General features: G+C 43.9%; 5 non-coding genes across 5 annotated transcripts; 1 reads left to right on the plus strand and 4 right to left on the minus strand.

Moving 5' to 3' along the window:
• Positions 1 to 15,748: 15,748 nt before the first annotated feature.
• Trnat-ugu (transfer RNA threonine (anticodon UGU)) lies at positions 15,749 to 15,823 on the minus strand. The gene has a single exon. It is a non-coding gene; the product is annotated as a tRNA-Thr (tRNA).
• Positions 15,824 to 16,189: 366 nt separating this feature from the next.
• On the minus strand, positions 16,190 to 16,264 carry Trnat-ugu (transfer RNA threonine (anticodon UGU)). The gene has a single exon. It is a non-coding gene; the product is annotated as a tRNA-Thr (tRNA).
• A 366-nt stretch (positions 16,265 to 16,630) lies between these two features.
• On the minus strand, positions 16,631 to 16,705 carry Trnat-ugu (transfer RNA threonine (anticodon UGU)). Its single transcript has one exon. It is a non-coding gene; the product is annotated as a tRNA-Thr (tRNA).
• A 366-nt stretch (positions 16,706 to 17,071) lies between these two features.
• Positions 17,072 to 17,146, minus strand: Trnat-ugu (transfer RNA threonine (anticodon UGU)). Its single transcript has one exon. It is a non-coding gene; the product is annotated as a tRNA-Thr (tRNA).
• Positions 17,147 to 17,478: 332 nt separating this feature from the next.
• Trnat-ugu (transfer RNA threonine (anticodon UGU)) lies at positions 17,479 to 17,553 on the plus strand. The gene has a single exon. It is a non-coding gene; the product is annotated as a tRNA-Thr (tRNA).
• Positions 17,554 to 72,089: the final 54,536 nt, after the last annotated feature.

Here is a 72,089-nt window from a genome sequence, read left to right on the forward strand (position 1 = left end):
GTTGGTGTGTAGAATATATGAGTCTGGCGACATACCATCTGACTTTCGGAAAAGCATCATCCACACAATTCCGAAGACGGCAAGAGCTGACAAGTGCGAGAATTATCGCACAATCAGCTTAGCAGCTCATGCATCGAAGCTGCTTACAAGAATAATATACAGAAGAATGGAAAAGAAAATTGAGAATGCGCTAGGTGACGATCAGTTTGGCTTTAGGAAAAGTAAAGGGACGAGAGAGGCATTTCTGACATTACGGCTAATAATGGAAGCAAGGCTAAAGAAAAATCAAGACACTTTCATAGGATTTGTCGACCTGGAAAAAGCATTCGACAATATAAAATGGTGCAAGCTGTTCGAGATTCTGAAAAAAGTAGGGGTAAGCTATAGGGAGAGACGGGTCATATACAATATTTGCAACAACCAAGAGGGAATAATAAGAGTGGACGATCAAGAACGAAGTGCTCATATTAAGAAGGGTGTAAGACAAGGCTGTAGCCTTTCACCCCTACTCTTCAGTCTGTATATCGAGGAAGCAATGATGGAAATAAAAGAAAGGTTCAGGAGTGGAATTAAAATACAAGGTGAAAGGATATCAATGATACGATTCGCTGATGACATTACTATCCCGAGTGAAAGTGAAGAGGAATTAAATGATCTGCTGAACGGAATGAACAGTGTAATGAGTACACAGTATGGTTTGAGAGTAAATCGGAGAAAGACGAAGGTAATGAGAAGTAGTAGAAATGAGAACAGCGAGAAACTTAACATCAGGATTGATGGTCACGAAGTCAATGAAGTTAAGGAATTCTGCTACCTAGTCAGTAAAATAACCAATGATGGATGGAGCAAGGAGGACATCAAAAGCAGACTCGCTATGGCAAAAAAGGCATTTCTGGCCAAGAGAAGTATACTAATATCAAATATCGGCCTTAATTTGAGGAATAAATTTCTGAGGATGTACGTCTCGAGTACAGCATTGTATGGTAGTGAAACATGGACAGTGGGAAAACCAGAACAGAAGAGAATCGAAGCATTTGAGATGTGGTGCTATAGACGAATGTTGAAAATTAGGTGGACTGATAAGGTAAGGAATGAGGAGGTTCTACGCAGAATCGGAGAGGAAAGGAATATGTGGAAAACACTGATAAGGAGAAGGGACAGGATGATAGGACATCTGCTAAGACATGAGGGAATGACTTCCATGGTTCTAGAGGGAGCTGTAGAGGGCAAAAACTGTAGAGGAAGACAGAGATTGGAATATGTCAAGCAACTAATTGAGGACGTAGGTTGCAAGTGCTACTCTGAGATGAAGAGGTTAGCACAGGAAAGGAATTCGTGGCGGGCTGCATCAAACCAGTCAGTAGACTGATGACCAAAAAAAAACCAGTTTCAGGTTTCACCCGGTTTTCTGTACTTAGTATATGTGAGCTTCACTGAGTTTCAGGAGTGCTTCAAACTGTGGCAATTTGTGGCAAATTCTTTGGCAGTTAACTATCAGCATTTTTATACTCTTACCTGTTGGGGGCATTGCTTTGGACCTTCTCTTTGTACTTCTGGGTCTCTTACAGTTGTTGTAATCTGGATTGGATGGGGAGTTGCCTAATGTAAAAAACGCTTTGTGTGCACCCCACACATAGTCAGCTTCCTGGGTAGCAGCCTCTGATTTGTAGTGCACGCCCTACAGTTCCCAATCCTCTGGCACAAGTCCAGGAAGTTGCAGCCCAGCTTGTCACAGACCCCTGGAAGCCTCTGTTTCAGTCCTTCCACTTGACTCAGAACTTTGGGTCCAGGACCAGTTCTGGGGAAAATGCTGCAAATTGAGAGCTTCATTGAAACTCCACATGAAAGGCTTCTTAACCGTCTCTGCGAGTTGCTGGAACAATCCAAGTATTACCTTGGAGCCCAGACAACAGGCATCATTTGTTCCAATGTGCACCACGATGTGCAACTGGTTGCATGCTGTTCCCTCAATGGCTGCCAGAATAGCCTTTTACAGTTGTTGAATAAGGCCTCCAAGCATACAAAGTGAATGCACCTGGTGTTCCTTTGAGTCCCCTGCTGCCATTTCTCTAAGGGGTCCACTCTCTAGATGCAGCAGCAGCTAGAACGACAACAACAACAACAACAACAATCCAAGGGGTACCATTATCTGTCATATGGTTGAATTGCTGATGATTAATAGACCCCTGTCCGCAGCTTGTGGCCTCACGGTAGCATTCTCGCTTCCCGAGCACGGGGTCCCGGATTCGATTCCCGATGGGGTCAGGGATTTTCACCTGCCCCAAGATGACTGGGTGTTTTTGTGTTATCTTCATCATCATCATCATCATCATCATCAACATCATCATCATCATCATCATCATCATCATCATCATCATCATCATCATCATCATTCATCCCCATTATGGTCGGAGGAAGGCAATGACAAACCACCTCCATTAGGACCTTGCCTGGTACAGCGGTGTGGGTCTCTCGCATTGTTCCCCTATGCTCTGTCAAGAAGCATGGGACTTCCTTTCCATTCTGATAGACCCCTACCATTTTGCATTGACTCCAGTTGACACAGAGCAAAGTAGGTTTCCCCAAAATAGTTGAAATGAGTCTCACTGGCTCAATTTCAGTTTCAGTGAAAGACAGCATCTCGAACTTGTCGGTCAAGGGGATCAGTATAGCTCCATGAGTCCTCCATGGGCCCTTTCTACCCCTTACATGACACCTAGATCTACCACTGACCCACCACTTGCAGTCAAGTGGACAAGTGATGGCAGCTCCTGTACTTCCTACAGAAGCGATAGGATCCACAGGAGAGGTTAGTACTTGATGTATCGTTGGTACCACAGATACATGACTCTTAGCAGCTCTTCCAACACGTTTCTTCGCAACAGCTGCCAATAGTAGTTCAGTAGTCAGGACGATTTTCAGCTGCTTATGATCATCGACTAATTCCCTGTGTCTGGGGACATTATTCAGGGTGGAGTTGCATTGTGGCTGGTGCAGTGTTTCAGAGGGCAGTGAAGAAGCATCGACTAATTCCCTGTGTCTGGGGACATTATTCAGAGTGGAGTTGTATTGTGGCTGGTGCAGTGTTGCAGAGGGCAGTGAAGAAGTAACTTTAAGCAAAGCCTGCTGTTTATCATTTAATCTGTTGAGCTGAAAAAATTACTGATTACCTGTAAGAACTGAAGGACATGAAAAATGAGATTTATATGTAGGCAACAGAAAAACCCATTGTGAGAATTACTAGTTTCCTAAAACTTTCTGAGGTTACAAACAGCCCAGCTGCAAGAACATCTGCAACTGAGTGTTGCAGCAGATGTTGAAAATTCTGCTTCAGTTGTAAGGTTCTTTTTATTTTCTAATGCTTAACAACAACCAGTTTTGGGCTCTTATATGCTTATAGTCAGGTGTGTGAACTGTGACTCTGAGCACCAGGATGGCACTTGGGATCACAGCACAGAGTTATCACACCTGACGTTGGGCGTATAAGAGCCCAAAACCGGTCATAGTTAAGCACTGGAAAATGAAAAGAACCTCACAACTGAAGTGGTATTATCAACCTCTGCTGATTCTGAGGTTAATTGTAGCCACTAAGCATCTCAAAAATGAAGTTTATTTATGATAAATGTAGATTCTCCTCTTGGAAGAGGGACAGTTAAATTTAACACAATATGTTCGTTACAATATCTGCTGAGCTAACTAAATCACAAATGCTGATTTAATACTGTGAATTAGGTTAAGCACAACACAATGGTAATGTCTGAAAATTCTCAAAAATGTATGTTTATTTGTGTTGATATTGACTGATGTTCAGGGTGATCTATTCTTTGGCTGTCTATTCTTTGTTTGTCACAAATTTTGATTTGCTATGAAATAAGTTATCCACAACACTCATAACTTACGAATATTTTCAAAAATATAGTTTTGTACACATTAAAAATTCTCAGAAATAACCTATCACTCACATACTGGTAATTATGCAATGCAGTAGAGAGTAAGGATAGGTTTACTGTTCTCAAAAATTTTAAATGATCACAAATAACTTTAAGCCTTCAACTGACAATAACACTACCAGTTTATCACATTACTCGCAAATTTTTGAAACTTCACAATGTATCACAATACAAATCTCACACAAAGAAAAATTCCCAAGTTGGCTTTTACATATAAATAAATGTGCAAATTGCACAGATCTTTTACTTAGTGAATCCTGTGTCTGCTGAAAGTGAGCACTGCAGCATCAGGTTCTTTCAGTTAAAGCTGGGAAAATGTGCAACGCCGACAAAGCACATCTTCTGCCTGGAGCATCTAACAATGCCAATGTGCACTAATTTTTTGATGTACTAAATACAAATATTCCTTTACAAAGGAAAATTCAGGAGTTTAACCCCAATTTAATTCTCTCACCAGTGTAAAGATGAGTAAAGTAGACATTAGCATCAGTGGCTTTGAAAAACAGCTCAAATCATTAAAATTGATCAAAGCTCCAGAGCCCAATAGAATCCCTATCACATTCTGCGATCTTTTCATCATAATGTACTGTAAATCCCTTGAACAAAAAACAGTGCCTAGTTGTGGGAAGAAAGCACAGGTCACACCTGCCAACAAGAAGGGTAGCAGAAGCAATCCTCAAGACTACTGTCTAATATTCTTAACATCAGTTTGTTGCAGAACCTTAGAACATATTCTGAGTCCAAATGTTATGAGGTATCTTAAATACAATGACTTCCTCCATCCCAGCCCCACAGATTCCAGAAACATCGATCGCAGATGGTGCAGTTGTTTATAATGAAGTACTGTTTGAAGAAAGCTTCACAAACATTCAGTCTGATCTTGGTAAGATTTTAAAGAAATGCAAATATTGGGAACTTGCTTTAAATGTTCAGAAATACAAAGCTGTGCACTTCACAAAATGAGGAAGTGTAGTATACTATGACTTTCAGTTGGAATTGAGCAAGTCATACAAATACCTGAGTATAACAGTTTGTAGGGATATTAAATGGAGCAATCAGATAGGGTCAGTTGTATTTGAAGCAGGTGGCACACTTCAGTATGTTGGTAGACTACTAGGAAAATCCAAATAGTCTACAAAGGAGATTGCTTACATACAAATCATGGGACCCATCTTAAAATATTATTAAAGTGTATGAGACCTGTACCAAAAAGGAGTAACAAAGGATGTTGAACAAATACGAAAAGGACAGCATGATTGATCATATATTTGTATAACCCAAGCGAAAAGCACTGAAGTGCCAAACACTTGAAGATGGTTATGAACTATTCCAAGAAAGTGTACGAGAAAGTTTCAAGTACAAACTTTAAGTGATAAATTTAGGAGTATACCTGATGGCTTCCTATATGCATGGGAAACTATCCAGACTCTATAAGTTAATTTCAACATTCCATACTCTGTTATTCCATATAAGATTTCTCAGACTCAGTAGCAGTTTCCGGAAATCCATAGAAATACAGTTTATTTAATAGTATTTTATGGAACACTGTATTAAAAGTTTCAGATAATTAAAAGAGTTTACTTTGAATCATTGATCTGTTATTTGGTAGTTTGATGACTTCAATATGAAGTAAGAAGCAGTGGCAGTTTGAACACCCTTTCTGAACATCACTGACTTCAAGATCTTCATTGACACCTCCTGTGGCATTTTTGTCACAGAAAAAAGTGTTCCTTTTTATCTCATCTAAGGATTATAAAATTCTGTAAATGTTGCCTTTTTACACCCTTTATGTCTGGTAAATCAATATCAAAATAAGAATTGTTTGAGTTTCCAAAATAAAATTTCTCACTTTGCTTGTGTATTCATTCATTCACACATCATGAAGGATGCATTCAGGAATGTGGAATGAATCAACTTATGCAGAGTCAACTACTACAAACTGGTAATTATGGTACTTACTCCCAGATTAAATTATGTATCTATGTAAGGAGACAAGAAACTACTTTGAATATTTCACCTCTTCTTCTCCTGTACTACTGAGAGGGAGAAGTCAACATTTAGAAAGTCCCTATACAGGGATGTAAGTTAGGGTTTCAGGTACCACCCCCTGCAGGAATTCACCCTAGTGGACCATCATATATAAATACAAAAAAAGATTTTCAGAATATCTCATGATCCAGCAGAGCCTGAAAAACAAAATGGCACTGATAGAATAATGGTTAAGCTATTTGGTTGGTATGCTTAAGGCTGTGGGTTTGAATCCTGTCAGGCAGATATTTTTTTTTTTTTTTGTATTTTATTATTATTATTATTTTTATGTCTTCATCAAAATAACTGTAATCACTAATTTCAGTTTAATGCAATTAATTGGTTTAAACAAAAAAATTCTAAATATTTGCCACATTATTTCAATAACCACATTAACTTTTTTATTTGCTTCAATTTTTTACTTCCTTTTATTCTTTTTTCATTTGGAATCTTTGTTCATGTGATTTTTATTTATGTGACATAATATTTAAAATTACCAATTAGTAGGTTAAAGAACAAAATAGGAATAATCTTTTTACATGGGCTGTGCAATAGTGTCAAAATATTAATTTTCATTACAAGATACACATTTTTGAGTGCCAGTCATTACATAAACATTTAAAACATAAATTCTTCTTGCACTGTGGACAATATAACATGGATGAAGACTTAAAATGAAACAAAGTTTTATTTATAAAATGACATTTACCCAAAATGAGTAATAGAAATAACAATTTCAACAACAAGCATGAAAATATAACCATAAAAAGGAAGAAAGTAGATCAGAGTAAATGCATAAAAATGATTACATTAATAGAGTAGAAGAAAGACAAAATGAAAGCAAATAATAACTAAAATTATGCAGGCTTAGAAATGAAGAAACATATATTTAAACCAATTAATTCAATGAAATTAAAGCTGTAGTCATTTCAATAAAGATGTAAAAAAATTTCACCTTACCCTTTTTCTTTACCCACAACATTCATCATACCAACCAAATAACTTAAATACTATCGCTGGCTTGAAATTAATACTGTTAAGACTGTAGTGAATCATAAGAAATTATAAAATTCTTTTTTTGTCGATTACTAGCATTTGATGGCCCACAAAGTTGAATAGCTGCAAGATGTGATGCCTGGTATCTAACTTACAAAAAGTTTTTTTCAAAAAAACAATTACACCTCAGGAACATTCCTCATCGCCTGCAGTTTTTATTTAATGCTTCAGACAAAGCATTTATATAACTTTGCGCAGACTACTATCAACTGTTTGTGTAAGTCTAAGAGTCCCTACATCCCTAAAGAAGCTTTTGCAAGATTGAATTGTGAAACTGTATGTTGTAGGAAACAACACTATCAGCAATAATATGAGTGGTATAAGGTTACATACAATATGAGTAAATTATATTGCATTTCAGTTTTAAGATTGCAGATGCTGTGATAAGACAAAGTTCTGCCATTTAAAATCATTTTACAATGTAAAGGTTGTCTTCTATTTGCTCATCAATAATTATTTAATTTACTAGTAGCTTACTTATAAATTGTGCCCCACCGAGTGCTTACAGTGTTTAGGAGCCTGTTGACTTACTGAGAGCAAGTGTTTCCCAGATAGAATCGCAAACTCCCCAGGCAGCAGCAATGACAAAGAACAGGGCTGAGTCATCACTGGAGGGCTGCCACAGAACCAATACTAGCAGCAGGCAGGAGTGGAAAGCAGCCCCCACACCTGAAAAAAATAGTTATCCAGTTGTGGTAGGCTTACAGAGCAAATGCAGATAACTTACATCACACTTTCTTCACTTTAAATTATGAGAGCCCCAAACTTAGAAAGTAATAACACACAAAAGTTAATTTTTAAAATGAATAAATTTTATGATCTCACACCTCTTTCCAAACATAGTATAGAAATAATTATTGTCACAATCAGTGTTGTTTATTGTTCAAATGGCTCTGAGCACTATGGGACTTAACATCTGAGGTCATCAGTCCCCTAGAACTTAGAACTACTTAAACCTAACTAAACTAAGGACATCACTCACACCCAAGCCTGAGGCAGGATTCAAACCTGCAACTGTAGCAGTCGTGTGGTTCCAAACTGAAGCACCTAGAACTACTCAGTGGGCGGCTGTTTAAAGTTAGTTTTTAACAATTCTTTAGCTTCCACGTTTATGTTTTCTAACAATATCCCCCCCCCCCTTTTTTTTAAATTTTATGCATGCATTATGCTGAGTGGCTTTCCAAAGCCCATTTAATCTATTATTAAGCTTTTAAGTTAACTGAAAAGTGAAATTTAAGATTAAGGAAAATTTTGCTGGTTATGTCACACAGTGTAGCAGTGAAGAAATTAATTTATGCTGCTGAGATAAAATGAAATAAAATTCCAATAGAGGCACTTAAGAATGCCACCATCATCATTAAGTTTTCTGCCTATTGGCAAATTCCTGCCACCATTGTTGTCTCCACCTGATTTTATTCCAGACCAACTGCTTCATATATTCATATCTTCCTCTTTTCACTTCATCCAGTATTTTCATTCTTCTCCCTCCAATTTTTTTCCTTCTGCTATACCTTTTCTTTGTAGTATATGACCCAAACTGCATTCATTTTCTTAACCAGGTTTAGGACAGTTGTTTTTTTTCTTTGCCCTTTCCAGTACTTCACTGTCCTTAATTTTATCCACCCACTTCCTTCTCTCAGTTCTCCCCAAAACCCATGGCTTGAATCCTTCAGTTTCATCTCTTTCTGTCTTCTTCAATGTCCAGCTTTCACAACCACAAAGATAAACATTTCACATGAAGCATTTAACCAATTTTTTTGTAACTTCAACTGCAGTTTGCTGCGTAATAAATGTTTCTTTTTCTGTAAAGCTTACATTACTATTGTAGTTTGTTATCTTATTTAATTTTCATTCATCCCATTATCAATTAGCTTACTCCCCAAATATCTGAACTGTGAAACATGTTCAGTTTAACCTTCTATTCCTTCCACTTTCAAATCCTGTGTCATGTACAGGTTAGCTCTCTTTGCATTTATTTTCATTCTGGACTCTTGCAATGCTTTTTCAAGTCTGTCTACTGTTCTTTGAAGAGATATTGTTTTATATGTAAGCAGTACCATGTCATCAGCAAATCTGATGCAGCTGATCTTCCAACCTCCTTTGCTCACTCCTTCCTTCTCTACTTCTAGTGTCTTCATTATCAAGTCTTCAATGTACATAGTAAACAAAGTTGATGAAAGATATCAATTGTGCACTACTCCTCTACCTATTTCAAACCAGTCAGTCCCACCATTTCTCAGCTTCAAGGTTGCTTTCTGCCTTGTGTATAACTTCATATTTAGTCTGCCGTCTGTTAAGTCACCTTCTTCAATTTTAAAATTTCCCACACATTCTAAGGTGCCTTGTCACGGTTCACGTGATTCCCCCGATGGAGGTTCGAGTCCTCTCTCGAGCATGTGTGTGTGTGTGTGTGTGTGTGTGTGTTGTCCTTAGCGTAAGTTAGTTTATGTTAGATTAAGTAGTAGTGTGTAAGCCTAGGGACCGATGATCTTAGCAGTCTGGTCCCATAGGACCTTAACACAAATTTCCAAATTTTTTAAATTTTTTAAAAAATTTCTTGCCCCATTTCATTTGGTCAAAGGTCTTTTTTAGATCTATGAAGCACAAACTCATTCCTTTTCCTATTTCCACATCCCTTCCACTGATCACTCCAACTAGTCCAATAGCCCTTTTCTCATATGATATCCTGTGAACCATGGATGAAGGATGGCAGGTAGATTCCGTATTCCTAGATTCCCGAAAGTGTTTGACTCTGTGCCCCACTACAGACTGTTGAAGAATGTCTAAGAATATGGATTAGGTTCCAAGATATGTGAGTGGCTGAAAGAGTTCTTAATCAAGAGTTCCAGTATGTTGTCCTCATTGGCAAGTGTTTATCAGAAAGATGGTATCATCAGGAGTGCCCAGGGAAGTGTAATAGAACTGCTGCTGTTCTCTGCATACATAAATGATCAGATGGACAGGGTGAACAGCAATCTGCAGCTGTTTTGCTGATGATGCTGTGGTTATGGGAAGGTGTCATCACTGAATGACTGTAGGAGGATACAAGCTGACTTAGAAAGAATTTCTACTTGGTGTGATAAATAGCAGGTTGCTCTAAATGTGGAAAAGTGTAAGTTAATTCAGATGAGTAGGAAAAATATTCACATAATGTTCGAATATAGCATTACTAGTTTTATGCTTGACACAGTCATGGAAATTAAATATCTAGGCATAACATTGAAAAGCAATATGAAACTGAACAAGCACATTATGTGTACTAAGAAGGAAAGGCAAATGACCATCTTTTGTTTGTTGGGAGATTTTTAGGAAAGTGTAGCTTATCTGTAAAAGAGAATGTGTGTAGAAAACTGTTTTGGATTCCCACCAGGTCAGAATAAGGGGAGGCATTGAAGCAATTCAGAAGTGAACTGCTAGATTTGTTACTGGTAGTTTGATCAACATGCAAGAGTTACGGAGATGCTTCATTAAATCAAATGGGAATCTGTGGAAGAAAGATGACATTCTTTTTGTGAAACACTATTAAGAAAATTTAGAAAACTAGTGTTTGGAGCTGACTGCAGAATTATTCTGCTGCTGCCAATGTAATTTCACATAAGGACCATGAATATAAGGCAAGAGAAATTATGGCTCATATATGGGAAGTCATTTTTCCCTCACCTAATTTGTGAGTGCAATAGGAAAGAAAGTGGATATTAGTGGTACACAATACCTTCCCCACCATGCACCATATGGTGGCTTGTGGAATGTGTATGTAGATGTAGATGTCTTGTACCTCTCCCTTTTCTGAAGTCAAATTGCTCTTCCTCTACATTCTCTTACATTACACATACCACTCTGCGATCCAATATCCTCAGGATAATTTTGGCAGCATGAGAGATTATACTTACCATTCTGTATTATGTACATATCTTGGCCCTTGCTGTTTTCTGGATTGCAACATTGACAGTCATCTAGCAGTGTACTATTTTTGTATACTGCATTACATGTAGCTGTGATTTCTGCTATGCCTCTTTTATCCACACACTAAAATAATTCTATAGGAAGACCATCCAGTCCAACAGATTTCTCTCTCTTCATTTGAAAAGAGTCAGTTAATTCAGTAATGTCCATTTTTACTAGAAGTAGACACTTTGATTAATAACTGTAGTGCAGAGTAGCACATGTACAAGAATGACATATTACATTTTATTTATGTCCATTATGTAATTAGTTGTGGCACAATTGAAATATGTGCCTACAGAAATGCCCAAAAACTTATCTGTTAGGAAAGTGATTTTATAGAGCCAAGGATTGCCTCAAACAGTATATTCAATAGAATAGTGAAATATGCTGTACATACAAATAACATAGTAAAGCATATAATTTATCTATTTGCTTGTCTGTACCTGCATACATTTATGTGACGACAACATAAATACAGTTAATATTGTCTATGGATGGATAAATAAAGAGGCAAAAATAAACAAATTTGCTGAATGAAGCACAATGTGTAACAAAACAAAATGTGCCTTATCTTCCCTTTTCATCTACCACTTCTGACAGTAATTACAGTTTTTCTTATTTTTCTTTCTCATTTTATGGACACATATGCAACTGTTCCACTAATTAAATAATTTAGCATTTAAGCACAGAACCCTTAAGTTTTATTATTCACAATATAATTTCCTTATACTGATGACAATAGGCTGATTAATGTACTTGGAAATAATTTTGATGGGAAGATATCTGTAGTTTAAGATGTGCCATGAACATGCGGAGATAGAATTTGTAGTGGGCCAATAACTAGTTCTGAGGTAAGTATTATACCTCAGGTTGAAGACCTCATCCTCTTATTTTAACAAATGTCTTTCCTTATTCCAAAAATATCATACTTCAAAAGACATTCATAATTAAAATTTTCATTTTCCAGAATACTTCACTTTCAACTGGTGATTATTCCTGAAATTCAGACACCTAATTTTGTAGCCTTAATTTTTATGCGTAAAAAAGAGTCCACTAGCGTTAGGAAGACATGTTAGTTTTCTAATTATTCTCTCCAAAAAAAACCATAATTTAGCCATTTTTTGTGGAATTGTGAATCCCCTCAGGAATATGAACTGTAGTTGCAATATAGTCTGTATAATTTTGTCAATTTTCCACTTATCCAACTCACAGTTAAGCCAGATTACACCTTGGCTCATTATCCTCTAAGTTTGATACCTTTTCTATTATAAATAAAATTTGAATTATTATTCACACGTGAGTCTATAAATGTGGATAATAAAGAATGTGCTGGTATCAGTGGGGTTGTCAGGATGTGTGGGCATCAAGGGAAAACAACAAGTAAAATAGATGGTTTACAAGCTGAAGGTGGTCCATATTCACCCATTTAGAATGCAGTTGAGTGCACCCTACGGTTAGTGAACAACACGCCAGCCATTCAAAAGGTTATGGTAGTTGATCAGTGGCAGAAGAGTCCAGAAATCAGTGGTATAGACAGGGAACGTAGAATGTCGTTCTACACTGAAAGCTGGGACCAGAGAGACTGATTGCCTCTCAACAGATGCTCTGGATGTCCCTGCAGCCAGCACGATTTGCTCATTTGCCCATTGGTTGCTCAGATACCATGTGGGATAGCTTTGTCTGTCGGCATCCCTAACTGTCTGTCAGCATCCCTAACCAGAACAAACTGCTTTTAAGCTGAAATGATGGTTGCATCCAGTTTGTAGGCCACAAGAGATTGAATTAATTATAAAATAATCCAAGTACCCCTAGAATTGGGGTGGCTTGCACAACAACACTGCAGTCAGTCCCTGTTTAGTTATCACGGCACAAACATCTCGGTGTCAAAACATCGTGCGACAGCATTCACTGCGTCAAAATCTCTGTGATCAACTTTTCGGTGTAACTATTAGTCAGTCAGTCTTTGCTTGGCTACTGACATGCAAACATCTATATGTATTATTTTTGTGAACTTCTTTGAGAAAGTCAGTCCATGATTAGCATTTTTTTGTCAACATCTTTCTGAATGACTTTTATGTGCCATGAATATGCAAATTAATCTAATTGCATGTAGTATATACAGAAAGTGTAGTGGAAATATGACATCACTGACAAATACTTCATAATGGAATGTATGTGCTAACCTGTGATGAATATGCTATATGAAATATAATGTAATATATTATACACAATATAACATATAAGCTGAATATCATAATATTACATGGGTCAGTAAATGTGGAAAAGTGCAAAGCTAACTACAACAGCATTGCATTCATCATTTCAGACTAGTCTGTACACCACATTATAGTACGACTCCTGATACTAGAAGAGCAGTTACTGAGATGCAGAAAACACACGTTAGTCACATTACAAGTAAGTAAAAACCCTTGGGTCCTCCCTGCTGAGTTAAAATGGAGTCAACACATGGCTAAACTAACCAAGAAGCTCAGTTCAGTATGTTATGCCATTAGAAACATTTCTCACTGTGTTGACCTAAAGACAAGACAGTGGGCTTCTTTGGCATATTTCCACTTTTTGTTGTTTTGCGGAATTATCTTCTGGAGCATTCATCTAAAGCAAATAAAGCATTTGTTCAGCAGAAGTGAGCAATAATAATATTATGGAAAGCATACAACTGTACATTTCGCAGAATTTTTTATACTCGCTTTCCAGTATATTTACTGTTTAATAGTTTTTATTGACACTAAAAAAGATTAGTTTCAGGTGAATTGTGATCTATATAGTCAGTACACAAAAGACAAAAATAATATTCACGTAGACTTTGCCTCCTCGTCTAGCGGTCATGATGGAGTTACATACTCCGGTAGGAAGATAGTTGACAAGCTCCTGCCTAATAAAAGCAAGAAAATTAAAAACATACCTCATCAAATGCTCTTCCTACAAATTATCTGAATATATAGATTCAGGAGTAGTAAAGCTTGTACTTTGTGTTTAAATGTTTGGGGTTTTCAATTTCCTGTTATAGACTTTCGCACCAGTATATAAAACTCCAGCTACATCTGCAAATACAGGGTGATTTGTACTAATATTAAAAAAAAACTGTGAAGTGACATATATGATGATGAGACAAGTAATTTAATATAGGATACATGAGACCACAGATGATGGGAAATACATCAAAAGGGGATGACAAATGTTTAATATTTGAGATCACCAGATGATATACATCACCGCATGTGTAATGGTTGGGCCTGTCGATTTCAGCCTTGCCAGTAGGGGGCAGTGCCACACATCACTCTGCCAGGCTACTCCGTTTTCATTATGCATTATCCGATATGATATGACAGTGCTCGAGATATTAGTAATAGGAGGGCTATCCAGAAAGTAACAGACATTTTGGTCTATCTTGGTGGTGGCTTGGTTTCATAATGTTCCTACACTCAGTGCACATCCAGAGATGGTTGTGTGTTCATCTGTGCCTCTGCTATTTGGTTTCTCTGACATGTTAAAGTGTGCACTGCAATAGAAAATCCCATCAATTGTGAGGTGCATTCTCTGATTAGGTTTCTGTTGGCAAAAACTGCAAACCAATTCAAATTTATTGCAACCTTTTTAATTTACTGTGTACGGAAAGGAATAATGAATAAAAGCCAAGTGAGGCAGTGGTGCATTGATTTTAAAAATGGCTGTACCAATGTTCATGACAGGGGCCTAAGTGGTAGGCCTAGCCTTGTGACTGATGAACTTGTGATGAAAATCAGTGACAAAATCCATGTAAATCATCATTTCATGATTACGGAACTTTCACATTTTCCCCAAATTTCACAGAGTTAGGTGCATGAAATTGTGGCAAAGAAGATTGGTTACCACAAACTTTGTGGGTTCCCAAAATCATAACAGAAGACCACAAAAACCAGAGACTGACTGCAGCACTGTCCTCAAAGATTATGAGAAAAATGGTAACAAAGTTATCAATCATATTGCAACTGGGATGGTGAAGCATGTCAATTGTGACACAGAAAGGCGGTTGAAGGAATGGGGACACACAAATTCTCTCAAGGAAAAGAAGGAAGTGTGTGCAAATGCATCAGCAAGAAAGATCATGGCTATTGTGTTTTGGCACCCTAAGGGAGTGATTCTTGTTGATTTACTTGAACATGGCACAAAAATTAACTCAGAGAGGTATTGTCAAACACTAACAAAGTTAAGACAGGTGATACAAAACAAGTGTCGGGGAAAATGTAATGCAAAAGTTTTGTTTTTTCACAACGCATGTCCACACATGGTCAGTCATACCTGAGAGCTCATATACGGTTTTGAATGGGAGGCTTTTGATAATCTACCATACAGCCTGGATATGGTGCTGTGCAACTACTGCCTCTACCCAGCAATCAAGACATGGCTTGCTGCACAAAGCTTTGATACTGATGCTGAACTGCTTGCCGGTATCAACCAATGGTTGCACCTTCAGATGGCAGATTTATACAGAGGCAGCACTGACAAACTTTTGCCACATTTTTATAATGTAGAAAATACTTTAAGAATGTACCTTTAAAATGTATATAGTAAAACATGGTTTTTCCGTATTGTTAATTTTTTATTTTAAAACATCTTACTTTATTATATATGACGGTAGTATCTGTTCCTGAAAGAACAGTTACCGTGGATGACCATGCAGCTTTGCTAGAAATGAAATGATAATTAAATGGACACCCTAGCTGCAAACAGGCGTTGATGTACTTCATTGGGGACATGTTGAAAATGTGTGCCCCGACCGGGACTCGAACCCGGGATCTCCTGCTTACATGGCAGACGCTCTATCCATCTGAGCCACCGCGGGCACAGAGGATAGTGCGTCTACAGGGACTTATCCCTTGCACGCTCCCCGTGAGATCCACATTCCCAACATGTCCACACCACTACATTCGTAGTGCGCCTAATAGATGTTTGCCCATCATACTCATTACTCGTGGCAGATTAATCCACCAAGTCCCGTACGAGTTCGGGCATAGCGTGTGCGTTCGCACAAGAAGGTCAATGGCCGGGAAGCCATATTTTAAACTATATATGACGGTAGTATCTGTTCCTGAAAGAACAGTTACCGTGGATGACCATGCAGCTTTGCTAGAAATGAAATGATAGTTAAATGGACACCCTAGCTGCAAACAGGCATTGATGTACTTCATTGGGGACATGTTGAAAATGTGTGCCCCGACCGGGACTCGAACCCGGGATCTCCTGCTTACATGGCAGACGCTCTATCCATCTGAGCCACCGCGGGCACAGAGGATAGTGCGTCTACAGGGACTTATCCCTTGCACGCTCCCCGTGAGATCCACATTCCCAACATGTCCACACCACTACATTCGTAGTGCGCCTAATAGATGTTTGCCCATCATAGTCATTACTCGTGGCAGATTAATCCACCAAGTCCCGTACGAGTTCGGGCATAGCGTGTGCGTTCGCACAAGAAGGTCAATGGCCGGGAAGCCATATTTTAAACTATATATGACGGTAGTATCTGTTCCTGAAAGAACAGTTACCGTGGATGACCATGCAGCTTTGCTAGAAATGAAATGATAGTTAAATGGACACCCTAGCTGCAAACAGGCATTGATGTACTTCATTGGGGACATGTTGAAAATGTGTGCCCCGACCGGGACTCGAACCCGGGATCTCCTGCTTACATGGCAGACGCTCTATCCATCTGAGCCACCGCGGGCACAGAGGATAGTGCGTCTACAGGGACTTATCCCTTGCACGCTCCCCGTGAGATCCACATTCCCAACATGTCCACACCACTACATTCGTAGTGCGCCTAATAGATGTTTGCCCATCATAGTCATTACTCGTGGCAGATTAATCCACCAAGTCCCGTACGAGTTCGGGCATAGGGTGTGCGTTCGCACAAGAAAGTCAATGGCCGGGAAGCCATATTTTAAACTATATATGACGGTAGTATCTGTTCCTGAAAGAACAGTTACCGTGGATGACCATGCAGCTTTGCTAGAAATGAAATGATAATTAAATGGACACCCTAGCTGCAAACAGGCGTTGATGTATTTCATTGGGGACATGTTGAAAATGTGTGCCCCGACCGGGACTCGAACCCGGGATCTCCTGCTTACATGGCAGACGCTCTATCCATCTGAGCCACCGCGGGCACAGAGGATAGTGCGTCTACAGGGACTTATCCCTTGCACGCTCCCCGTGAGATCCACATTCCCAACATGTCCACACCACTACATTCGTAGTGCGCCTAATAGATGTTTGCCCATCATAATATGGCTTCCCGGCCATTGACCTTCTTGTGCGAACGCACACGCTATGCCCGAACTCGTACGGGACTTGGTGGATTAATCTGCCACGAGTAATGAGTATGATGGGCAAACATCTATTAGGCGCACTACGAATGTAGTGGTGTGGACATGTTGGGAATGTGGATCTCACGGGGAGCGTGCAAGGGATAAGTCCCTGTAGACGCACTATCCTCTGTGCCCGCGGTGGCTCAGATGGATAGAGCGTCTGCCATGTAAGCAGGAGATCCCGGGTTCGAGTCCCGGTCGGGGCACACATTTTCAACATGTCCCCAATGAAGTACATCAACGCCTGTTTGCAGCTAGGGTGTCCATTTAATTATCATTTCACATCTTACTTTCTAAATAGCGCTCATATAAGTCCAGTATGAATTGGCTTGCATTTAACGAGCTTGCAGATGTGCATCTTTGTAACTATGAGTGGTATCTTTTCTTTCAAACATGTCTGAAAGAACATAGACCATTTCTGTGTTTGATTCACAATCACCTGAACTTCTTTGGGGAGTGGCTTTGATTTGTAAGGGATAATAAAATGCCTAGGAAACTCTAATTTAGTGACACTGAATATACACTTCGAGGGTTTAATGATGATGCCAGTTTCACACAGATGCCTAAAGATGCCACCAAGATATGCAAAGCACCACATAAAAAAATCCAGGAGGCGCACCTCTGTACCTGATTTTCTAAATAAGTACTTCTGTACGTTGGTTCCTCTGATAATCCAAAGCAGCTGCCCTAAAGCTAGTTGTCTTCAATAATTGTGGTTTTACAGTGCTTATGAAACCGAAATATGAAAGTGCCCTGGCTATCTTTTATACTACTTGTTAAGTATGTTCTTGTTACACTTGATAGGCCATATGTTGTAATAAGAGCCCCTTCATATATGTAGTATCATATTCATAGGTGCTTCATACTAACAGCTCACAGTTATTTGTCCAAGAATATTTGAATGTCAGAGCTGTAATCCTAAGATAATCTGACCTGCAAGTATTTCCGAAGCCAGCTGTTGCTCACATTATATTTAGAATATCTACATGACAATGTTGCCAGTATAGTTTTGTGGATGATTCTGTAAGTGTAGTAACTAAGTTAGTATGTATTGTTACCTCAACAAGATAATTCATATGCATGCAGAAATAAGCTATAAATGCAGTAGTGTACAATATAATTGTATCGGCAATGAATGGTGTTCTTAGCTGGGGGGAGGGGGGGAAGGGGGAGGGAACGAGCCTCGACCCATAATTGAAACCTCGATCTCCTGCATATTAACCAAAATGCTATCCACTGCACCTACTGCACAGCACAGCTGCTATATTCTGACAGATCCAGTTATCGTACAAGTGATTACACTGTTGGCAGATTGCCAGTCTTTAACATCCACTTACTGCCCGAAATAAGTGCAGGACGAAATTTTGTGACAGGCATTTTTGTATTGCTAGTATGTGAGAAATTGGGCTTTGAAGCCCGAATGTGTGAATTTTTCTGCACAGCACATCTGCTATATTACGACAAGCCTAAAAGGTGTTCCAGATGCAACAAGGAAGGTCAACTACATTCCTAGCGCCTCCAGCATCAGATCACACAACTTCCACTATAGTCTATGATACCTCCACTAATGCCGAAGAGCCCCCCCCCCCCCCCACCCTCACCTCTCATGGCCCCTAGTGACTTACGTGGTGGCCATTACAGTGGATCATCTCCAAAACATTGCGGCTACATACTATAAATACAGAAATGGAATTACAATCGTTTCCATTGTACCCTCCCCGGTCCCATCAAAATTATTTGCAAAGCACGTTGACAGCCCCGCTGGTGATGTAAGATCCTAACGAAATGTAATGGACCTGAACATGGCAAGAATAATAGTTTGTTTTAATCGATTGGACCATTGGGGGAGGGTTAAAACAAAAAAGGTTTGGAATCTAGTAGATGCAGAGGTGCAAAACAATTCGCGTCCATGATGTGTAAAAGGTTTCTTTAAATACTGAGCAGTGAAACGATTGTATTTTCCTTTCTGTGTTCACAGTATGTAAATGCAATTGTTTTGCAGAAGACCTGCTGTAATCACTGTATGACGATTAAGACGCCAGATACCGTGCCATGCACACGACTTTTAGCAAAGCCTCGACACAGCATCGAACCCTCGACCTCCTGCATGCTAACCCAAAACGTATCAACTGCACAGCACATCTGCTATATACTGAAAGATGCAATTCCCGTACACTTCATTACAGTGTTGCCAGATTACCAATCTTTAATGTCCGCTTACTGCTCAAAATATGCACAGGACGAAATTTTGCGAGAGACATTTTGGTATTGCTAGTGTCTGCACTGTGAAGTTCGAGTCGGTATAATTATGGCTCAGCAGCCTCCTATCTGGAGGTGTGATGGTAAGTGTTGCTGGAGTTCAATATACACTCGACATACTCTGTTGAGGAACGGATAGGTCTTAAATTTGATCCACTTTTCTGCCACATGTTCTTGTACCTTGTTGTAGGGGCGGCGTGCTGCTACAACTGCTGCTGAGAGTTCTATGGGTAGTTCAAATATGCGTATAATCTGCAATCCCAATCCAGCGTGGTAAACCTTGACGTTGCCCACATTTCCGTCTGTGTGGCAGAGGCGGAGCCCTTCCTTCACACCTAGGAGGACCTTGTCAGTTATAATGTCGGTAATAAGTTTCATGTAGACTGTACAAATTGCGATCGAAAAGTAGACGCTGACGATGTCGGCAGCCGGGATCTTGGCCTCTTCCTTCACAAAACTCTCGACATCGAGTGTTTTTGGCCTGGGAAAGTCGCTTCTAAAAGAGAATTTCAGTGTTTATTTCCTTTATTGACTCGCTATGACGTTGTCCCGCTATCGCGTCATGTTAGTGTCGACCGGAACAAGTAAACAAGGCGAGCGTACTCGCACTGCTAGTGGACACATGCCGCACGTCTGCTCCGCTCGGTTGCTAAAGCCGGACTGCCGCTCGACCACCTGCCACGCTCTACTCCATGTACAGAATGACTGGTACCCTAGATACAGCATGTAAACACATAAACGTTAATAACTCAGACGTAGTTACATTTGACCCCATATTATATTAAAAAAATATTTTTAGACGATGTTTAGATGTATAGCATTGAAAATACGATTTTTCGTCATCAACTTTGATCTCTATTTTTTTCAAAAACTAGGGAGTGTACAGCAAAAAGCGGAAACACATACCTCTTTATTTTCAATATAGAATGTCTCTGAGAAACTTGATTAAAATCGGTTGCCCACCTTTCAGACCCTCCTCTTGAAAGCTGTCCACAGTGGTTCACTCGCATTCGTAATTTCTTGTTCACCTAATGCTGTATTACCCCTCTTTAATTTTTTTATTAACAGCTCTGCTCTCGCTTGACCACAAATCCAGCTTTTTCCACCTTATTTCACTAATTTTGAAAGCATGTAACACACTCATGTCTATAAAAACTGAATTTGTCATTATTAAGCAAGCATTTTGAAAACATTGTGTAAGAAAATGGTAAAAAAATCATATAATGATAACATAAATCATAGATATTTCAATTTCAATTCATGAGTTTTGTGCCAAAAATTAGATGACTGTTTTCCAAAGCCACCATATTCCTCAGACTTCTTTCTAGTAACATTTACTTGTTTCCAAAATTACAATCAGTGCTGAAACGACTCTCTTTCGATACCACTGACGTTATTTAGTTACATACTGACTTATTTATCTTGTCAAGCTTAGGACCCTCAAGCTATTTCTTTAACTAATCAGGCATTCTAGATATTTCACATAGAAGTTATTACGATACATGTAGCTGTAATGAGAAAGTTTTACATTCGTTTATGTAAAGAGAAAAACAATGAAAGATTACAGGCAAATGGACTCAAACTGAGGGAACTGGCAGGAATGAACGAGAGAGGAGGTTGGGGCAGGGAGTAAAAGAGAAATGTGACAGGGAACAGGTAATGAAGAGTGGGGCTGAGATTTTCAGATAAACCAAAAGAGAAACAAGTTTAACTGGGAGAACACACAGCCATTTGCTTTACTACCTCACGCAGAGCTTTTAATTTTTTGGGAAAAGTTATGATGCTGACGAAAGAAGGTGTTTCAGCGTTTTGTTAAATATAGCAGGGCATTGGATTATGCAGAATAAAGCGTAGCCCATTCCAGGGGCGGAAGGCAGAAACAGAAAAGGAATTTATTGTAGATGGACACAGGTAGGATGCTATATATGTGAGGCTTCGTGTTGTAATTGTTATGAGACGGCAGGTACTAAATCTCTGCTGAGAGGTACTATGTGGACTGAGGAGCGATGAAGTAGTAAGAATACTGTGGCCTCATAGTTGTTTACGACATACACACTGATCAGCCAGAACACTGTGATCACCTACCTAACAGCTGGTATGTCCACTTTTGACACACTTTGTTACATGGAAGCAGTAAGGCCTTGGAATGTCGCTGGAGAGAGTTGGCATCATATCTGCACACACAAGTAACCTAATTCCCGAGAATTCCGGGAGGGGAGCATTGAGCTTTGACAATACGTTCAATTACGTCCCAGATCTATTCCATCGAGTTCAGATCTGGCGAATTGGGGGCCAGTATATCAACTGGAACTCGCCACTGTGTTCATCGAACTACTCCACCACACTCCTGCCCCTGTGACATGGTGCATTATCTTGTTGAAAAATGCCACTGCCATCGGGTAACATTATCGCCATGAAGGGGTGCACGTGGTCTGCAGCCAATGTATGATTCTTCTTGGCCGTCATGGTGTCTTGCATGAGCTCTAATGGATCCATGGATGCTCACGTGAATGTTCCCCAGAGAATAAAGGAAGGGCTGCATACTTCTCTCTGTCACAGAGTACAGATATCAAGAGGCTGCTCCCCTGGAAGATCGCAGGTTTGTGCCCTCGCATCGACATGATGAAGAAGGTATCGGGATTCATCCGAACATGCAGTGCTCTGCCGCTGCGCCAACGTCCATTGCTGATGGTCACGTGCCCATTTCCGTAGTAGATGCCAATGTTGTGGTGTTTACGTTGACTCATGCATGGGTCGTCGGCTGGAGAGGCCCATCATTAGGGGTTTTCAGTGTGCTGTGTGTTCCGACACACTTGTACTCTCCCCAGCATTAACGTCTGATGTCAGCTCTGCCATAGTTCGCTTCCTGTCCTATTTTACCAGTCCGCCCAGCCTACAATGTACTTTATTAGTAATGAGGAGTGGCCGCCCAACCTCACGATGTCTGGATGTGGTTCCACCTTGGTTACGCCACATGTTGAAGACATTCACCACAGCTCTCCTCGAACAACCAAGTCGTGCAGTTTCCGAAATGCTCGCATCGAGCCTCTGCGCCATCACAATCTGCTAGATCACGCACTTTCCCCATTCTGCACATGCACGCTCACTGATACTACATACACCATGTGTGTATTGACTAGCTGTCATTCCTCCCCAGGTGACGCTGCTATTGCCTAGATGGATTTATATCAATAGTAGCTCGGTGGTCATAATGTTCTGGCTGACTGGTGTATCACATGATAAGTAACTTTAAGTCATGCTCTTTTATGCTCTGGTGTTTATGACGACTGGACAGACGTTTGCCACACAAGTTGAATATGTGCTCAGTGAGTTGAACAGTACACCTCAGGGCTTTGGATAAAGTGGATGGTATGCTAATTGGGTAGTAATGAGGTGTTTTTTTTTCTTTTTAGATAGCATAGTTGTGTGAAGATAACAGCGATTGGTTTACTTATAATCAATTATTCAAAATGAAAGTCAATCGCATTATTTATTTTGTCGCCAACCAGTTTCAACCCTCGATGTGGTCATCTTCAGGACAATTTACACCATTTGGTCGCTCGCTGGAGTCGTCACCCTGCCTGCGCACGGTTGGTAACTAGTTGTTCTGAAGATGACCCCATCGAGGGTTGAAACCGGTTGGCGACAAAATAAATAATGCGATTGGGACTGTCATTTTGAATAATTGAGACTGAGAAGGTGGTTTGTGAATTTCCTTCTCGGGAGGTTGTCAGACAATATTTCTTTTCCCTTCACGACAGAAAAAATTAAGACTGATGCTAAGATGTCTAATATTCATGAAGATAGTTCTGGTCATACCGTTGTTGCCTACTGCGACAAAAGAGACTGCCATTATGGATTTTTTGATGTATTTGTTTTACTGGTAGTGTATTTTAGGTGGAAAGAGTCAGGATTAGATATGTAATCTGAGGGTTCTCCCAGGCAATACTTGTTTGCAGCATGGGAGCTGACTGGTCCAGGAAAAAAACTCGTTTAGTTCATCACTGGAAACCTGAAAAGCTTTTTCTGATTTTGTCTTTCCGACATCCAAGGTACTGAGATGTTTCACACGTCCGTGGGGCTCGCATTGCTGCACATAATGAATGTGGATGCCTGATTTTAGCATTGTGACCGGATTGATTTGTCTTGTTTCATAGTATTCTTCGTAGCGCCAGGCAACGGAATTGACTTGAAACATTCGTGAGCAGCTACCTCGCTGTTCATCGCTTGACATTCTGCTGTCAGCTAAGGAACAAGAGTTTTCCTTATTCGTATAGTACGCAGAGAAGTGCGTTTGCACTAGAGAACCGTGAGCACATCTGTCAGTTTTGTTGTTGTTACGATTACGTCTACAAAGGTTCGATTCTCACCTGACGGAACAGGTCAAACATTCCGTAATGCCATTCAAACAGGAGCATTTACACAGCCCTTCAACGGAACAGGACGTCGACATCAAGGTTTCTAGAGAAGAAACGAGAATTTGATGTTGACGCTGATGAGGGTCGGCTGGTGGTAGTGGTGGTGGTGGTGATGGTGGTGGTGGTGAAGAGGGGTTAGATGGAGACGGTGACATGGACTGGTAACATCGGAAGTTAGCTTATTTTCGTCAAGCTCACTAGTTTTAGTAGTGGATCTCTTGATTTTGTTTCTTCTTATTCTTTGCGTTTTGCTATTCCTATTTTTTAGTTTGCTTCGTTTTCTTGGTACATTGAAAATGTTCCATAACGACTATGGTATTACCCATTCACTATTCTTTCGTGAGTAAGTCCAGATATCTGAGAGCAAAATGTGATTTTACAATATTTGGAAAGTGGAAGAACCTTCCCTGTGTATAAATAAGAACAGAAAATGATGAATCTGTTTTCATTAAATAACCTTTTTGGCAATGAAAAGTCAGCTCTGTTGAAGGGATAAATTTCATTAGTTTCTCACTTTTTTTTTTTTTTTTTTTTTTGATAAGGTTAGGTACACAAAGTGTGTGAGAAAAGTAATGAGACTGGCAAAACTGCGAGCGATGTGGCAACACTGCGTTCTTCTACTTGTGTAGACCGGTGTGTTCATCCCTTCCAGATGCTCAGTCCGAGTTTCAGCACTGTGCAGCCACCAAGTGATTTTTGAGAGCACCGTCAGTGAAGTTGTATTTTTGTTGTGTGTTACAAAAATGGAACAGCGGAATTTAGAGCAACGTCACGCCATCAAGTTTTGTGTTAAGCTTGGGGAATCGGTGAGCGTGACCTTTGAAGAATTGAAACAGGGCTATTGGGAAAATTTCTTATCAAGAGCACATGTTCTTCGCTGGCACAAATTATTTTTGGACGGCTGAGAACACATTGAAGATTAAACTCGGTCAAGATGACCTTCAGCTTCAAAGAGCGAAAAAAACGTCGAACGTGCGCGTGGTCTTTTTAGATCAGACCGACGTTTAACAATAACGATGTGTGTGATCTATTAAACATTTTTTCAGTACATCAAATTTTGATGGAAGATTAATGCAAAAGGTTTGTGCCAGAATGGTACGGAGCGAGGTGGTGCAGTGGTTAGCACACTGGACTCGCATTCGGGAGGACGACGGTTCAATCCTGCGTCCGGCCATCCTAATTCAGGTTTTCCGTGATTTCCCTAAATCGCACGAGGGTAATGCCGGCATGGTTCCTTTGAAAGGGCACGGCCGACCTCCTTCCCTGTCCGTCCCTAATCCGATGAGAGCGATGACCTTGCTGTCTAGTCTCCTCGTCCACAACAACCCAACCCAAAATGGCACCGAGAAACCTCATAACTGAGCAGAAGGACACACGATGAAAAGCGTGTGTTGAGGTTCTTAAGAGTATTACCTGTGACGGGAAATAGTTCAGTCGTGTGGTCATAGGTAATGGATTCGGATTGAGACAAAGCAGCAAAATGAGAAAAGGCACACTGAGACATCTCCACGACAAAAAATAGCAAGAATGAGCAAATCAAATGGTTCAAATGGCTCTGAGCATTATGGGACTTAACATCTGAGGTCATCAGTTCCCTAGAACTTAGAACTACTTAAACCTAACTAACATAAGGACATCACACACATCCATGCCCGAAGCAGGATTCGAACCTGCGACCGTAGCAGTCCCGCGGTTCCGGACTGCAGCGCCTAGAACCGCACGGCCACCGCGGCCGGCTGATCAAATCAAAGATCAAAGCAATACTGATTTGCTTATTTAACAGTAAGGGCTTCGTGCATGGAGTGTTTATTCCTTCTGGTCACACTGTCAGCCAAGTGTTTTACGAAGGTCTCCTTTAAAAGCTCAGGAAAAGGGGGAATCGTGTGAGGCTAGACATTGCAGATAGTTGATGCTGCATCGTGACAACGCCCCATGTCGTATGACCACTTCCATCATGGAATTTTTGGCCTCAAAAGGCATTACTGCAGTTCCACAGCCCCCCTGTATCGCTCATCTGATTCCTTGTGTCTTTTTTCTTTTCCCGAAATTGAAAAATGTCTTAAAATGGCGTCATTTCAGGGCTCTGGAGAACATTCAAAAGAATCTGAGTGACATGTTAAAGGCTCTATCAGCTGAAGCCTTTCAGCGTTGCTACCAAGACTGTTTGTAGTTGTGGAAGGAAGGTGTTTTGGAGAGGAAACTGTAGTTCGAAAAAAATAATAAAAACTTTGGTAGATAAAAAATCAGTCTCGTTACTTTTCGCACACACCACGTATAAGGTAAACAGTGACAGTTGCGTAAGCTAAATAGCTGAAGCGCTCGCAGGCGGAGCAGAGGCGGTAGCGGGCAGACAGGTATAGGTGCAGAGGCAGAGGTAGCGCGGAAGAGTTGTTTTTACGTACCGACGGCGAGCAGGCGGCAGATGTGGGGCAGCACCAGGTTGAGCGTGAGGCTGGCGACGCACCGCAGCGCCCCCAGCGCCACGAAGCAGAGCGACACGCTGGGCAGGCTCAGCACGCACGCCACGTACCACTGCGGGCAGCACACCGCCACACTCCTCACTGGCACAGTCTCTCCCAGCTCCTTACAGGCTAAATGTCACTGCAGCACTCACAGGGGGCAAAGCGGCAGAGTTCATTACACACCGTCCTCATTCCGTAGCCTCAAGTCTCTCTCTCTATGAACCTCGCAACTTGGGCTTAAGAAATGAAGACAAGAGTTGGGTAGTGTTGTTTTGGGGGGAGGAAACCAGACAGCTAGATTGAAAAATAGTTCAAATATCTCTAAGCACTATGGGACTTAACATCTGAGGTCATCAGTCGCCTAGACTTAGAACTACTTAAACCTAACTAACCTAAGGACATCACGCACATCCATGCCCGAGGCAGGATTCGAACCTGCGACCGTAGCAGCAGCGAGGTTCTGGACTGAAGCGCCTAGAACCACTTGGCTACAGCAGCCGGCAGACAGCGATATCATCGGTCTCATCGGATTAGGGAAGGACGGAGAAGGAAGTCAGCCGTGCCTTCTCAAAGAAACCATCCCAGCATTTGCCTTGAGCGATTTAGGGAAATCACCTAAATCAGGATGGCTGGACGTGCGAAAAGACAGAAAATAAATCATAAATTACCAATAAAGCTGTGAAATAATAGCAATCTGCGATGGGCTTTCAATAAGTAATGGAACACTTTTTTTTCTGTCCAGTTCCAAATGCAAAAATGCGGAACTGGTTGTGGGACTTTGTGGAACGTTCCTGCTTCAGCCCCTATAGTTCCACGAAGTTCCGATAGGTGGCTGCACTATATGGAACGTTCAAAATGGCGTCTGTAAGCAGAGATCTGGAGTGAACAAAAATACGGTGAGTCGTTAGGCGAGGTGTCTCTCATGATAGCGACAAGGTCGTGGAAACCTGTCTGATCCCCCCACGTGCTGGCCGGCTGCATACAGCTGTGCTACCCTCACGTCTGCGAGTTCGTCGCCACAGAAATATAAACCAACTTCTTCTTCGTGACAACACAAGGCCTCACACAAATCTTCAGACCTGAGAGGAGCTCATGAAACTTCACTGGACTGTTTTTCCTCATCCACCCTACAGTCTGGATCTCGCACCTTCTGACTTCCAATGACTGGACCAATGAAGGATGCACTCTGTGGAAAGCAGTAAGCGAACCATGGATAGGTTATCGATGCAGTGTCGACCAGTAGAGTGGTACTGTGCGGGCACATAGTCCATCCCGGTAAGGTGGCGTAAGGCCTTCACTTTGAATGGAATATAATATTGAAAAATGGGATTTTGCAGCGAAAAGACTGGGGGAAAATATTGTGTATTGCAATCCTGAATAAAACTAATCTTTTTTCAGAAAAAAAATGTGTTACATTACTTATTGGATGGCACTTGTATTTCAAAAAGTTGTTAAGTAGTGAGGAACCAAGAGCAAAATACAGGGTGTTTCAAAAATGACCGGTATATTTGAAACGGCAATACAAACTAAACGAGCAGCGATAGAAATACACCGTTTGTTGCAATATGCTTGGGACAACAGTACATTTTCAGGCAGACAAACTTTCGAAATTACAGTAGTTACAATTGTCAACAACAGATGGCGCTGCGGTCTGGGAAACTCTATAGTACGATATTTTCCACATATCCACCATGCGTAGCAATAATATGGCGTAGTCTCTGAATGAAATTACCCGAAACCTTTGACAACGTGTCTGGCGGAATGGCTTCACATGCAGATGAGATGTACTGCTTCAGCTGTTCAAGTGTCCCCACAGAAAGAAGTCACAGGGGTTCATGTCTGGCGAATAGGGAGGCCAATCCACGCCGCCTCCTGTATGCTTCGGATAGCCCAAAGCAATCACACGATCATCGAAATATTCATTCAGGAAATTAAAGACGTCGGCCGTGCGATGTGGCCGGGCACCATCCTGCATAAACCACGAGGTGTTCGCAGTGTCGTCTAAAGCAGTTTGTACCGCCACAAATTCACGAAGAATGTCCAGATAGCGTGATGCAGTAATCGTTTCGGATCTGAAAAATGGGCCAATGATTCCTTTGGAAGAAATGGCGGCCCAGACCAGTACTTTTTGAGGATGCAGGGACGATGGGACTGCAACATGGGGCTTTTCGGTTCCCCATATGCGCCAGTTCTGTTTATTGACGAAGCCGTCCAGGTAAAAATAAGCTTCGTCAGTAAACCAAATGCTGCCCACATGCATATCGCCGTCATCAATCCTGTGCACTATATCGTTAGCGAATGTCTCTCGTGCAGCAATGGTAGCGGCGCTGAGGGGTTGCCGCATTTGAATTTTGTATGGATAGAGGTGTAAACTCTGGCGTATGAGACGATACGTGGACGTTGGCGTCATTTGGACCGCAGCTGCAACACGGCGAACGGAAACCCGAGGCCGCTGTTGGATCACCTGCTGCACTAGCTGCGCGTTGCCCTCTGTGGTTGCCGTACGCGGTCACCCTACCTTTCCAGCACATTCATCCGTCACGTTCCCAGTCCGTTGAAATTTTTCAAACAGATCCTTTATTGTATCGCTTTTCGGTCCTTTGGTTACATTAAACCTCCGTTGAAAACTTCGTCTTGTTGCAACAACACTGTGTTCTAGGCGGTGGAATTCCAACACCAGAAAAATCATCTGTTCTAAGGAATAAACCATGTTGTCCACAGCACACTTGCACGTTGTGAACAGCACACGCTTACAGCAGAAAGACGACGTACAGAATGGCGCACCCACAGACTGCATTGTCGTCTATATCTTTCACATCACTTGCAGCGCCATCTGTTGTTGAAAATTGTAACTACTGTAATTTCGAAAGTTTGTCCGCCTGAAAATGTACTGTTGTCCCAAGCATATTGCAACAAACGGTGTATTTCTGTCGCTGACGTTTCAAATATACCGGTCATTTTTGAAACACCCTGTATCTAGAACCAAACACAAACTCGGAACACCCCAGCATGGCTGAAATCCACAATATCATTAAAGATTCCATGAATAATAATGCCCCTGGAGAAGATTCAGTAACTGCTGAAATATGGAAAACTGCAGGTGTTGCAACAGTCAAAAAGCTACATAGAGTCTTTGAAACAGTCAGGGAACCATAAGCTATACCACAAGATTGCAAAACAGCGTCAATTCACCCAGCCCTCAGAAAAGAGAATAAAACAGACGCCAGAAAAACTACAGAGGAATTTCCCTCCTTCGAGTGACTTAAAAAAAGGTTTCAGAAGCATTATAAAACAGGGTGGATAAAAAACTGGATCGACAGTTATGAGAATACCAAGGAGGGTTTAAAGAAGGATTATCCTGTGGGGGACAAGTTTTAAATCTGAAATTTATAATTGGGTATGGAAGAATGAGACCCAAAAGCAATTATGTAACATTTGTAGACTTCAAAAAAGTATATCATTCAACTGACTGGGAAGCATTATCCAACACCTTAAAAGGGTTTGGAGTTGACAAAAAGTCAGCGGGAATCATAAAAGATACACTAACAAATACAAAATTCAAAATTAAAGTTTCAGTTGAGATCAGAACTGGTGTAAGACAACAAGACAGAGTCTTCACAATGTTGTTCAGCTGTGTTCTAGAAAAAATAACCAGAGAACAGAGGAAAACAACACAAGAAGAAGATATTTAAAAAATCAGTATAAAGAGAAAATGGAATAATCTGAGTATTGATTGCTTGGCTTTTGCAGACGATATTGTCATCTCAGTTGAATGTATAGAAGATGCAACAGTGCAGATAAATCTCCTAAAATAAAACCTTCAAAGGCAGGCCTATGAATGCGTTTTGAAAAGAAACAGAGTGTATGACAGATACGAAGAAGGCATCGAAATACATGCAAACTGACTGTTAAAGAATAGTAAAAGGCAACAAAATTTAAATGTTTAGGGGAAATAATATAGCCAAATGCTTTGGACAAGGAATCTAACTTAGCAAGGTCAAGGAAAATGGAAATGGCTTTTCAATTAACAAAGAACATGTGGATAACAAGAAATCTATGTCGTTAAGTTCAACTAAATGATTATTTGAAACAAAAAACAAAGAAAGGAAAATAATCAAGAATATTACAATGGGAAATGGAAATTAAGTAATAATAAACAAGTTTATAAAAAGACAGAACCAATATTGGAAACAATAGGGAAGAGAAGACTTGTATTCTATGGACACCTAAGAAGGATAGAAGAAAAACGGATAACAAGCAGAATCTGTGACTTTTTTGAAAGAAACACAAAAACATCAATGACGTGGATCAAAGAAGTTACAGCTGACCTTAGGGAAACAGAAATAGCGGAGGAAGAAATAGGTGAAAAACGAAAGTCCAGTGCAAAAGTAAAAAGTTTCAAGGACTTCCACGAGAAAGCAAACACAAATATCCTTGCAGATTGTGGGTATCGCACTGAATTCATCTTGAGAAACCCTTTTCATCGTCATTTGATGTCTTTGATTCCCACGTCAGTGAGCGTTTCCGCATGCAGATCCAGAAACAAAGTTCACTAATTAAAAAACGGCTAGTCACAAACATGGACGAAAATCTGAACTAAACGCTACTTATTGGAACTCAATAACAAGCAAGTGTCGGAACGACAGCAGCGTTGACGACAGGTTATAACAGAGTGCTGTCATCATTGACAACTTAACAATGGCAAAACGATCGAATGTTTCTGCTCAGAAGCGCATGAACCAGATATCATCCACGGTTTTCATTCGGTTGCTCCTACTAGAGTTGCCAGAAACTGGAAAGTACAAACAAAATGAATGACGATTTGTTATTTGTTTATAATAATGTTTTCAGAACTAAAATACACATATATATTACAGAAAAAATTAGATAGCTCTTCCACATATTTAATGGAGTGCACTAAATGTTAATACTACAGAAATACACATCTAAAGAATGCAAAAAATTCATATTTATCATTTTCAAGGGCTAGTCAGTCAGACTGACATCGGACACAGGTGTGGGAAGGTTGGTGTCTGTAGATGGATGCTGACTGGAGATGGAGATGGGGAGAGATGCCACACCATCTGGTGCCAGTGCGTTGGTGCACAGTGCATCAGCAGTGGGAGGATGATCATCCTGTGCACACGCCTAAAGGGCTACAGCGCTGTCTCTTTTGTTTCCTCAGACTGTTGCTTCCTAACATGTTGTTTCATGTTGGCTGGTGAATGTTTGTTGTACAACATGCAGCCAAATGGTAGAAAAGTGGAGGTCAGTTCAACTCCATGGTCAACAGTCATGGTGTAAGGACAGACAGCTTGCATCTGTTGACAGCCATCGTCCATTGGTAACACCTCCAGCAGCAGGAAAAACAGGCAAAATGCCCATTGTGTATCCGACGAGAGTTGCCGCTGGTGTCGAGTGATTCAAAGAGGTTGCAGCAGGCAGCCCCATCACAGTTGTGTAATACACAGGCAACACGCTGGGCACTGCAGAAGGATCAACATCTCTGATCAGCGTCTGAACCAGTTTATGTTGGAGACATTCAGATGGGATGTGCATGACCTTCCTGATCACAACCTGAACAAGTGCATGGATGGCGATCTTACATGATGACAGTACTGCAGCCAGCAATGACCACGTAAGAAGGCACATGTTTCCTCAGTTCAATTTTTATCTGACGGACGCCACTGAGAACAAGTCTTCCACATTTCAGCAATGTGACTGATGTCGTTGCTGTAAGGTGTGAAGGTGGGCACCACACCATCCTATGGCACCTCCAATGGGAATTTGAAAATCCTCAGTGTACAGAGGCCAAAATCAGCATGGTCAACCACGGCAGCCCCTACACTATGTGATCAAAAGTATCTGGAAACCTGACTGAAATGACTTACAAGTTCGTGACGCCCTCCATCGGTAATGCTGGAATTCTATATGGTGTTGGCCCACCCTTAGCCTTGATGACAGCTTCCACTCTCACAGGCGTACGTTCAATCAGGTGCTGGAAGGTTTCTTAGGGAATGGCAGCACATTCTTCACGCAGTACTGCACTGAGAAGAGGTATCGATGTCAGTCGATGAGGCTGGGTACGAAGTCCGCGTTCCAAATCATCCCAACGGTGTTCTATAGGATTCAGGTCAGGACTCTGTGCAGGCCAGTCCTTTACAGGGATGTTACTGTCGTGTAACAACTCCGCCACAGGCCGTGCATTATGAACAGGTGCAGTCGCCATCCCCGAATTGCTCTTCAACAGTGGGAATCAAGAAGGTGTTTAAAACATCAATGTAGGCCTGTGCTGTGATAGTGCCACGCAAAACAAGGAGTGCAAGCCACCTCCATGAAAAACACGACCACACCATATCACCACCGCCTCCGAATTTTACTCTTGGCACTACATACGCTGGCAGATGACGTTCACTGGGCATTCGCCATACCCACACCCTGCCATCGGATCGCCACATTGTGTACCGTGATTCGTCACTTCACACAACGTTTTTCCATTGTTCAATCATCCAATATTTACGCACCTTACCCCAAGTGAGGCGTCGTTTGGCATTACCAGCGTGATGTGTGGCTTATGAGCAGACACTCGACCATGAAATCCAAGTTTTCTCACCTCCCGCCTTAGTACTTGCAGTGGATCCTGATGCAGTTTGGAATTCCTGTGTGATGATCTGGATAGATATCTGCATATTACATCAATTTTAATGAGGAATCGCATGCCGAAGTCCGGCACTCTTCAACGGTCGTCGGTCCCTGTCAGTCAACAGACGAGGTCGGCATGTACGCTTTTGTGCTGTTTGTGTCCCTTCACGTTTCCACTGAATTGTCACATCGGAAACAGTGGACCTAGGGATGTCCAGGAATAAGGAAATCTCGCGTACAGACGTATGACATAAGTGACACCCAATCACCTGGCCACGTTCGAAGTCCGCGAGTTCCGCGGAGAGCCCCATTCTGCTCTCTCACGATGTCTAATGACTACTGAGGTCGCTGATATAGAGTACCTGGCAGCAGGTGGCAGTACAATACACCTAATATGAGAAACGTGTGTTTTGGGGGTGTCCAGACACTTTTGATCACTATTGTATATGGCCGTCTTCGGAGTGCTTCGTTCACCAGTTTTATGTACAAAGTGATACTAGGGATGGAAAATTGAATTCCTAGAATATCTTGAGGCGGGAGATGCATTTCGTCCTGTACAAAGCGTTCTACTCCATACAATTTTCGTCGTTAACGATCCAATAGAAAAGTTTATTTAATTGCGGCTTGGCGAGAGGAAGGCGCCAGGACGGTCGACGAATTTAGACAGAAAGACTAGCTGCTACGCTGAAGTAAACAAACGCGCGCTCGCTCACAAGCAGCATGACACGCGAGACGTAAATGAGGCCTGCTCACCTCACGACTGCTGAAGGTAGTCTGGTTTCGAACCGTATGTCCACGGTAGACGTGGGTTTGATGTCCCAGCAGTGAGCCATGACGGCTTCTACGGTAGTGCGGGGTGTTACACATTTCTCTGCATGATGTGACAGAGTTGCCAGCTCCGCCCTTTCATAGAAGTGTTTCTAAATTTACCCGAACTGATTTCGCTGTATTTATTCCATTAAAAATATAATTGAGAGAGACTTAAATAGGGCGAAAAAACGGAAGAGCACGTTACGAACGAAGTGTCTGGCAACCCTAGCTTCCACGCACTTATTTTACTCGAGCGAGGGAACTGATGAATAATTCGGTCGTAAAATCACAAGTGACTGTATCGATTGTGTTCATTTAGTGGTCACCGTCTCTATACTCTGTTCATCATAACAATAAAACTGGTGTAAACAAACACAAGCGCGATGAATGATCAGTGGCCGCAGCACAGGCACACTGGTGTTGTTACGCTCTTGGAAGTAGCTCCTAGTTACGTATTTGATATATTATTACTAAGTTACGTTAAATAAAACTTTGCGATATTCCAATATATTATCAGCCATCAAAGTTTTTCTTAATCACTCTTTAGCTATGTAGTTTTAATTTCAAAAATAATATACAATCACAATCTCTGCAGTGTTGTGCTCTGATTCTCCGCTGTTAATACTCAGTATGAGAATGGCTAAGGCTGCATCCTGTTCCGTAGTGAAACACGAGCGTGGAACACGGTTAAAAAGTGCCAGGAAATAGGTTGTTCTTAATGTTTTTCATAAATTTACAGAAAAAATTGGCTCTGAAGTTTTCTGAGGGACTGCATTTGATACAGTTGAGACACGCGTACACGCGGAACTGGTAGCGTAGTAGATTGATAACCTAGTGCATCGCTGTTTCAGGTCTCACCTCAGTCATTATTTTTTCGTTCACTCTGAAAAACAGAGAGCTAGTAACTGTAAAAGTCATCATCTTTTTATGAATAATGTACGTCTTCTTGTTTCTAATTACATATTGCACGCGACATTCTTGTTCTCATTTCTAATATAAATTCTTAATTATCAATATTTTATGAACGATTATTGATATAGGTTACTTAAATTAAGAAAACATAAGTTTAATATTGTAGGGCAAAAATCAAAAACCAGATACTCTTAATTTGGACTGTGCCGATTGTTTTATATTTCACATGTAATCTCATATGAACCAGAGTTTCTACGACATTTATATGTCGTAGAAACATGAAGAACAATCATCGAGCACATCGTACAAATACTGCATTTTTACATTTGCCACTGCACCATTACAAAATGAACCCAACAGAATTGATCTGGAGCTAATTTAAGGGATTTGGCCCAAGAAATAACAAGACCTTTAAGCTGTCGGACGTACTGGAACTAACACATGCAGCTTTTTCACCTGTCACTGCCGAACGCTTTATAAAACGACACCTCTTAAAAGAAGACGAAAAAATGCGGCGCCTGAGTGGCTTCGGGGATTCTGTTGTTGATCGACCCGTTATGAACGTAACATATGACAGTTCCACAACTGAAATGTATTTCTCGGATTCGAATTAGGCAGGAGGTAGGAGATTACCAGACGACTGACTGTAATTGATACCTTTAGTGGCTTCAGTATTCAAGAATACGGTGAGATCTCTGCAGTATACTTTTGCACCACACATAGCTCGCTCAGAAAAACTGCCCTATGATTAAGTTAGGACTTTTAATCACTCTTGTTTATAATTAGAATACTGTTAGGTGAGAACGAGAGCATATTTTCCGTCTGGTCGACTAAGAAGCGTGCGGTAGTGCTGGAGTTTTGCCGAATATTATTTCATTCTCCTCAAAAATTAAATGACATCAGAAGCTATATTGCCTCTCTGCTCGTCCCTTTTCGTCTGATCAGCAACTGCTCACGTCATTGCAGGTTAGTTGGACCAGCTGGCTGGCCAGTGCTGTCCAAGTTTAATGCGCCGGTAAGGCTGTTGTCGCTCATTATAGTTCAATCTGCACTGGAGCGTCAAAGAAACTGGTAAAGGTATGCGTATTCAGATACAGAGATACGTAAACAGGCAGAATACGGCGCTGCGGTCGGCTACGCCTGTACGAGACAAGTGTCTGGCGCAGTTGTTAGATCGGTTACTGCTGCTGCAACGGCGATTTAAGTGAGTCTGAACGTGGTGTTACAGTCGGCGCACAAGCGATGGGACACAGCATCTCCGAGGCAGCGATGCAGTGGGGATTTTCCCGTACGACCATTTCACGAATGTACCGTGAATAGCAGGAATCCAGTGAAACATTAAATCTCCAACATCGCTGCGTCCAGAAAAAGATCCTGCAAGAACGGGACCAACGACGACTGAAGAAACGTCACGGAAGTGCAACGCTTCTGCAGATTGCTGCAGATTTCAATGCTGCGCCATCAACAATTGTCATCGTGCGAACCATTCAACGAAACATCATCGATATCGGCTTTTCGGATCCGAAGGCCCAATCATGCACGGTTGATGGCTGCACTACACAAAGCTTTACGAATCGCCTGGGGCTGTGAACTCCGACATGGGACTGTTGATGACTGGAAGCATGTTGCCTGATCGGACGTTTCTAGTTTCAAATTGTATTGAGAGGATGGACGTGTACGGGTATGGAAACAACCTCATGAATCCATGGTCGCTGCATGTTCAAATGGTTCAAATGGCTCTGAGCACTATGGGACTTAACATCTATGGTCATCAGTCCCCTAGAACTTAGAACTACTTAAACCTAACTAACCTAAGGACAGCACAGAACACCCAGTCATAACGAGGCAGAGAAAATCTCGCTGCATGTCAGCAGGGTACTGTTCAAGTTGATGGAGGCTCCGGAATGGTGTGCATTTGGAGTGATATGCGACCCCTGATACGTCTACATACGACTCTGACAGGTGACACTTTCGCTGGCCACCAATATCCCCAGACATGAACATTATTGAGCATATCTAGGACGCCTTGCAACGTGCTATTCAGAAGGGATGTCCACCCCCTCGTATTATTACGGATTTATGGACAGCCCTGCAGGATTCGTGGCATCAATTCGCTCCAGCACTACTTGAGACATTAGTCAAGTCCGTGGAACGTCGTGTTGCGGCACTTCTGCGTGCTTACGGGGACCTGCGCGATACTAGACAAGTGGGCCAGTTTCTCTGGCTCTTCAGTGTACGTGTGAATAACACAGCACCAAACGTGTCTTCGTACTTGACTGTACTGGACACGGTTTGGCTTCCGTTCCGCGTGAAGCGAGATTCGAGAAACGCGGAAGAATGCGTGACGTAATGTTGACATCAGGTTTACTCTTACGATGAACAGAGTGCTGGTGAAGACGAAGTGTGCGCCAGCGCCGTACCCTGGAGAAGTCGGCCATCATGAAGGCCTGCCCCAGCCCGACGAAGAGGGCGAGTGGCGGAGCGGCGAAGGCGCGCGCCACGCGGGCGGGCAGGCGGCCGTCGGCGGCGGCGGCGGCGGGGGCGGCGGGGGCGGGCGCGGGGGGCGGCCGGGGGCGGCTGGGCGGCGGCGGCGGCGCGGGCAGGCGGTCCAGGCAGGCGGCGGAGAGCGCGGCGCCGGCCACGGCCAGACCCAGCAGCACGGCCGCCAGCAGCGGGCCCGCGCGGCAGCCCAGCTCTTCGGCGCCCGACGACGCCGGCGCCGGCGTCTCCGAAACGTCGCCCGCAGCGGCAGCGGCGTCGGCGTCCGAGGCCGGCGGGCAGGCAGAGGCGCCGCACACCGCGCCCGGCATCGGCGACACTGCCGGCATCCGCACTGTGCTCAGAACTACAGTGGAACGCCGTCTGAAGCACGTGGCGCTGCACCCAACGCCTCGTAGAGCGAGACTATAAATTATTCGCTCCCGTACAAGCCACGTGCAGTAAGTGGGTGAGTTTTCTTCTAGTTTAAGGGTGACAGCAAATTTTGGTTCCTATATCTATAGCGAAGGAGTGGACCGATGACCACATCAAAAAAGTTATCTGATACACAACAAATTTCCCACACGAACACGGATGTAAGGAAATAGGGCGTACAAGGAGGTAATTAAAGCGTTTGTGGACAGTATTCCACCTGTGGACCAAAGTGTAATGAAATCTGTGCAAGGCTGGGGAGAAGGACAGTTGTTGGATCTGGCTTGCGACAACATTGTACACGTGGTCGAGTGGTCTGGTCTTACGAGTGACCATCCAGGGCTGACTTCAATTGATTCAACAAGAGATCAAATGAAAAGAATATACACTGACAAGTGAGAGCCTCATGACCATTGCCCATCGTAACACTGCATGCTGCCCGGTAGCATTGCGAGGACGTGACGCGGTAACAAAAGTATGTAAGTGGAGCAGACAAACGGGGGATCACCCCAGCGAAAATATGGGCTCCATATGGGGCAAACCATTGAGATAAACGACTTTCACAAAGGGCAGGTTACTATTATGCAAAGCTGGTGAACGAGTATCTCGAAAACAGCGAAGCTGGTCGAATGTTCCCGTGCTACTGTCATCTACAGAAAGAAGTAGGAGGACAATGAAACTACCACTAGACGCTAAATAGTTAGACGTTCGCGACTCTTCACAGAAATTAGGATTCAGAGGCTTGTCTGCTCTGTAAAGTTAGATAGATGGTGATCTGCGGCATCTCTGCCACAAGAGGGAGGAAGGAAGGTTTAACGGCCCATCGACATCGAGATCATTAGAGACGGAGCACAAGCTCGGATTTTGTCAGGGACAGGGAAGGAAATCGGCCGTGCCCTATCAAGGCAACCGTCCCGGAATTTGCCTGGAGCCATTTAGGGAAGTCACGGAAAACCGAAATCTGGATGGCCGGATGCGGGTTTGAAATATCGTCGTCCCGAAAGCATGTCCAGTGTGCTACTGTGCCATCTCGCTAGGTCCGGAGTAGGACTATGCTGATGTACGCAAAAGTGATTTCGGAGTACACCATCGTACATAGCTGAACACGGTGCTCCGCAGCAGACCTCTGTGTTCACATGTTGACCCAACAAGTCAACAACATTGTCAATTACGTGACCGTCGCGATTCGACAGTAGGTCGATGGCAACGTGGCGGCTCTTCGGGTGAATCACATTTTTGGTACACTTGGTCGACGGCTATCTCCACAAACGCTGTCATCGAGGTGAACGGCGGCCAGAAACATGCAGTGCATCAGGGACTCAGGCTGGTGGGAGCAGCATTATGTTATGGGAGACATTCTCTTGCGCTTGTATGGGACCTGTGGTATTAACTGAAGACACGTTGACAGCTGTGGATCACCAGCATCCCTTCATGCTTGATGTCTTCCCCGATGGCGGTGTCATCTTTCAGCAGTATGGCGGTGTCATCTTTCAGCGCTATAACTGTCCGTCTCTCAGTGCCAGAACCGTGCTACAGTGGTTTGAGGATCATTCTAGTAAACTCACATAGATGTCTCAGCGACCGAATTCGCCTGATGTAAATCCTACCGTACACATATGGACAACTATCGGACACCATCACCGCGTATGCAGATCAGCGGCCCGTTATTTAGGCGAATTGCATAACTTGTGTGTAGATATCTAATGCCGCATGCCTCCACAAACCTACCAAAAAACTGTCGGAGCCCCGATACGCAGAATCAGTGATGTATTTCGTTCCAAAGACGGATAAACACGTTGTTAATCAGGTTGTCATAATGTCTTAGCTTATCAGTGTATTTCAGTGTACGGGGTGCAAAGGGGCGCGTGTAAGCAGGAAGTTACCAGACGTAAGCCAGCCCAGGAGGTTGATGTTAACTTCTGTTGGTGGCCAGCCGTGGAGCTCAGAGCCAGAGGCTCCGCCTCCTAAGAAAGACGTCTGTTCCAGTCGAAGTCTGGCTCACAAGAGAGCGAAGTAACTGTGCTCTGTCCTGCAGGACTCTGCAGAGTTCACACAAGTGACCTTCCTTCCACACATGTTACTCGCTAAAACCTATGGTTTAATTTCACCCGAGAGGTGAAGGCGTCTCTTGTCAGAAGCTTTAACTGGGCAGAGCCGCCTCGGTACACCTAAAGTAGCTCTGAGAGACAACTTGTAAAGAGTTGACTGAGGCTTTGAAATAACATTTCTTAAACCGATTATGTACCTAAGATATTCGTTGACTGGCTGCAACAGGAGCAGCACGGACGCATAGTGCGTGTTTTACACTCCCTGTGCAAATGGAGGATCTTGCGACAGATGCAGCGGTGGTGTGTCGACAGCCAACTACGCCCTGTACTTTCCCGCCGGCCGCTGGTGGCCGAGCGGTTCTGGCGCTACAGTCTGGAACCGCGCAACCGCTACGGTCGCAGGTTCGAATCCTGCCTCGGGCATGGATGTGTGTGTTGTCCTTAGGTTAGTTAGGTTTAAGTAGTTCTAAGTTCTAGGGGACTTATGACCTCAGCAGTTGAGTCCCATAGTGCTCAGAGCCATTTGAACCATTTTGTACTTTTCCGTCTCCCTGCAAGCGGCAAGGCGGCAGCGGCCTAGGATTCGCCCCGGCTGCTTTCAAATGTGTGGAGACAGCGGCTGGCGCCTTGTGGCAAGCAGATTCAGCTCGTAGCGGAATAACAGTGGCGAATACTGGCCGACCACACAACATCGAGCACGAACCAAAGGTTTGTTCGCCCTATGGACCGAGGGGCGGGGGCGCTCCTCGCTTCAGCAGGGCAGCTGTCTTTCTCCTCCTTTCCAACATCACCGCGTCTTCACGTCTCTTCGCCTACCGCCGCACCTTACCACGCCCACACCTCCGCTTACCCCTTCACACCTTCAGTAACAGTACGCTATTCCGCCGCCTCGCCACGCCAACCCTCTTCCCAGCGATACCTCGTTTCAGGCGTGGATCTAGGTACGCGCTATAGAAGAATAATGTGTGAAGAGGCGTGGCACTGCAGTTTGGCACGCTTAAGACCAAATAACATGTCTTAAAATTTGCTCTAACATATTGTATTGCTTGACTCTTTGTCCCGCAGTTGGCGTAGGGTCGGCACTGTTACAATCGGATTTGTCATGGTTAATTTGAAGGGGTGGCCGGATGCCCTTCCTGCTGCTGCACTGTACCCCTCCAGGACAGAATCAGTGTACTCCAGCTCTCTGCGTCCAGTGTAAATCATGAAATAGTGCAAACGTGTTTCAAATGTCTGCGAGTCGTGTAACTGAGGTGTGATGTGGGGACCAGCCCAGTATTCACCTAACAGGATGTGGAAAACCGCCTAAAAACTACATCCACGCTGGCCGGCACACCGGCCCTCGTCGTTAATCCTCCAGGCGGATTTGATCCAGGGCTGGCTTGCCTACCCGAGTCCAGGAAGTAGCGCATTAGCGCTCTCGGCTAACCTGGCGGGTCATATTTGTTCCAACATACATGTTTTATATATCGAGCTCTTCAGAGAGATGTGCGCTACAAAATGAACATATTTTCGAAAAATTGATTTCTTAAAAAAATTTCTGACGTCCTATCTCAAATACTTGTGGGTGAGGGGGGGGGGGGGGGGGGGCTCGACTATCATGTTTTGCCCCGGTTAGGAAATATCGTAGATCTGTGACTGCCGCCTTTTCCCAACACTGCCTCTACAGATGGCCCCGGCGCTACGTCATCAGCCTTCAGTGACGTCACAATGGCTAGGCATTGCCACATGGCGTTGTGAATGTTGAACATGCAGAGCTGCTTGTTGTGTGTTATTTATTGTGATTTTCCGACTACGTCAATTTTAGTGAGTGTTTTTCACAATGGTGCACAACTGTTGTGTTCCTCGCTGTAAAGGAAATTTTCAAAGCAGACGGGTGGAATCGGACGCTTCTGTAATGCCGAAATTATTTAAATGTAACTAACGTCCATGTGTTTTCCTTTCCTAAAGTCGAAAATCTTTGTCGTAAGCGGATCGCCTCCATTCATAGGGATGCGTTTTTACCAAACAAATATTCCAAAGTAAGTGAAAGGAATAGTTCTGCATTGTTTAACAAGTTCTTACAAGTCTTTGTGATTTATTTATACCTTTAGTAGTCCTGTACGATACTGTACCAGGTACCAGTACTGATATTGTGTCATTAGCCTTACTAGGTAGACGAATTCTTAGCACTCAGTCAAACATGTCGTATGTCATAATTGCGTGTATTTCAATATTACGACGTTTTTGAAGGCACTATTTATTTAACGTGCACATCGACAATGAATGCTTCCCACAATAAACGTCATAGAGTAATTAGCCGTGTTGTGATAAATTAAGCCAGATTTTTCTTAAGAGCATTAGCATGCAGTTTCTAAGCTGTGAGACATAATTCATTCGGATGAGTCTTTAATTTCTACTGTTGTTTACGAAATAATTTTCAGGAATGTGAACTACATTTTCCAAAAGACGATATTTTGAAACATACTGAGTGGTTTGATGAAAAATCTGGACGGAAAATAGTGGCTACATTGTACATACCACGAGTTAGAGCTGAATCTGCGCCGTCAGTTTTTCCCAACCGCCCTCAATGTCTCACAGTGACCAAGAATAACCGAGAGGACCCTGAAGCAAGAAGGACAAGGCTGGGCAACGGTACTGTCTCTGCTGCAAGATCTGAATCCCGGTGTACATGTAAACTGTTTGAGGGAAGAAGAAGATTCACAGCATTTAGTGAATTTACTTACTGCTTGGAAAGGGAAAAATTTAGTGAAAGTTCGACCATAGCGAAGAAAAAAGAATGCGTATTTTTTATTGACACTTCAGATTTTGTGCCATTCTTTCCAGTGTCTGCTAGTGTAGCTTATGATTTAAAAATAAATATTTTTAAAGAACAAAAGTTATAGAAACTGTGGGTGGTTACAGTTTCCCAAAAAAGATTCAGGATATTGGTCAACTGAGTCACATTTTAGAACTGTTTCTTTCCATAAATGTCAATGTTCAATGCACACAGAATAACATAAATATGACGTTGGTTTTTTGTTGCTAGGTGAGTTCGCTTGAGAGATATGAAGGTCAACTTTGTTTTTTAAATGAGATGCTATAGTTTGGTACTTATTTTCTGATAGCGGCTATCGAGATGAATCCATCACCACTTCGAACACCTTCTGCAAATGGACGTTCATGTCACCTTTGTGACCTAAGTTGACCTTCAAAGACCTTACTGTTACACATTATTGGATTTGTCTCGATAGCTACTATCAGCATCCCATTTATAAAAACAAAGTTGACCCTCATGTCTCTGACGCGACCCCGCCTAGCAACAAAAAACCAACATCATATTATGGCCCCTGTTGTCCCATGCAACATTTGTCCCACAAACTTTTCAGCTACTATCATACTTTCGGAGCTATTTTAGGTGGCAATCGTCAGTGACTCACTCTGTATAATTTGTGATGCGAAATAATGGTAAAGTTTCAGATGATAGAGAAAGAAGTATAGAATTCCTGACAGAAGAAGCTAGGCCGTTGACTGTGGACTCTGGGTGAGTCTGCAGTGCAGAACACAGCTGCTTCGCTCTCTTGTTAGCCAGACCTCGAGTAAAACAGATGGGTCTTCCATAGAAGGCGCAGCCTCAGCCTCTGAGCCCCATGACGGGCAACCAACGAAACTTAACTTGAACCGCCTCCCCACGGGTTGCCGCTTTATTTAGTTAGTTCAACCTCCTGGACTGGCCTACGCCAGGTAACTTCCGACTCGAGGCACGCCCATTGTATCCCGTACATGGAAATACATTTTCTTTATTTAACCTAATCTGTTCCTTAATAACTGAACGTCAGCCCTGGATGCCCACACACAAGTTGTCCTCAGAAGCGAGATGCAACAACCTTCACTTTCGGTCCCGCTGGTGTGCAAATCTAAGCTACAAAATATGAAATCGAATTTCAGAAAGGTGCAAGCCTCTGAAAAAAGGGAGAAGATGAACAGTATAAACCAATAATATGGTAAGTTGATGTAAGGGAGGTGTCAATAAAATTTTGCTTGTGCTGTGTCCCTTAATGGATTACGCATAACTGCATTACAGTCGTCAGTTTACAGGCAATACGAAGTACGGTACTCAACAAAGCATCAGTATCGTCCGCTTTCTCGCACATCGGATCTTTTCAATACTCAGAGGAGTGCTCACGATTCTGATTCAGATCTATTTGTCTGAAATATATCTGTATGTTTTCGGCAGTCCATTTTTTGACTTGTGCTGTGTGATTTTCTTTCTAAAGAAGTAGTAGTTCACAGCAGTCCAGTCGCCGACCACTGCCATGGTTTCCTTCTTACTCTTGTCCATATTAAAATCTAAAAATGTACTGCTGTAAAGTAGTGCCTGAAATCGTCAAACTGTATAACGTACTTTCAACGGGAGACAATCGCAAGTACTGAAATCCGACGCTTCGGTCTGCAGTCAGTGGGTAAATCACGGAAACCCACCGATTTAGGCCACACACGGAGCGACTCGCTCTGTGGGCAGATCTGAGTGTCTATAATACTTTTAAAATTAGTTGCTATTGTTGACAGTTCATTGCGGAGCGGGTGGAAGGGAGCGTGGTTGCCAACTTGTGTTGAGCGACGCATGCGCCGGTGAAAAAGCCAGAATGAAATATTCATAAATCCGTTGTACCTCACAAACGGTCTGAGAAATCGAAGCAAGAGTTTGGCTAATGATGGCGCACATATGACTGATATATGGAACTTCTATATCTACCACTATGTTGAAGCAACTACAGATTTTTTTTTCAATGAAATAATGTAATTTTTAAGGATCATCGATAGCTGGTGAAGCTAAAATCGCTGTTGGTTTTACAACGATATAAGTGAACAAGTTACACAGTGATTTTTATACTGAGAATGGGCTGTTCCATTGACCTGTCTTGGCCTCAGTTGCTAGTTTAATATTATACTGTTTCAGGATTCTGTCGCAATTTCTTTTTCAACTGCATTAGAATGTTAGTGATACTCTGCTGTGTTCTGGCAAAAGAAGCAGATTTTAACATAGCAAGAAGAGAAGTTACGTATTACTCAAAACTCGTCACAGTCCTTCACTAATCCCCCTCCTCAACTACTTTCTTGGTTTGGCTGACAACTCGGGATGAGTCCTGTAGTGTAACAGTTGCAATGGCTTCTTTTGTTAGCATTTTTCAACCCCACTGAGCGTAAATTTCTTGTTGTTTCTTGTCACATTAGTTTCCACCTAGGTCCATATATTTTCCCTGACTTAAACGAGTACGATACGGTGAAAGCCTGATTAAATTGTGCCCTTTAGCGTCAGCTAGTTCGTCGACTTGGTAGAGTGCGTAGTTTGTCTTTTACAGCACTGTAAGTACTGAACTCTGCCACGCACACGCTATGTTCAACTTTATCCAGTGGAACATTTCTTTCCAACGCGAGCAAAATACCATGGTTGCCTAGAAAGTAATGCACTGAATTTTCTTCTCAGCCGAAAACAATGCTACGAATGCGAAACGTTACGTATGTATTATTTGAAGTCTTCTGAGTGAATGCGCCAAATTTCCATCACTTCCGACAGATAGCGTAGCTGCAGGATAGTTTCAAAATGGCATCTCTAGGTGATGTACGTCATAACCAATGTGCTGACACTGAATTTCTCACTGCAGAGAAAGAAACTGGGGGAATATTCACAAACGTTTGTGCAAAGTCTACGGAGCATCTGCTGTCGACAGAAGTACAGTTAGTAGCTGGGCACGGAGGGTGAGGCCATCAGGAGGCATTTCTGTGGAGCTCCACGATTTGCAGAGGCCGGGGAGACCGTCCACGGCTGTCACACCTGACATGTTGCAGCGAGCAGATGTTGGCATCAGCCAGTTTGAGCAATGAAATGATGCCATTCTTGGAAGACATTTTGAGGACGATGAGGAGGTGATTCACAAAGTGAAGCACAAGCTCCGCCACTAGTACAAGGATTAGTAGCGGCAGGACATACACGGCCTTGTTTCGCACTGGAGTAAGGCCATAGAACGGAATGGAGATTACGTGGAAAAATAGGGTGTGTAGATAAAACACCTTTGGTTCAGATGGCTCTGAGCACTATGGGACTTAACTTCTGAGGTCATCAGTCCCGTAGAACTACTGAAATCTAACTAACCCAATGACATCACTCACATCCATACCCGAGGCAGGATTCGAACCTGCGACCGTAGCGTTCGCGCGGTTCCAGACTGTAGCGCCTAGAACTGCTCTGCCACCCCGACCGGCTAAAACACCATTCTGTCGTGTGTGTAATTCTCATTATGTTCAGTAAAGAACTGCTGAAGAAAAAAAAAGAAGTGGTACATAGAGAGATTGAAGGGCTCTCTCACTTCTAATGCGGTGTTACGCTGCGTAACGTTCTTAGGGAAGTTAATCTTTATTACTTGGTTGCTATACCTGGATGCGATCTGACTTCATACATCATAGAATGAAATTTTCAATCTACAGCGGAGTGTGCGCTGATATGAAACATCCTGGAGGATTAAAACTGTGTGCCGGACCGAGACTCGAACCCGAGACCTTTGCCTTTCGCGGGCAGGTGCTCTACTAACTGAGCTACCCAAGCACGACTCACGCCCCGTCCTCACAGCTTTAAATCCGCCAGTACCTCGTCTCCTACCTTCCAAACTTCACAGAAGCTCTCCTGCGAACCTTGCAGAACTAGCACTCCTGGAAGAAAGGATATTGCGGAGACATGGCTTAGCCACAGCCTGGGGGTTGTTTCTAGAATGAAATTTTCACTCTACAGCGGAGTGTGCTCTGATATGAAACTTCCTGGCGGATTTAAAGCTGTGAGGACGGGGCGTGACTCGTGCTTGGGTAGCTCAGTTAGTAGAGCACTTGCCCGCGAAAGGCAAAGATCCCGAGTTCGAGTCTCGGTCCGGCACACAGTTTTAATCTGCCAGGAAGTTTCATACATCATGATGAAATTGTGGACAGTAGTTAACACTCTTGCTTGTGTGCTCTAGTGAAGGAATAGCGGTTCAAAGGAATAGAGTGCCGATTTAAACGACTGCAGTAAAACCGTATGGCGGCTGAGGGCCGAGAGGAGCGTTTTTTCTGCGGAACCTGGGTGCTGACTGCTGAGTTCCGTGGTCTCATTGTGCAGACACGTTGGATGGCGCCGGTCGGTCGGCTGCCGCGTCCAGGTGGGCTGACTAGCGCCGAGAAGTCGCCGCTGCAATGGGCAGAGCATTGAAGACCGGCATCAAAGCAGAGGATGGGCCCTTGTTAGGCAGGAAGCCGATGTGACAGCTGTGAGCGTTCTGTGAATTTCTGTGAGGCAGGTCACTGACACCCAGACGTCCAGACTCTGTTACAAAACATAATTGTGAAGGCAGGGGGCTTTTAGCGAGTTTGTTGCCATTCTTTGGAAAGTTTGAAACGGACGCAACAGGAATGATAACGATCTTTTTATGGAGGGCGGTGGTTCCATCCAGGTCATGTTGTTAACAAAAGACACGGCGTAAATGCGTGGGAAAGATGCCGTGAAGCTGAATCTTTTTTTCCCTTTCTCCCAATTAACTTTAAAGTCTCTGATAGGTCAAATCTGTGTATGCAGAGCAAAGGGCAGTCTCCCATCTTCGAAGGTGGCGCTCCAGCTCGTGGTTGGCTTGTGCTAAAGTGGGAATCGTCTTAAGATGTAAATGTGCTTTGCTACTGAGCTGGCGGGGAAAGCAGAGAGAAAGAGAAGAGGAGTCTCTCGTACTGGTGCTTTGCTAGTAAAGAACTGTAGGTCTCTACCTAAACGGTGAGACTTGTGTCCTTTGTTAGTGTGCCACTTAGAGCCTGTGCCAGTCACCTTCTGAACCATCAGAGGTACTGCTTCTAGCATCACGCACACAGCGAATGATGCGTGGGTGTACTTATTTGTTTTGAGTCGGCTGTCTAAACATTTGACATATTCCGTCACGCATAGTCGGACGGAGTGAAATTGGTTTGGCAGATCGGCAAATGGGCCCACCTGCGCACTGGAATCCACTGTGGTTTCAGAGGCTCGTAGGGATGTACCTGTATTTCGAATTAGCTGAACTTGCATTTTTCGGGCGCGTGCCATTAATAACAAATTGCTCCCACCCATGGCTTCAGTCGCCGAAAGCATCGTGGTGTGCTGCCCTGACCAGCAGGAGGGTAAAGTATTCACTGCTACGGCGTAGAGCTCCAATATATGCTTCTCAGCACCCTGTTCTTTGGAACCCTATTTTTCTTTATTGAATAGTAGAGTGTAGATGCTTGATTGTGGCGTAGTTTTTGTGCCATACCCAGGATTCACGTGTATGAAGCCAGATAAAGCGATTAGTGTTCTGGTTAGTGTCGTGTGTCAATCCCCAGCTGATCACTTTGTCCACCATAGACCCCATATTCGTGAAAGCGTTTGTCAAATAAAAATGTTTGCGTGACGTTTCCTTTTGTCTTGTGATGTTAAGAATGAATAAACCTATTGTTATTTAGATCACAACTCCTCCCTGTGTTCTGGTTAACATTACTTTTGCCATTTTTATTAAAGTCCTGATTGCAAAAGACAGTAGCAAGCTTGCAACATTACTTTTTGGGCAACCCTCGTATGTGCTTTCTTCCACTGCATTGTTAGAGACTTATCCTTCACGACAGAGTGATATGTGCATTGTCCATTATATTATCGAATTTTGCACCAGAAAATTATCTTCACAGCCGGTGAAAGTGTTCTTGGTCGACAACGTCTAATACGAACATCATGTTCAGACATGCTGCACTGTTGTTATTAAAGAGCGCCAACATGCAACACTTGTTCACAATACATGATTACTGCAGAACACTTCAACACCAAGAAATACCACTTTACAGCGAGAGCTAATGAACGCAGGTGCACCTAACAAGCAACACCACGCGCTACTGTTTATCCACGGGGTGGCAATAGGGGCGATTTACCAGCCGAACCACTGGCGGCGAGGTGGGGAAAGCCGGCTGGCCATTGTTGTTACCTGGGCAACGGCGGCACGTCCCCTCCATTGAGCCACACGTCAGAAGTCGAAATTAATTTTAAATGCACTACACACCCGACAGGCGGTGCATGCGCGTTAGTGGGTAACGATGGCCATGAAATCGGTACTGCGGATCCGTCAAAATTATGTGCGGAACTGGCCCGGTTCTGGCCCGTCGCTCAGAACCTCAACAGGCAGCGCAATGTGTGGGCAGTGGGCTGCAGACGCGGTCTCCTCCGCCACTTTGCATCACACGGCGCAGTCCCGAGACCTCTGCAGCAGGGCAAGTGACGAGGAACCAGCCTCGTGTTTGGTCCACAATCTGACAATCGAGGCACACGCTACCCTCTCAATGACGACCTACGCTGTGACCATTGGCTGTGTGTGGTGTACGACTCTGGCTGGATTTGATATAACAATATGTCAGACTTGAGCTTATTTCGAGGCACTGCAGTATGTCGCAGCGTTCATTCTTTGTGCAAATGTCGCCAGATGGAAGGTTGTGTCGTGTTCCAAACTCCTGACCAGAACCGAACTTGTAATTAGTGTTTTTGTTCAAGAAAAGGGAATTGCAGCACCTTTCCAAAAGGTTGGACCGTACATCTGGAGTCAACTTGCCAAAAAAACCTTTTTTTTTTTTCAAATGGCTTTTAGAATTTTTCAGCAGCTACTCTAGCCCCTGAAAGGCTTCCCTCACTTACTGAAACGTGACATTCTCTATGTCCATCTTTCCACCATCGTAACCAAAGCTGGCTGGCTATGAAGTCAAGACCACCGTCAGAAAGCATCTTGTTTAAATTTATTGTTTTTACTTGGCATATTTGGTCCACAAGCGACTCTTTCCCTCTTTACACGAAACCACATCAAAGGTGCGTCATCTAGTGAATCATTCCTTGCCTTTTGGTTGTCCTTTTGCTTTCTAATCAGTCCACTATCATCAGTATGATACAAAACTCTTTCGTTTCTTTCCAGTCTTACACTGTCGAAGTTCCAGTGCTAAACTGAGCAGCAATGTTTTTCACTGATTGTCGTTCATCCTTTCTATGCAGTATGTCTAATTTATTGTCCTTGGACTAGCATCTTTTTTCTCTTTGACATTGCACTTGCAAGAAACGGGAGAAATACGGCATTGTACAAATCAGTGTTTACTTGTTAGCTGACACAGTACTAGATTACGTGTATGGCGATTGGCTGAAATGAAATTTAATGATTGTGGTCATCAACTACTGCTGCTGTTGCCTCCTGATTATCAAACACAGTACTGCTACTGTGCTTGAACTGGAGATGCTGATTATTGTTGGCCCAATAATTGAGCTTGCACTGTACGCTGGGGGCTGATATCTCATCAGGCACACGAGGACACACGGTGCAGGGTTGCCGCATTTCGCACCAAACATACATGTCACCTTACATTTCATTCTGCTCTCTTAAACTCGCAAATTATTCAGTGAACAATTATGAAACAGGCATCAGTGTGTTCTGGAATACCTGCACTATGTTTTCGTTTCACTTTTATTTATGGCAGCAAATTTTTAAGACGATACACAAGACGTTTACAAAAAAATATTTCCTCATGATGTTAGCGAATTTTCGACAAACGCTAATTTTTTTTGTTATAGAAGCTAGGTGTGCTCAATACGTGAACTAAATCTTACGAATAATGATATTTTCATATGTTAAAAACAGGATTCATGTCGGGGACGACTAATACGCTTGATTTGAATGTGACGCATAATGCCCCCCCCCCCCCCCACCGCTTACTTGAAATAAGCGATGACCCATTGAGTTTTAGTATGTGAAACAGATAGCTAGGATTGAAGCTAACCTGTTATTACACTACATGGCCAGCCACATAGTTGTATCTTTCTCTCCTTCAGCAGCTAATGGCCAGAGAAAGCCTGAAGAGTTACATCAAAAGTCTCTACGGGGAGGAGATGTATCAGAATATCAAGAAGCTGGACAAGCTTCGGCAGAAGAAAGGGAAGATGCTGAGTTCTCTCAGTTTTTTGCTGAGGTGTCGAGATGGAGAAGTGGTACCAGTATTTGCCAGAATTAAACATCACATCAACTCCAGAGCGGCGAACAAGATAAAACGCAGAGCCAGCATGGCACTGGTGAGAGAGAGGATTCGAGATATGCGCCACAGGTTAGATGTTGTGGCCAGGGAGCTGTTACACATTCATCTGTACATGGCAGCCTCCTCAACAAGAGAAGATTGGGATTGGGTAGACCGTGCCTCCTGGTCTTTAGCTGAGTGTGCTAGAAGGAATGCCTCATCTTGCCAATCTGCAAAGTTTGACCGCATGAGTAAGAAAGCACAGCAGATGGAAGAGACACGCACTGTAACGAATCTGAGTGGCATACAGTTTGATGATACAACCTTAAAGGTACTCAGCAAGGCCGGCCGGTGTGGCCGTGCGGTTAAAGGCGCTTCAGTCTGGAACCGCGTGACCGCTACGGTCGCAGGTTCGAATCCTGCCTCGGGCATGGATGTGTGTGATGTCCTTAGGTTAGTTAGGTTTAATTAGTTCTAAGTTCTAGGCGACTGATGACCTCAGAAGTTGAGTCGCATAGTGCTCAGAGCCATTTTTTTACTCAGCAAGGGTCTCAACTTTGCTACGACCCGTAGAAACGTACCCATTTCAGGTTTCGTCAGTGCAGTAGAGCACGTTGCAGCCACACTTCCACCTAATGTGGCAGAGGAAGTCCGCCGAGAGATCTGCAGGGCCCTCACCAAGGCCAGGCCGCCGAAATCGAACATCACAACCGAGGAGAGGCTTGCACTCAAGAAACTCCGGGAAGACAACAGCATTGTGGTACTGCCAGCAGACAAAGGGAACTCCACTGTCATCTTGCAGCGGGTGGATTATGATGAGAAAGTACGCCAACTTCTGGAGGACCCTGCATACAGAATTCTGGAGTGTGACCCCACGGACAAGGTGGCCAAGAAGACTAGTGCTCCCTTGAAGGAAACAGGGATGACTGATAAGATCATCAGACAACTACGGGAAAAAGCGCCAGTGCCACCTAGACTGTATGGTCTGCCTAAAATACACAAGGAGGGCGTACCCCTACGTCCAATTGTCAGTAATATTGGGGCACCTACGTACACAACAGCCAAGTACTTGAAAGGTCTCCTGTCTCCATATGTGGGGAAATGTATTCACCACATCCGCAACTCAGAAGATTTCCTGCAACGCCTCAAGCAACTGCACATCACAGATTCGGACATCATGGTTAGTTTTGATGTGGTATCGCTGTTCACCAGGGTCCCACTGAAGGACTCACTACAACTGATTGCAGAGAAATTTGACGGTGCTCTGTTGGACCTGTTCAGTCATACACTGACATCCACGTATTTCCTGTACAGAAACCAATATTACGAGCAAACTGAAGGTGTAGCTATGGGCAGCCCACTGTCCCCTGTGGTTGCCAACATGTTTATGGAGAATTTTGAGGAGAGGGCATTGGAGACAGCCACATTTAAACCCACATGCTTCTTTAGGTATGTGGATGACACCTTCGTGATCTGGCCACATGGGATGGACAGGCTCAATGAGTTTCTTGAACATCTTAATTCATGCCACCCTAATATCAAGTTCACCATGGAACTGGAGAAGAATGGCCAGCTGCCATTTCTGGATGTACTAGTCCAGAGGAAAGCAGATGGATCAATTGGCCACAGTGTGTACCGAAAATCAACACACACTGATTTATATCTGCAGGCCAGCAGCTGTCACCACCCTGCACAGAAGAATGGGGTTCTGAAGACTTTGGTTCACAGAGCATGTGCCCTGTCAGACCAAGAGAATCTACCTATAGAGATAGAACGTCTCAAAACAGTTTTCTCCAAGAATGGATACACGGACAGACAAATTGAGAGGGCACTCCAACCAGCCACTATACCACAGGTTCCTGAAGAAGACCAAGATGAAGCAAAGAAGGTGGCATATCTGCCATATGCTGGCTCTATTTCTGCCAGAATCAGTAGGATCCTCCGTAAACACAATATCAAGTGTGTTTTCTGTCCATCCAACAAGGTCGGGGGACTGCTGGGAAGTGTCAAAGACGACCTGGGGTTGTAGCCTATCGCGATTGCGGTTTATCGTATCGCGACATTGCTGCTCGCGTTGGTCGAGATCCAATGACTGTTAGCAGAATATGGAATCGGTGGGTTCAGGAGGGTAATACGGAACGCCGTGCTGGATCCCAACGACCACGTATCACTAGCAGTCGAGATGACAGGCATCTTATCCGCATGGATGTAACGGATCGTGCAGCCACGTCTCGATCCCTGAGTCAACAGATGGGGACGTTTGCAAGACAACAATCATCTGCACGAACAGGTGGACGACGTGTGCAGCACCGTGGACTTTCAGCTCCGAGACCATGGCTGCGGTTACCCTTGACGCTGCATCGCAGACAGAAGCGCCTGCGATTGTGTAAGACGAACCTGCGTACACGAATGGCAAAACGTCATTTTTTCGGATGAATCTAGGTTCTGTTTATAGCATCATGATGGTCGCATTGGTGTTTGGCGAAATCGCGGTGAACGGACGTTGGAAGCGTGTATCCGTCATCGCCATACTGGCGTATTACCCGACGTGATGGTATGGGGTGCCATTGGTTAAACGTCTCTGTCATCTCTTGTTCGCATGGACGGTACATTGAACAGTGGACGTTACATTTCAGATGTGTTACGACCCGTGGCTCCACCCTTCATTCGATCTCTGCGAAACCCTACATTTCAGCAGCATAATGCACGACTGCATGTTGCAGGTCCAGTACGGCCTTTCTGGATACAGAGAATGTTCGACTGCTGCCCCGGCCAGCACATTCTGCAGATCTCTCACCAACTGAAAACGTCTGGTCAATGGTGGCCGAGCAACTGGCTCGTCACAATACGCCAGTCACTACTCTTGATGAACTGTGGTATCGTGTTGAAGCTGCATGGGAAGCTGTACCTGTACACGCCATCCAAGGTGTGTTTGACTCAATGCCCAGGCGTATCAAGGCTGTTATTATGGCCAGAGGTGGTTGTTCTGGGTACTGATTTCTCAGGATCTATGCACCCAAATTGCGTGAAAATGTAATCACATGTCAGTTCTAGTATAGTATATTTGTCGATGAATACCCGTTTATCATCTGCATTTCTTCTTGGTGTAGCAATTTTAATGGCCGGTAGTGTAGTTTTAAGTCTAGGAGACTGATGGTTCAAAATGGTTCAAATGGCTCTGAGCACTATGGGACTTACATCTATGGTCATCAGTCCCCTAGAACTTAGAACTACTTAAACCTAACTAACCTAAGGACATCACACAACACCCAGTCATCACGGGAGACTGATGGCCTCAGATGTTGTCCCATAGTGCTTAGAGGCATTTTTCTGACCATGTAGTGGAGATACTGAGTCGCAGATACACACAACGAAAAGAAAAGACTGTGAAACATAGCTTTTGGCCCCACAGGCCTTCATCTTAATTAGGCAACACACACACACACACACACACACACACACACACACACACACACACACACTCATGAAAATGCAACTCACACACACGTAACCACAGTCTCTGGCTCCCAAGTCAGGTGTGGCCTAGGCAGCCAGAGATTGCAGTCATGTAGGTGTGAGTTGTGCTCATGTGTTGGTGTGTGTGTTCTTTGTGTGATTCCGATGAAGGTCTGTTTGGCTGAATGCTTTGTCTGACAATCTTTTTGTTATGGCTATCGGCACCTCAGTATCCCCACCATATGGCGAGTGACAACTACCCTTTTCATAATACTGTCATTAGGCCATCCTTGATTCTCCATTGTTTAAAAAATTACAAATTTACTAGCAATATAGATAATTAAGAATCTATATTTGCAATGTAAACTGGTATTTTGTGTGTGATTTGTAATTACAAACAAAATAATGAGCATTTTTCATAAATATGATGATTAGACACTAGTAAATTAGCATATATTCAATGAATTTTGTATTTAAATGATGTAGGTATTTGAACTGAATGAAAGAAAATATAATGAAGAAAAGGACTGTAGCAAGATTCTAACTGGTGGTCCATCATTTACCCACTTACTATTCAGCAACACTGTCGAGTGAGCCACATGGTCTGTTGACAAAATTTCCTTAACTTTGGCAAATGAAAGTTCCTCGGAAATTTTCACAGTCGATTTTCTCAAGAAATTTTAGTGTTACATGGAACTGTTTAGCCCAATTGATATTTGATTTCTGAACTTCATTCACCATAAACGTAAAAAAAAAAAAAAAAAAAACGAACATCCGACTGCCACATGGTGCCATCGTTATCAAGCTACTGATCGAACTTTCGAAGCGGCGCGTCTTCATAAGGAGTGTGGAGGGTCGTGGAGTGGGGTGGGGGTGGGGGGCGGTACTCACCGGTGGAGGCGGCCCAGGCGAGCAGCGCGGCGGCGAGCGCGCTGCCCAGCGTGAGCCCAGCGTCCTGCGCGGCGGACAGCGCCGCCAGCAGCGCCGCCGCCCCCGCGCCCGCCCCCACGCCGCCGCCGCCCCCGACTCCAGCCGCTGCCCCGAAGCCGCCGCCTGCGCCGATGGCGGTGACGTCACAGCCGGGCAGGCGCGTCGACAGTGCCCACAATTGCGCCACACGAGCCAGGTTCACCGGGCCGAGCTGTGAATGCGGAAACCCCTATCTGCTTTGTGCGTAATACGCAACGAGTGGGACGGGAGCCTGCACTGACGAAGTGGGCGAACCATTCTGAGTGGACGTTAACTTGCCTCCCATCCTGACTGCTATTCTCGACCAACTGAATCAGCTTGACATCCCATCCACAGTCTCGTTCCTGCCACAGGAAACAATTTACAGACTGTGGTCCTGTCATAGGGTGGGGCAGAGAGTATCTTCCTCTAATGGAAAAAGAGTGTATTGCTCGTACTGTTCGCATAAGAGTGTTACAATCGAGAACAGATAGGAGGAATCATTACTTTGATAGTATGGTGAAGAAGCTAGAGGTTATGGCTGTCTCTTGGCTCATCCGTGCACACCCAGGGTAGCTGCGCATAAGATGAAGAAATAGAATAAAATAGATGAATATCACAGTTACAGGGCATAACAATTTCCATTTACGGACGTTGAGAACTAGTAAATATCCACTCTAAAATCCATACCTTAAGAGCTATGAGCATTTGTTGATCTTCAATACTCTGAAATACATATCTTCTGTTGCTAGTTCTTTGCTTTCCATGGCCAGCCGGAGTGGCCGTGCGGTTCTGGGCGCTAGTCTGGAACTGAGCGACCGCTACGGTCGCAAGTTCGAATCCTGCCTTGGGCATGGATGTGTGTGATGTCCTTAGGTTAGTTAGGTTTAATTAGTTCTAAGTTCTAGGCGACTGATGACGTCAGCAGTTAAGTCGCATAGTTGAACCATATTTTTGCTTTCCATGTTTTGGAAAGAGGTAAAATTTAAGTGCCACGAGCACTTGCTGATCTTCGCTACTGTGAAACACATTTCTTCTATTGAACGAGTGCCCACAGTTCTTAAGATATGCACTATAAAGCTCATGTTTATTACGCAATTTTTTCTTGTTTTGTTGTAGGGAAAATATCTTTAAAGTCTCTCACGAGTATATAATTACAGTCTGTATATCGTCCACAGGCGATTATCACATTTCAAGTGCAGTGAGCTTTTCTGAGGGAGATCTTGCAGAATAACATCTCTGTAATCGGGAATCGTAAATGCGAGTGTTTGTGTAAGTTTCTTTTCCAGGTCCCACGAGAAAAGAGTTTTTAATTTTTGTACGGTTTGGAGAGATTGATGCCTTCTTGCAACTGGTTGCTGTGTGTTCAACCCAATTTAGTTCAAAATGGTTCAAATCGCTCTGAGCACTATGGGACTTAACATCTGAGGTCATCAGTCCCCTAGAACTTAGAACTACTTAAACCTAACTAACCTAAGGACAGCACACACGTCCATGCCTGAGGCAGGATTCGAACCTGCGACCGTAGCAGCAGCGCGGTTCCGGACTGAAGCGCCTAGAAGGGCACGGCCACAACGGCCGGCAATTTAGTTCAGATTTTCATCCACATTTCTACGGTCTTCAATAAGGCAGCAAATATTATATCTCTCGGATTTAGGCTAAAAGTCATAGGATTACAAAAACTGTTTAGAGTGGTGCTACTGTTAATACATACTGGTCACTGTGTATGTTGAGAACTTCTATTTTCTTCTGATTTTTTCCCTTGTGTAGGCTACTACTACTGTTGTTAGGACTCCATCTGAACTGGCAATGAAGCCTCTGGTGCCTCTCATATAGTGAAAATGGCTCAGTAGTTGTGGGCCACAAACATGATGCTGTACCAGACATCTACGAAGCTGATTTGCACGTTGGTGCATCGGCCTTTTGACCTTCTGGCTCTCTTACTGAAGCATTCTGTTGCTTGCCACATTTTTAACTGGATCAAAAACTTAGCTGACAGGAAAAACACATCACATTATCCTGAGTAATGGTTCAAATGGTTCAAATGGCTCTGACCACTATGGGACTTAACTTCTGAGGTCATCAGTCCCATAGAACTTAGAACTATTTAAACCTAACTAACCTAAGGACATCACACACATCCATGCCCGAGGCAGGATTCGAACCTGCGACCGTAGCGGTCGCGCGGTTCCAGACTGTAGCGCCTAGAACCGCTCGGCCACTCCGGCCGGTCTGAGTAATGGGATAGCCTGCATTCTAGCACAGTTGTCGGAGACAAGCATACATTCAGGGGCAAACCTATTGTTCCCTTTTGATCGACAGGTCCTTAACCTATGCTCTGCTAAGTCGATGATGACCCCCTGCAGATAATCCGAAGAAACTCCCACTCCTTCCCCTCTCCACCCCAGCACCTTCTCCTTCCCACCTATCTGGGAACTCCCCTCGCCAATGCAAGTTCATTCCAGGCCTGAGTTATTCAAACAGCCCCTCCCACTCTTTCCGTTTGACTAATTAATTAAATTGATACCCTTTGTCTGGGACAGTTTTTCCTACATCTACGTCTACATACATACTCCGCAATCCACCATATGGTGCTGGGCGGAGGGTACTTCGTACCACAACTAGCATCTTCTCTCCCTGTTCCACTTCAAAACAGAACGATGGAATAATGACTGTCTATATGCCTCTGTACGAGCCCTAATCTCTCTTATCTTTGTGATCTTTCCGCGAAATATATATGTTGGCGGCAGTAAAATTGTACTGCAGTCAGCCTCAAATGCTGGTTCTCTAAATTTTCTCAGTAGTGATTCACGAAAAGAACGCCTCCTTTCCTCTAGAGACTCCCACCCGAATTCCTGAAGCATTTCCGTAACACTCGCGTGATGATCAAACCTACCAGTAACAAATATAGCAGCCCGCCTCTGAATTGCTTCTATGTCCTCCCTCAATCCGACCTGATAGGGATCCCAAACGCTCGAGCAGTACTCAAGAACAGGTCGTATTAGTGTTTTATAAGCGGTCTCCTTTACTGATGAACCACATCTTCCCAAAATTCTACCAATAAACCGAAGACGACTATCCGCCTTCCCCACAACTGCTATTACATGCTTGTCCCACTTCATATCGCTCTGCAGTTACGCCCAAACATTTAATGACGTTGACTGTGTCAAGCGCTACACTACTAATGGAGTATTCAAACATTACAGGATTCTTTTTCCTATTCATCTGCATTAATTTACATTTATCTATATTTAGAGTTAGCTGCCATTCTTTACACCAATCACAAATCCTGTCAAAGTCATCTTGTATCCTCTTACAGTCACTCAACGACGACACATCTTCTCGTACACCAGAGCATCATCAGCAAACAGTCGTACATTGCTATCCACCCTATCCAAAAGATCATTTATGTAGATAGAAAACAACAGCGGACCTACCACACTTCCCTGGGGCACTCCAGATGATACCCTCACCTCCGATGAACACTCACCGTCGAGGACAACGTACTGGGTTCTATTACTTAAGAAGTCTTCGAGCCACTCACATACTTGGGAACCAATCCCATATGCTCGTACCTTAGTTAGGAGTCTGCAGTGGGGCTCCGAGTCAAACGCTTTCCAGAAGTCAAGGAATATGGCATCCGTCTGATACCCTTCATCCGTGGTTCGCAAGATATTGTGTGAAAAAAGGGCGAGTTGCGTTTCGCAGGAGCGATACTTTCTAAAGCCGTGCTGATGCATGGACAGAAACTTCTCTGTCTCAAGGAAATTCATTATATTCGAATTGAGAATATGTTCGAGAATCCTGCAACAAATCGATGTTAAGGATATTGGTCTGTAATTTTGAGGATCCGACCTTCTACCCTTCTTATATACAGGCGTCATCTGCGCTTTTTTCCAGTCGCTCGGGACTTTACGTTGGGCAAGAGATTCGCGATAAATACAAGCTAGGTAACGAGCCAATGCAGTAGAGTACTGTCTGTAAAACCGAATTGGAATTCCATCAGGACCTGGCGATTTATTTATTTTCAACCCATTCAGCTGCTTCACAACCCCAGGGATGTCTATCACTATGTTCTCCATACGGGAATCTGTATGAGACTCAAACGGCGGTATGTTTGTATGATTTTCCTGCGTGAAAGATTTCTCAAATGCTAAATTTAAAATTTCAGCTTTCGTTTTGCTGTCTTCCGTTGCCAGGCCAGACTGATCGGTGAGTGACCTTCGACCCGCTTACCGATTTTACGTAAGACCAGAATTTCCTTGGGTTTTCGGCAAGATCTTTTGCTAAGGTATGACAGTGGTAGTGGTTGAATGCTTCGCGCCTTTTTACAGCAGCACGAATCTCTACTAACTTTTGCCTGTCCTCATTCTCCCGATCTTTCTTGTACCGCGAGTGCAACTGCCTTTGCTTCCTGAGCATTCTCCAAATTGCTCTGTTAAACCACGGTGGGTCTTTTCCGTCCGTAACCCACTTTTTCGGCACATACTTGTCCAATGCGTGATTTACAATGTGTTTAAAATTTGCCCATAATTCTTCGACGTCCATCGTACCGGATGTAAATGAAGTCGATTCATTTACTAAGCGGGATGCTAACAACTGCCTATCAGCTCTTTCTAGTAAGAATACTCTCCTAGCCTTCTTGACCGACTTTTTAACTTTCGTAACCATAGTCGTAATGACAGCATCATGATCACTAATCCCTGTCTCAATACTGACACCGTCGATGAGGTCTGGTCTGTTCGTGGCTACCAGATCGATTTAGCTGCTCAAGTGTTCAAAAGTAATTCGCACGACGGCTTGTCTGTATCACCTGTAAAGAATCCATAGACATCCCAGTCTATACTAGGTAGGTTGAAGACGCCTCCGACTAACATAGCATGATCCGGGTACTTCTGCGATACAGAATGTAGAACTGTCACGGTGGAACCTGGTAGTAACACCCCACAATTAACTTGCTTCCTATTGGTGGATACTAGGCATGGAATATTTGATGGGATTCGATCCTGCAACCACATGGTTTGCAAAACCTACTGGATTTTTTCCCTTTCCTCCTATCGGTGGATATTGCCACAGTTTGGTCATTTGGTAGAAATAGCATTACGTTGGAGGTAGCTAAAGTTTCAAATTTGAAGTCAGTTGCATGCTATGCCCTTAAACAATCTGCAGAGGGGTTGGACTGGTGTGTACGCTCGCAATACCACTATTGGAAACAATAAATTGATCAATCGGGAATTTGACGTTGCAGTTAGGCTTTTAAAGCACTGTATAGCCCCTAAGTTGGTTCTCTCAGCTATACCAGGACGAAGAACGAGCAGGAGGAGGAATGGTCTACCGCATGACAGGATAGTGACAACAAATGCTACTGCAAGATACACAGCAATGTCTTGAGAAGCAGTAAACTATGATGTTAGTAGTTGCCATGACTCGATGTCAGTGATCGCTGAAAACACTCATATATACAATACAATCACCTCCCAATGTCCACACGCAGCGTACCTGTCCCCTCGAACACCACCAGCGCCAACGTTCAGAGGCCAGAGAATGGAGACAGCTGCCACCGTTGTGGACGAGTGTGTATGCCCGAGTGCCCCACCCTGGCCACGGAGTGTATCTGGGGATGATTGCAGTGGCAGGAATTCGGATGTTATCAGTACATCCAGTGCCAACACTTGACAGTGATCGATACTGATTCCCTCAGTTTTACACTGAGAATACATGTGACACATGCGATCACAGAGACATCACAGAGCATATTGAGTATTAGTTCGCCATTCAGCTATCCAGAAGGCATCACCGCTGGGACTTACCCCTGCAACGGCGGGCAAGATCGACCAGTCTGCCAGCCGAACTTTTCTTTGTACCCGCTGCTCGTGAGAGTCTTAACTGGAAATGCCCATCGGTTCTTGGCATACGCTACCTCTGCCATGCGCCCTACACACAAAATAGTGTCATCCTAGGAAACCAGCAACGTATTTATCACTGTAATTGCAATTAAATATTACGATTGCAGCCCCTATCTGATAACATTTACAGGGTGTTTCAAAAATGACCGGTATATTTGAAACGGCAATACAAACTAAACGAGCAGCGATAGAAATACACCGTTTGTTGCAATATGCTTGGGACAACAGTACATTTTCAGGCAGACAAACTTTCGAAATTACAGTAGTTACAATTGTCAACAACAGATGGCGCTGCGGTCTGGGAAACTCTATAGTACGATATTTTCCACATATCCACCATGCGTAGCAATAATATGGCGTAGTCTCTGAATGAAATTACCCGAAACCTTTGACAACGTGTCTGGCGGAATGGCTTCACATGCAGATGAGATGTACTGCTTCAGCTGTTCAATTGTTTCTGGATTCTGGCGCTTCACCTGGTCTTTCAAGTGTCCCCACAGAAAGAAGTCACAGGGGTTCATGTCTGGCGAATAGGGAGGCCAATCCACGCCGCCTCCTGTATGTTTCGGATAGCCCAAAGCAATCACACGATCATCGAAATATTCATTCAGAAAATTAAAGACGTCGGCCGTGCGATGTGGCCGGGCACCATCTTGCATAAACCACGAGGTGTTCGCAGTGTCGTCTAAGGCAGTTTGTAGCGCCACAAATTCACGAAGAATGTCCAGATAGCGTGATGCAGTAATCGTTTCGGATCTGAAAAATGGGCCAATGATTCCTTTGGAAGAAATGGCGGCCCAGACCAGTACTTTTTGAGGATGCAGGGACTGCAACATGGGGCTTTTCGGTTCCCCATATGCGCCAGTTCTGTTTATTGACGAAGCCGTCCAGGTAAAAATAAGCTTCGTCAGTAAACCAAATGCTGCCCACATGCATATCGCCGTCATCAATCCTGTGCACTATATCGTTAGCGAATGTCTCTCGTGCAGCAATGGTAGCGGCGCTGAGGGGTTGCCGCGTTTGAATTTTGTATGGATAGAAGTGTAAACTCTGGCGCATGAGACGATACGTGGACGTTGGCGTCATTTGGACCGCAGCTGCAACACGGCGAACGGAAACCCGAGGCCGCTGTTGGATCACCTGCTGCACTAGCTGCGCGTTGCCCTCTGTGGTTGCCGTACGCGGTCGCCCTACCTTTCCAGCACGTTCATCCGTCACGTTCCCAGTCCGTTGAAATTTTGCAAACAGATCCTTTATTGTATCGCTTTTCGGTCCTTTGGTTACATTAAACCTCCGTTGAAAACTTCGTCTTGTTGCAACAACACTGTGTTCTAGGCGGTGGAATTCCAACACCAGAAAAATCCTCTGTTCTAAGGAATAAACCATGTTGTCCACAGCACACTTGCACGTTGTGAACAGCACACGCTTACAGCAGAAAGACGACGTACAGAATGGCGCACCCACAGACTGCGTTGTCTTCTATATCTTTCACATCACTTGCAGCGCCATCTGTTGTTGAAAATTGTAACTACTGTAATTTCGAAAGTTTGTCCGCCTGAAAATGTACTGTTGTCCCAAGCATATTGCAACAAACGGTGTATTTCTATCGCTGCTCGTTTAGTTTTTATTGCCGTTTCAAATATACCGGTCATTTTTGAAACACCCTGTACAAGGAGCAAAGTATCGACAATACCTACTCCTGATAGCCGTGGCTCTGGAAATATCAATATCTGTATCCCTCTTATGACTGGACATAATTTTCCATGCAAAATCCTTCATCCCCATTACGGCTATTGGAGCGCTGAAATAACAACGCTCCACGTCAAATCCCTCCCTCCCTTTATGACAGGACATAGCCATTTTCTTTGCACGTTTCAGAACACTGACCACAGTAACTTTACACCCCAATACATACTTAATAAAACTCCTGATCACAGCGAATTTATCACACATCCTACCCTTTGCCAATAACTGAATGCTAATGGCACCAAACAATACTGAGCGAAAATCCGCGATGGATGGACAAGCCTCATTTGTTATTCTCGTGTGTGGCACCAGTGAGTCTAAGGAAGAGACGTAATTCTCTTATGTCTCCAAATATTAAAAACATGACCGCAACTACCATGTTACTGTCAGTCTGCATAAAAATCGGACTTGGTTCAACAGGCGCACACAAGTATCGCTAACAATATCCAAGTTAAAAACTATATATTCTTTATAAATCGAGGCATGGTATTGCTTGTGAATGAAGTGGTCTTCCACACAAATACCACGATATTGAATAGAGATGGTTGATGGTGATCCCGGAGTGTGTATTAATAGACAGAAAGTGTGGGTACACGTCGCCAGCGATATAAGCTAACAATAAAATCACCCTTATCACCGAATTAAGAAAGTGCCATAAAGGCAAGGATGTTTCACATCCTAAAAAAGCATTATTTGTAGCGCATTCTATCTCGATATCATGTAGACAGTGTAACTGAGATTCTGCGACATATCCATGGGGTTATAGACGAGGTGAGACTGGATGATGGTTGATTGAGAATTATTATATCTTGTACAGTAGATGGTGTGCTATAAAAGGAATCACTTAAAAATGCAACACTCGACTGAAGTCATAAGGCATGTACAAAATGCTATGATCAATATACTGGCTTTTCAGATCTGTAGTGTTACGCTTTCTGGTAGAAATGCTGTCAGTGATTTTGAATCAAGTCTATCCATTCAGCAACATACCTGCGTTAGATCCTACAGAGAAGTCTTTTAATGATTATAGCCACTGGAGAATCATACTCGTGGCACCCCTATATCTCGAAACGTGTCACCTTTCCCGAATCTATCTGCTAAGGACCCCATACAGCAAAACTCTAGCGTGGTTTTAAACAGTTCCTCTGCGTCTTGTAACTCTTCCTCAGTCTTTGCTCCGCCTTCCCTTTGTCCATGTGATCAGTCAAATTTAAGTCAGAACAGAGCGGAAGTCAGAGAGCGCTGTAATAAGACCTCCCACATCCCATGGAGAAACAGGGTGAGCTAGGTTAATGCAAATGCGACCATGTTTTAATCACTCTGCCGAAAAGAGAACATGTCATAGCTCCACCCACTATGTACAATGTGTAAAACCAGAGCCAAACAAAGCTTTCTCCTGCAACATGAGGTAGCAGAAAAGACAGTACAAGCAGTTACGGTGGTGTTTCTTATCAGGAAAATTAGGAAGACTCCACATCGTGTGGAAACTGGAAGAAGGACGAGGATTTTGCTACTGCATTGTGGTGCGTCTCCAAATTACATATAGGTCCTGCAATCCGAAGGAGATATGCATCCCTAAGGGTGTATTCATGTCTGTCACCCAAATATTCTCTCTATCCTCGTTATTTTGTACCATCCAAGAGAGAAAAACTACGAACTGTACAAGCTATGCTAACGTCACCCAGTAGAGAACTCGATAAGATATTACCATGTCCGCCTCTTCCAATATATCGAAAACAAATACCGTCTGTGTGCTGGCATCGACCATATGTGGCGATCCTATTAAATGTACAACTATTGAGCCATTGGTGCAGTGGCTAGTGATCGAAGTCGCTCATACAGAACAATGCAAAGTTTCATCATCTGTACTGTAAGAACACCATATCCCACAGACTATCAATCGGAAGAGAGGGTCCCTGTGTTGTTCTTTCACAAAAAGTTTTTTCTGCTGTCACACACCCAAGAAGTGTATGACTACAGCTTTGTATGCCACTGCACGTTTTGTTATCCCACAGAAAGCTGCACACTGCATGATGTACACTGCACTGCTCTGGCAATAAACAATATGAATGAAACAAAAGATAGAGGTGGTGTTTCTTATTGACAAAAATGTGGAAGACATAGCAACATATGGAAACTAGAAGAGTTTTGCGCCATTGTGAAGCGTTTCCAAACAGCTACCCGAAGGAGATGATCTCTACCTTTAATCTCATCTTTCTCAGTGACAGGGTAGCGGATGTATAGGTGTTCTGTTTCGAAGAGACGAAGACATTGATTCCATATATTGCACCCATGTATGAGATTACTGTTTCGGTGCTGGCCATCCCCAGAAGTTGTTGCTCCCACAAAAACTCTCTCCATCTCAAACAAGTAGTGTCAGTCAATTATTATGTGTTATTCAACAGCGCACCAATGGACGAATACGATGGAAGAGACACTATTGATACACACAGCTGATAGTGCAACAAATTTTAGCAATTTTACCAGTTTTCCGATATTTCAATGCCAACTAATGTCATGACAACATGTTCCCCAATTTCTGTATCGCCGCTAAATCACCCCTCCCCTACTTTGCATGTACCATATACTACACTCCTGGAAATGGAAAAAAGAACACATTGACACCGGTGTGTCAGACCCACCATACTTGCTCCGGACACTGCGAGAGGGCAGTACAAGCAATGATCACACGCACGGCACAGCGGACACACCAGGACCCGCGGTGTTTGCCGTCGAATGGCGCTAGCTGCGCAGCATTTGTGCACCGCCGCCGTCAGTGTCAGCCAGTTTGCCGTGGCATACGAAGCTCCATCGCAGTCTTTAACACTGGTAGCATGCCGCGACAGCGTGGACGTGAACCGTATGTGCAGTTGACGGACTTTGAGCGAGGGCGTATAGTGGGCATGCGGGAGGCCGGGTGGACGTACCGCCGAATTGCTCAATACGTGGGGCGTGAGGTCTCCACAGTACATCGATGTTGTCGCCAGTGGTCGGCGGAAGGTGGACGTGCCCGTCGACCTGGGACCGGACCGCAGCGACGCACGGATGCACGCCAAGACCGTAGGATCCTACGCAGTGCCGTAGGGGACCACACCGCCACTTCCCAGCAAATTAGGGACACTGTTGCTCCTGGGGTATCGGCGAGGACCATTCGCAACCGTCTCCATGAAGCTGGGCTACGGTCCCGCACACCGTTAGGCCGTCTTCCGCCCACGCCCCAACATCGTGCAGCCCGCCTCCAGTGGTGTCGCGACAGGCGTGAATGGAGGGACGAATGGAGACGTGTCGTCTTCAGCGATGAGAGTCGCTTCTGCCTTGGTGCCAATGATGGTCGTATGCGTGTTTGGCGCCGTGCAGGTGAGCGCCACAATCAGGACTGCATACGACCGAGGCACACAGGGCCAACACCCGGCATCATGGTGTGGGGAGCGATCTCCTACACTGGCCGTACACCACTGGTGATCGTCGAGGGGACACTGAATAGTGCACGGTACATCCAAACCGTCATCGAACCCATCGTTCTACCATTCCTAGACCGGCAAGGGAACTTGCTGTTCCAACAGGACAATGCACGTCCGCATGTATCGCGTGCCACCCAACGTGCTCTAGAAGGTGTAAGTCAACTACCCTGGCCAGCAAGATCTCCGGATCTGTCCCCCATTGAGCATGTTTGGGACTGGATGAAGCGTCGTCTCACGCGGTCTGCACGTCCAGCACGAACGCTGGTCCAACTGAGGCGCCAGGTGGAAATGGCATGGCAAGCCGTTCCACAGGACTACATCCAGCATCTCTACGATCGTCTCCATGGGAGAATAGCAGCCTGCATTGCAGCGAAAGGTGGATATACACTGTACTAGTGCCGACATTGTGCATGCTCTGTTGCCTGTGTCTATGTGCCTGTGGTTCTGTCAGTGTGATCATGTGATGTATCTGACCCCAGGAATGTGTCAATAAAGTTTCCCCTTCCTGGGACAATGAATTCACGGTGTTCTTATTTCAATTTCCAGGAGTGTAGATTGCGAATACAGATAGATGACTATGCAGTACATCCGTTCATGTTTAATTCTAGAATATATCCACGAAAGTATACCAGACAGCGGCCTATACCAATGTAGTTAGATTATCTACATATTTCTGGCACTTCGATCACAGTGCATAATTTACGATTACGATTGCTTATCTTTCCATGTGTGGATGGGAGTCATATAGTAGTCTCACATTCTTAGGATAAATTTGGAGATTGAAAGATCTCTCCACATTGTTTTCTACCAACGCCACACACAACAGTGCACCAGTTTAACCTGCAGTTAAAGATGTAGGGGGTACTAGACCAGTTACATTCCAAAGTTCAGCGAAGACTGTTCTCCACCAGTCTTAGTCATGGCACCAATCCAAGTGCATAAGATCTCTCCAGACGTAAACACATTCTAAGGGCTACACGTTCTGCTCTTAAACACGCTATAATGCTGGAGCAGTGTGGTTTCTAACTTATTAGTCGTGTGGAATGAAACGCTGTTAATATTCCAATGTAAGAAATACATTTTCAGCGCATGACATACACTCTCCCTGCAAGATTCTCTACTGTAAACTATGGTGACAAAGTTTAAGGTGATAAAACAACAACGTTGCACACCAAAAGAAACATCGATTCTTTGTAACACGAACACTAGATAGGTTTCCAGAGGTGTATGACGCATGCTGTTTACGAAGTTCAAGCCTGATTACGGATTGGAAATTATGAGATGTTCACAACAGTTCTATAAAGTGATCGTCGGCAACCGAAAACGCATACGAACAAACAGTGAAATCTTAGGAGGAGATAAACACCCCCATCAGTAGCGAGAGGAAATGTAATAGCCTTATCGCAGTTTAGCACCGTCCCAGATAACCTTCCTCATGCACAAACAGAAGTCATGGTTCGAAGCTCGGTTGTATTGCTCATGCGCAGAATAATATGGCCGTTTAGCCTTGACACCATGTCTCTACAATGACTTCTCTTTTCACTATTAAGATGTGTATATGTAGCATCAGTCTACCCTCCTCCTCCAGAGCACGCAATTCTCTTGATTTTGCTCATTGATGTTATAGTATTTTCCTGTAATTTTATGTATTCTCAGTCAATTTCTGTAATTTTGCTAAGTTTTACCGATTTTACACATTTTATCGTATTTTTCTTAATTTTTACGTATTTGAAGTCAATTTTTCGTGATTATACCAGATTTTCCTCGAATTTTACATATTTTATGTCATTTTTCATAATTTTTTCCACAGTCTTCCATATGCATATGGTCATATTGCCTACATACTCATGTGCTGTTTGGTTTCCCACGAGAATACTTGGGCATCTTATACACCAACCTTCTAAAAAATCCTGAGAGTTGCCCTCTGCGATGAGCCACGTTCATGCATTTTGGATAGGACCTATAGTAACTCTCAATTCGTACCTATATGCGACTCAACGAGTGGTACACGTGTTTGATGTATTGGAAACTCGAAGTCTGGAAGCAGTTCCGGGTACTGCTCGGATAAATCAGAGAGCCTGTGTGCAGACTCCGTAGTGCTACACGTAGTGGAAATTTAAAGTCTGTAAACAGTTCCACATGTTCGTGTAGGGGTCTGCAACAGGGACTCGCATGTGGACCGAGCTGATTTCTCTTGCTGCTCAGTTTTTTTTTTAACCTTCATCTGTAAATTCTGTTTACATCTTCCAACTCTGATATGTTCCGACAACCCTGTCAGGCCATCAACGGACTTTAGTCTTCAGTTATTTATTTTTTATACCCTAGAAATAAGTTATTCGTTGACGTGAAATTTCCTGCCAGATTTAAACTGTGTGCCGGATCGAGACTCGAACTCGAGATCTTTGCCTTTCGCTGGCAAGTGCTCTACCGAGTGAGCTACCCGTCCTAACAGCTTCACTTTCACCAGCTTCACTTTCGCTTGACAGAAGCTCTCTCGCGAAATTTACTCCTTGCTCCGTCCATCATTGGTAATTTTGCTGTCTTGGTAGTACAATTCCTTAAATTCATTTACTTCGTGATCATCAATCCTGATGTTAAGATTCTCGCAGTTCTCATTTGTGTTACTTCTCATTACTTTCGTCTTTCTTCGATTTACTGTTAATCCATCGACCTAGTGTAGCAAAAATCTGATTCAGCCGACGAGCCGACACGTTTCCATTGACTGAGGCTCGAATCCCGATGGTCCCATGCCAACTAAAATCGTAATTAACGATATCGTTGGGTCAATATGTGAACTCGTAGCGGTGATCTGCTGCGGAGCTCCACGTTCAACATTTTACGATGAACGGTGTGCTCCGAAACACTTGTGCGTGCACCAGCATTGTGCTCTTTCGGCAGAGATAACATAGATCACCATCTATCCTACTTTACACACCAGAGAAGCCTCCGGACCCCACGACAGTAGGACGTGAAAACTCAACCAGTTTCGCCATTTTCGAGATAATAGTTCACAGGCTCTGCGTAATAATAATCTGCCCTTTCTCAAAGTCGCTTATCTGGATGGATTTCCCCATTTGCAGCCCATGTCTTCGCTAGGGTGATCCGCCGTCCACGTCTGCTCCGGTTTCTCAGTTTCGTTACCGCGTGTCACGTGCCCGCGACGCACCAGGCGGCATCCACTGTCGTGTTGGCAGTGGTCATAATGTTTTGGCACATCTGTTCAAATGGCTCTGAGCACTATGGGACTTAACATCTGAGGTCATCAGTCCCCTAGAACTTAGAAATACGTAAACCTAACTAACCTAAGGCCATCACACACATCCATGCCCGAGGCAGGATTCGAACCTGCGACCGTAGCAGCAGCACGGTTCCGGACTGAAGCGCCTACAACCGCTCGGCCTGGCTTATCTGTGTACCTCGAATAGAGCCCTGCAGAGTAATACAATCTTTGTCTGAGGATACACCTGAATGGCATTACAGTCTTTGACTGTGGTGGTTATAACAACAGTTCGTCACTGCTGCGGCGTATTCTGGAATGACGTCCCAATGAATCCAGTGCAACAGGAGAAGGCCAGGTCAGGATTTTGTGATACAACTCCAGGATCTTACTCCATGAGCAGATAGTTGATGAGACTGCCTCTGAAGTCCTCGGTCGTATGTTACACACTGAATGATACACTACTGCCCATTAAAATTGCTACACCAAGAAGAAATGCAGATGATAAACGGGTATTCATTGGACAAATATATTATACTAGAACTGACATGTGATTACATTTTCACGCAATTTGGGTGCATAGATCCTGAGAAATCAGTACTCAGAAAAACCACCTCTGGCCGTAATAACGGCCTTGATACGCCTGCGCATTGAGTCAAACAGAACTTGGATGGCGTGTACAGGTACAGCAGCCCATGCAGCTTCAACACGATACCACAGTTCGTCAGGAGTAGTGACTGGCGTATTGTGACGAGCCAGTTGCTCGGCCACCATTGACCAGACGTTTTCAGTTGGTGAGAGATCTCGAGAATGTGCTGGCCAGGGCAGCAGTCGAACATTTTCTGTATCCAGAAAGGCCCGTACAGGACATGTAACATGCGGCCGTGCATTATCCTGCTGAAATGTAGGGTTTCACAGGGATCGAATGAAGGGTACAGCCACGAGTCATAACACAACTAAAATGTAACGTCCACTGTTCAAAGTGCCGTCAATGCGAACAAGAGGTGACCGAGACGTGTAACCGATGGCACCCCATACCATCACGCCGGGTAATACGCCAGTATGGCGATGACGAATACACGCTTCCAATGTGCGTTCACCGCGATGTCGCCAAACACGGATGCAACCATCATGATGCTGTAAACAGAACGTGGATTCATCCGAAAAAATGGCGTTTTGCCATTCGTGCACCCAGGTTCGTCGTCGAGTACACCATCGCAGGCGCTCCTGTCTGTGATGCAGCATCAAGGGTAACCGCAGCCACGGTCTTCGAGCTGATAGTCCATGCTGATGCAAACGTCGTCGAACTTTTCGTGCAGATGGTTGTTGTCTTGCAAACGTCCCCATCTGTTGAATCAGGGATCGAGACGTGGCTGCACGATCCGTTACAGCCATGCGGATAAGATGCCTGTCATCTCGACTGCTAGTGATTCGAAGCCGTTGGGATCCAGCACGGCGTTCCGTATTACCCTCCTGAACCCACCGATTCCATATTCTGCTAACAGCAATGTCGCGATACGATAAACCGCAATCGCGATAGGCTACAGTCCGTCCTTTATCAAAATCGGGAACGTGATGGTACGTATTTCTCCTCCTTACACGGGGCGTCACAACAACGTTTCACCAGGCAACGTCGGTCAACTGCTGTTTCTGTATGACAAATCGGTTTTAAAGTTTCTCATGTCAGCACGTTGTACGAGTCGCCACCGGCGCCAATCTTGTGTGAATGCCCTGAAAAGCTAACCATTTTCGTATCACAGCATCTTCTTCCTGTCGGTTAAATTTCGCGTCTGTTGCACGTCATCTTCGTAGTGTAGCAATTTTAATGGCCAGTAGTGTATAACGAATACAGTGGAGTCGTGTGGTCAGCCGCCGCTGTTGGAGGTTGCGAGCCCGTCCCCGGTTGCCTTTCCTGACTGGACGGTAGCACGCTAGTCTAGGAGTGACATCTGAGTGAGGAGCGGAGGAAGTAGTTCATCCGTCGAAGGCCAACCCCTGTTGAACAGCCGTCAGACTGCTTCTGGCCATTGCGTTGCACGCGTCGCTGAAAACCCGGGACACAGTAGGAAGGGGTGTATCCAGTAGGGGTACCCAGAGCGTCGAACACCGGCTTGTGTGGCCGTGCGGTTCTAGGCACTTCAGTCTGGAACCACGTGACCGCTACAGTCGCAGGTTCGAATCCTGCCTCGGGCATGGATGTGTGTGATGTCCTTAGGTTAGTTAGGTTTAAGTAGTTCTGAGTTCTAGGGGTCTCATCACCTCAGATGTTAAGTCCCATAGTGCTCAGAGCCATTTGAACCATTTTTTTTAGAGCGTTGTACAGTATGGAGGATACAAATAAGTCCCGAGGTGGTTCTGCGCTGTAACGGGGCTGTCTTTATCACTACCACTTGGGACCACTTGTTCAGCTTACCACTGTGAACTTGAACCAGGATGTTTGTTGTAAGATGTTCGGCGACCGAGTGTTGTCATTCACTGTACACCTTCGTAATGAATATGCTGCAGTCCTTTCC

The sequence above is a fragment of the Schistocerca nitens genome, chromosome 9, assembly GCF_023898315.1.
Source record: "Schistocerca nitens isolate TAMUIC-IGC-003100 chromosome 9, iqSchNite1.1, whole genome shotgun sequence".
NCBI lineage: Eukaryota > Metazoa > Arthropoda > Insecta > Orthoptera > Acrididae > Schistocerca > Schistocerca nitens.